At 44.5% G+C, this 72,089-nt stretch overlaps 1 protein-coding gene across 2 annotated transcripts; it reads left to right on the top strand.

Annotated features, from left to right (window-relative positions):
* Window positions 1–25,401: 25,401 nt before the first annotated feature.
* LOC311110114 (receptor-type tyrosine-protein phosphatase H-like) lies at window positions 25,402–57,375 on the top strand. Of its 2 annotated transcripts, none has more exons than XM_084188683.1 (13): window positions 25,402–25,463; window positions 26,401–26,443; window positions 26,631–26,897; window positions 27,023–27,289; window positions 34,057–34,326; window positions 40,541–40,801; window positions 41,366–41,635; window positions 42,953–43,222; window positions 45,450–45,533; window positions 45,624–45,854; window positions 55,500–55,639; window positions 55,717–55,826; window positions 56,509–57,375. In XM_084188683.1, exons 1-13 carry the CDS (start codon window positions 25,446–25,448, stop codon window positions 56,654–56,656), a joined length of 2,379 nt encoding a protein of 792 aa, XP_084044809.1. In that variant the 5' UTR covers window positions 25,402–25,445; the 3' UTR covers window positions 56,657–57,375. The 2 variants fall into 2 exon arrangements, with proteins under 2 accessions (XP_084044809.1, XP_084044810.1); XM_084188684.1 differs by having other exon boundaries at window positions 25,415–25,480.
* The last annotated feature ends 14,714 nt before the right edge of the window (window positions 57,376–72,089 follow it).

Below are 72,089 nucleotides of genomic sequence, written 5' to 3'. Positions count from 1 at the left end.
GATCCGACAAAGAATAGCTGAAAACAGCCTACCTAAGTATGGCTCCCAATCAGAGACAACGAGCAACAGCTGCCTCTGATTGGGAACCACCCTGACCAACATAGATCTATATGATCTAGAACAAAACCCAAAACATAGAAAACACAACATAGAAGCTACCCCGAGAAACTAAACATAGAAAATCCACACCCTGGCTCAACATTTCAGAGTCCCCAGAGACAGGGCGTGACAGTACCCCCCCCCAAAGGCGCGGACTCCGACCGCGCCAACAGAACACCACAGGGGAGGGACCGGGTGGGCACTCCGCCTTGGCGGCGGATCCGGCTCTGGGCATGATCCCCACTCCCTCTCTAACCCCCCACAGTACCCCTGGTCCGGTCTGGCCCTGCTGGCCGGAGCTGGACTGACCACTGGTGGAGCGGATTGCTCTAGCTCCGACGTGAAGCATCTGACCGGTGCCGGACCAGCCACCGGTGGAACAGGCACGGGCCGTGCCGGACTGACGACGCACACCACTGGCTTGGTGTGGGGAGCAGGAGCGGGCCGAGCCGGGCTGTCGAAGCGCACCCCTGACTTGGTGCGTGGAACAGGCACGGGCCGTGCCGGACTGACGACGCACACCACTGGCTTGGTGTGGGGAGCAGGAGCGGGCCGAGCCGGGCTGTTGAAGCGCACCCCTGACTTGGTGCGGGGAACAGGCACGGGCCGTGCCGGACTGACGACGCACACCACTGGCTTGGTGTGGGGAGCAGGAGCGGGCCGAGCCGGGCTGTCGAAGCGCACCCCTGACTTGGTGCGGGGAGCAGGAACGGGTCGAGCCGGACTGACGACGCACACCACTGGCTTGGTGTGGGGAGCAGGAGCGGGCCGAGCCGGGCTGTCGAAGCGCACCCCTGACTTGGTGCGGGGAGCAGGAACGGGCCGAGCCGGACTGACGACGCACACCACTGGCTTGGTGTGGGGAGCAGGAGCGGGCCGAGCCGGGCTGTCGAAGCGCACCCCTGACTTGGTGCGGGGAGCAGGAACGTGCCGAGCCGGGCTGACGAAGCGCACCACTGACTTGGTGCGGGGAGCAGGAACGGGCCGCGCCGGGCTGACGAAATGCACCACTGACTTGGTGCGAGTGGCAGGAACAGGCCGGACCGTACTGGGAACACACACCACTGGCCCTACGTGGGGATCAGGAACAGGCCGGACCGGACTGGCAACACACGCCAGTACCTCTCGCCGTGCCTCTACAACCTCCTTCCCCCTGGTGACCAGTGACTCCCGTAACCTGGCGTCCTCCTGCTGCCCCGTCGTCCACGGCGTTAGCCCCCCCCTAAAAAATGTATGGGCTTCACTCCTACCCATGGCCAAGGCCTCCATCCCTCTTGCCAGACTCGCACTCATCTCCTCCCACGTCCATCCTCTCTCCTCGTCACGCTGCTTGATCCAGTCAAGGTGGGATCTTCTGTCACGATCGTTGACACATGATGAAGCGGACCAAGGCGCAGCGTTGAAGGTGAACATATTATTTATTTAGAATGATCACACGATCAAAACAACAACGATAACGTGACGTCTACGGTATAACACAAACCAAATCAGAACAAGATCCCACAAAGAATAGCTGAAAACAGCCTACCTAAGTATGGCTCCCAATCAGAGACAACGAGCAACAGCTGCCTCTGATTGGGAACCACCCTGACCAACATAGATCTATATGATCTAGAACAAAACCCAAAACATAGAAAACACAACATAGAAGCTACCCCGAGAAACTAAACATAGAAAATCCACACCCTGGCTCAACATTTCAGAGTCCCCAGAGCCAGGGCGTGACATTCACGCTAAGGCAGTGCACTGTCCGGCCAATACCTGGATGTCCAGAGGAGGGTGATGTATGAGCCCAATAAATAAGGCGGTCACGAACCTCGAGCGGAACGTACGTCCGCCCCACCGGACACTCTGGGGGAGTAGGGTCGGTACGCAGTGCCCGCTCGATCTCCGCATCGACCTCCCACACCACCGGAGCCACCAGACAAGACTCCGGCAGTATGGGAGTAGGCTCAATGGACCTCTCCTCTGTGTCATACCGCCGGGACAGGGCGTCTGCCTTACCGTCTGGGACCCTGGGATGTATGTGATCTTAAAAACAAACCGGGTCAGGAACATGTTCCACCTAGCCTGACGAGGGTTCAATCTCCTAGCTGCCCGGATGTACTCCAGGTTACGGTGGTCAGTCAGAATGAGGAAAGGGTGTTGAGCCCCCTCAAGCCAATGCCTCCACACCTTTAGGGCCTGGACTACAGCTAACAGCTCCCTGTCCCCTACGTCATAATTGCGCTCCGCCGGGCTGAGCTTCTTAGAATAGAACGCACAGGGGCGGAGTTTAGGTGGCGTGCCGGACCGTTGCGACAGGACTGCCCCAATACCGGCCTCGGACGCGTCTACCTCAACTTGGAATGGTAAAGCGGGGTCAGGATGCGCCAGCACCGGAGCCGAAGTGAACAGGTTCTTAAGTTTACCAAACGCCCTGTCCGCCTCAGCTGACCACTGCAAACGCACCGGACCCCCCTTTAGCAGGGACGTAATGGGAGCTGCCACCTGTCCAAAGCCCCGGATAAACCTCCGGTAGTAATTAGCAAAACCCAAAAACTGCTGCACCTCTTTTACAGTGGTTGGAGTTTGCCAATTACGCACGGCCGACACACGGTCAACCTCTATCTTCACACCAGACGCGGACAACCGATAACTCAAAAAGGAGACGGACTCCTGGAAGAACAAGCATTTCTCTGCCTTGACATACAAGTCATGCTCCAACAGCCTCCTCAACACTCGGCGCACCAGGGCTACATGCTCGGCTCGTGTAGAAGAGTACACTAGGATGTCGTCAATGTATACTACCACACCCTGCCCATGCATGTCCCGGAAAATCTCGTCAACAAAGGATTGGAAGACTGAAGGAGCATTCATTAACCCGTATGGCATGACGAGATACTCGTAATGACCCGAGGTGGTGCTAAATGCTGTTTTCCATTCATCCCCCTCCCTAATGCGCACCAGATTGTACGCGCTCCTGAGATCCAACTTTGTGAAGAACCGCGCTCCGCGTAATGACTCCGTCATAGTCGCAATCAGAGGAAGAGGGTAACTGTACTTAACCGTGATCTGATTGAGACTACGGTAATCAATGCACGGGCGCAAACCCCCGTCCTTCTTCTTCACAAAGAAGAAACTCGAGGAAACCGGGGAAGTGGAGGACCGTATGTATCCCTGTGCCAAGGACTCGGCTATGTAAGTCTCCATAGCCGCTGTCTCCTCTTGAGATAGGGGATACACACGACTCCGCGGAAGTGCCGCTCCCGTTTGGAGATCTATCGCACAATCCCCCTGTCTATGAGGTGGTAGCCGTGTTGCCCTAGTTTTGCTGAACACAAGTGCTAAATCCTCATATTCAGGGTGAATGCGCATTGCGGGCACTTGGTTCGGACTCTCCACCGAGGTCGCCCCTAAGGAAACACCTAGACATCTCCCTACACACTGGGCAGACCACTCCATAAGAGCCCTATGTTGCCACGCAATGGTAGGATCATGGGCGCTTAACCAGGGAAGCCCCAGCAACACGGGATACGCAGGAGAGTCGATCAGATAAAACTGAATGATCTCCTCATGACCCCCCTGCGTCGTCATCTTAAGTGGTGCTGTGACTTCTCTGATCAACCCCGACCCCAGCGGCCGGCTGTCTAGGGCATGAACAGGAAAGGGGGCTTCTACCGGCCGAAGGGGAATTCCTAACCTAAAACAAAATTCACGATCAACAAAATTCCCAGCTGCGCCTGAATCTACTAGCGCCTTATGCTGGGAATGAGGTGCCACCTGTGGAAATCTCACAGGTATACACAGGTGACCAACAGAGAGCTCTGGGTAAGTGGGGCGCCTACTCACCTGAAATGACTCCCCAGTGCGTGACCTGTTGTCCCCTCTCCCAGGAGACCCTCCCCAGCACCTAGCCGCAGTGTGTCCTCCACGGCCACAGTTGGTGCAGGGGACAGCCCCCCTCGGGTTCTCTCCCCTCCTCTCCCTAGCGCCAGCACCCCCGAGCTCCATGGGAATCGGCTCGGAGGTGCTGGAGGGTGGAATGGACGACCCCCACTCGGGACGTCCGCGGGTAGCCAGCAGGGTGTCGAGACGGATGGAAATGTCCACCAACTGGTCGAAGGATAGGTTGGTGTCCCTGCAGGCCAGCTCACGACGAACGTCCTCTCGTAGACTACACCGGTAATGGTCGATGAGGGCCCTCTCATTCCACCCCGCATCCGCCGCTAGAGTCCGGAACTCCAGGGCGAACTCCTGTGCACTCCTCTTCCCCTGTCGGAGGTGGAACAGACGCTCCCACGCCGCCTTCCCCTCAGGTGGATGATCGAACACAGCCCTGAAGCGGCGGGAGAACTCTGCGTAGGTGATGGTGGCGGCGTCTATTCCCCTCCATTCGGCGTTGGCCCACTCCAACGCCTTGCCGGATAGACAGGAGATGAGGGCGGAGACGCTCTCGTATCCTGAGGGCGCCGGGTGTATGGTGGCCAGGTAGAGTTCCACCTGCAGGAGGAACCCCTGACACCCGGCTGCAGAACCATCATATGCCCTCGGGAGCGAGAGCCGAATGCCACTGGGTTCCGGTGCTGGGAGAGGAGGACTGGCCGATGGTGATGGTAAGGTGTGCGAAGGCGTGGGCACCTCTCCTGTAACCAACCGGCGCAGAGTGTTGGACACCTCGTTCATGGCGGCCCCAAGTTGCCGGATCATGGCGTCTTGGTCGCTGATCCGATCCTCCAGCGACTTGGGTGCCGCCGCTGCTCCTGCTGACTCCATATCGGGTGTGTTGTTCTGTCAATGGCTGAGGTGAATGTGGTGTGGGAGTCAGGCGCAGGACACCGAAGCTTAGTCCAACAAAGTTTACTTGTGCAACACAAGGCACAATACAAATCAACGGCCTCAACATAAACCAGAGGCGAGCGATTACGCAAACTCTGCGTAAACTACAAAAACAACAAACAGAGAAAACACGCAGCACTAACAGACAGGCGAATAACAACACACAAACTAACCAACACAAAACAGGCAACTTATAGGACACATAATCAGACACAAACGGACACAGGTGCAATAGACAGACAAAAGCAATCAAACACTGAAACATCTAACGGTGGCAGCTAGTACTCCGGGGACGGCGAACGCCGAAGCCTGCCCGAGCAAGGAGGAGGAGCAGCCTCGGCAGAATCCGTGACAGCATGGCCAATGTTGAATGTTTATCATTTTAAACTTGGAAAAGAGCCCCTTAATCCCAGATTTGGGACCACTCTGCCACTCCACTGAATAGCAGGCTAGTGATTGCTTTGCTATGCTTGCAGTTAGCCACTGTCACTGATTCCTACCAAACCACTCATTGTTGAATTTGCGATTTCCAACTTGTTGTGTAATGTTTATGTCCAATGGCCGATGGGCACCGATACGTTTTATCTATAATTTATCTTCATTATTTCTCTTCATATGACAAGGATTAAAAAGGATTTGCCAGTAGATTGTCGACTTGATTCATGATGATGACTGCTAGCTAAGATTTTGAAAGTATGATGTTGACATGATCAGTCCAATCAAAGCTACTGTACATATAATGTGATCTGTCGTCATTTTATCTGTAGCCAATGACCTTGAGCCTTCTTGGATGGGCACTTCTAATGTAACTCTATGGCAGCACCCAATGGGCTTGAATTTTTGAAGTCTACCCTTAGACTTGGCAGTGATGTAGTGTCCCCATGAGTGACAGAACAGTGAGCCAATCACGGCACAACACTCTGTATTTTCTGCTGGCTTGCACCACCACAGAAAGCACTGAGCTAGGCTGAAACACCTGCATTTTGGAGCTGTCTTACTCAAGAAAAACAAAAAAGAGACCATGTTTGTTTCCGGCTTTATTAACTCAATGATATATTAAAAAATTTTACATTGTTTGCAAAGTGATATTTTGTATTTCAAGTTCAACGGGGTAGGGACGTCCCAAGGATCCCGGATAGCACAGAACTTTTATTAACGTCTACATTGGTATAGTATATTATATTACAGACACCGGAATGCATACTTAAAAACGATATTAACTGAACTGAACATGAACATATATTTTTTTACAAAAACATATTCCTTAAAATATATTTTAGAGCGTATGAATGTTACTGTCCCCACTACAACAACAAATACTTAAATACATGTAATTTGGTCCTAGAAACATTTGGTTGAAATACTGTAGAATTCCACTCATTCCTATGGAGGACTGCTCCTACTGGGGAGTGGCAATATGGCCGACCGGTGGCTTCAAAGCCTCTCATTGGCCAATACATAGCATCAGCAATCCAGGGTTTATATACATCATTGGTTTCTATCTGTTCAATCTGACCTTTTTTTCAAACTGTGCTTTGTCAATTTATAACGGACACCATTTAGAAGTGAAATACTGGTGTTACTATAGTATTAGTACATTACAACACTTAGTAGTACAGCATACATACATCTTTAATCACATGATATAGATGTTCTGGTAGTTGTCTACAAGGTGGAATAACACGTTTATCACATATCAAATAAGCATAACTTCTTCATGTTTCCCCCAACTGCAGTGTATGATATACCATTTCGAAGCTTTGAGTCCCTACTTTGATAAAATGTACAAAACGCCAATCTTAGAAATGGTACATAAGAGCCACATGGGAAATGTAATAAGCAGAATGCACGATTGGTACATACATTAGAATGGAAGTAAAACATTGAAATATAATTAATAACTGTAAAAACTTTATGAAAATGGTACATTGTTCAATTGTGAAATGCACACCATAATGGGAATTGGCCTATATGGATAGGGCTCAGTTGAAATGTTTTTTTACAGAATAATTATGGAAAGCATATGCATAACCATGATAGCAATCAAAAGGGAACAGTTTGGAGATTATGGGAAGTTATTAGACTAAAAGGTGAGGACACAACAGTTCAAATCAAACCAAATCAAATTGTATTTGTCACATGCACCGAATACAACAGGTGTAGACTTTACCGTGAAATGTTTACTTAAAAGCCCTTAACCAACAATGAAGTTTAAGAAAATTGAGAAAAAATGTATTAAATAAAATATAGTATCAAAATAAAATAATAATAACGAGGCTATATACAGGGAGTACCGTCAATGTGCGGTGGTACAGGTTAGTTGAGGTAATTTGTACATGTAGGTTGGGGTAAAGTGACTATGCATAGATAATAAGCAGCCAGTAGCAGCAGTGTAAAAACAAAAACTGTAAAAACAAAAAGGATCCTTTTGGACTTAGCAAGACTGAATCCAAACATTACACTGTTGATTTGATGTAGATTTTAGATGTTTATTGTACTTCTCGCCGCATTTCTTGATAACGAAATCTGTAAATACTCTGGATACATTCAATAAACGATACACATATTCTTGGAACATTTGAGATAGGTGCAGCATAAGACAAAAATGTACTAGGGTTTGAGTGAAAGGTCTAACTGGTGTCTCCAAGTGGCCACACACCTCTCCAAAGTGTTCACAGATCCTTAGTCATTTCAATGCACTTTTATGACTCAAAGAATAGTATTCAACTATAAAGGTGATTTGTTGAGCTCTCCTAGCTGTGCTGTTGAGGAACTAGAGCGAGCAAATGTGTAATCGTTTTGTTTGGAAACAGCCCTGCATCCCCGCCATCACACAATTACTGTTGTTGTTTACGCAATCCAAAAACGGTCCATTATAAATCACAATCTGGGTCAGGTTGTCATCATTTGAAAGCTTGTTAATTTCAAACATGACTAGCTAAATTATAAAATACGATTTGACGGTGTTAGGCTTTCACAAGGCAATTCAGGCTAGCAGATGAAAATGTTAGTGCGCATACAATGTGTGGTTTGTGGCTAATTGTCTTCACAATACAACAAACATAGGCTCATTCTGTTAAGAACAACCCAGGGTATAACGTCATGTCATCTTGTAACTGTACATTAAACATAGTGATCATAAACGTTGACACTGTATAGGACATGAGTTTTCTGATAAGGAAACGTAAAGTGCAGATTTGGACTCTTGTATGACATCACCGTGGTATTTATTATAATCCTCAACGTCTCATCTTTGAAAATACATTGAGTCCTCTTAATTTACAGCATTTCTCTCACTCAGACAACAAAACATTTTCAACGTTTCCCAATTAGCGATAAGGGATGGGCTCAACTTCTTGTGGCGCGCAGCGCTCAATTTCAGAACAGCTGTCTGTCAAAACCCATACAGAACTGTGAAGGGGAGACCCTGAGCTCTGATGTCATGTATAGCAGGTTACTGTACAGCCACAGCATTCCAATTTAGGCGTTTATCCGTGTCCAAATCTGCCATGTTCAACCCGTATATGGGATACGTGTGTAAAGGGCTACAGACTGGGATTCAATGCAAGGCGTGTTATAGCGTGGAGCACTATACAGCAGACAATGCGTCTTTTAAAGGCATTTTCCCCTACAGTATGTTTGCAGAAACCGCATTAATGGTAAATGCTGTGCATGTCGCTTCAAACGTAAATTACCGACGATGTTTCGTGCTGTAGCCCATGTCTAATGGAGTTGTATTGGAGCTATGTGAGCTTGTCCATCATTCATCAGGTCCAGGGGACACACGCCTTTGTCTAATAGGCTGTGGTTGCAATATCAATATTTACCATTATAGTGTGATGTAACAATTTAACCACATACTGATTTCATTTGTACGTTTTTACAGCTATCAATACATTTAAATGACAGCAGTTGAACATGGACCATATGTTCATTCTACATATGAAATCAGAAAGTGTGTGTGTGTGTGTGTGTTTCTGTCTATGTGTCTGTCTGTACTTGCATTGAAACCTGAAAATGTAACACTATTGCCATCAATTTTTCTGGCCTTGTCAGCATAGGTGTCGACATCAATATCCATTGTCTGCATTGCTCTAGTTGGATTATTTGCTTTCAACCCTGCTGGCATGTTATTTTATCACCCCCTGCTCAGTCCCCCAGAACCACTAACACATTACATAAGAATCAGACAATCCATAAAATGATCATATCATGTGAAATGAAGAAAAAACTAAATCTTATCATGTTGGTTTGTTGTTAACACAAACATAACACAATAGTAGTGATGGAGCATTATTAAGATTGGCCAAGCAATAATGAACTAATGTACCGCTGTCTGGTAGGTTCAGATACAACATGTGGCAACAACAGAATGTGTGGGTGGTTGGAAACAGGCAGGAAGTGTAACTAAAGTTAATGTGTTCTGTGTGAATGACAGTGCAGGGAATCTTCTTCAGTGAAATAAACCCAAACCTTGACTGAATGCAAAAACAAATGTAGATCTAGAGATCAACCATCTCAGGAATACTTACCTGGGATCAAGTCATCAGTGTCTACATCACCTTATTCATTATGATCAAAAAGGCTAAGCAGATCCTAGATCAGCATTCCTGCACTGAGACGTGATAAATATGGGCCCTGATGTCACACCCTGGCTCTGGGACTCTATATGTTGAGCCAGGGTGTGTATATTCTATGTATTGTATTTCTGTGTTGGCCAGAGTGGTTCCCAATCAGAGGCAACGAGTGTCAGCTGTTGCTGGTTGTCTCTGATTGGGAGCCATATTTATAGAGGCTGTTTTCCCACAATAGTTGTGGGATCTTGTTCTAGTTGGTTTGTGTTAGACCGTTGACTGTCACGTTATCGTTTTGTTGTTTTGTTCGAGTGTTTACTCTCTTTATTAAAGATGTTTGCCTGCAACGCTGCGCCTTGGTCTACTCTCTCTAACGATTGTGACAGAAGATCCCACCATACCAGGACCAAGCAGCGTGTCCAGGAGCAGGCGGCCTGGACATGGGAGGAAGCGCCGGGAAAGGAGCTGGAGAGGTTGTCGATGGCCCAGGTGGGCAAATCGTGGTCCTGGGAGGACATGCTCGGGGGCAAAGGGCCATGGGCGAGGATTAAGGCCCTGGCGAGAGAGGAGCAACGGCGTCAACAGTGTCGTCGTCGGACGGACGAGAGGCAACCCCAGAAATATTTTAGGGGGGGGGCACACGGCATAGGCGACTGGGCAGCAGGAGGCTGCCACAGGGCGAAATGGGAGACGAGAAGAGAAGGCCACCGGGTTACGGGAGCCATTGGCGAGAGGAGGGAAGGAAGTTGTAGAGGCACGGCGAGAGGTACTGAGGTGTATTGCCAGTCCGGTCCGGCCCGTTCCTGATCCCCGTTTAAGGCCAGTGGTGCGTGTTCCCAGTACGGTCCGGCCTGTTCCTGTTCCTCGCACCAAGCCTACGGTGTGCGTCGCCAGCCCGGCTCGGCCTGTTCCTGCCCCTCGCACCAAGCCTACGGTGCGAGTCGTCAGCCCGGTCCGGCCTGTTCCTGCTCCTCGCACCAAGCCTGCGGTGTGCGTCGCCAGCCCGGCCCGGCCTGTTCCTGCCCCTCGCACCAAGCCTACGGTGCGAGTCGTCAGCCCGGCCGGGCCTGTTCCTGCTCCTCGCACCAAGCCTACGGTGTGCGTCGCCAGCCCGGCCCGGCCTGTCCCTGCTCCTCGCACCAAGCCTACGGTGTGCGTCGCCAGCCCGGCCCGGCCTGTCCCTGCTCCTTGCACCAAGCCTACGGTGTGCGTCGCCAGCCCGGCCCGGCCTGTTCCTGGCCCTCGCACCAAGCCTACGGTGCGAGTCGTCAGCCCGGCCCGGCCTGTTCCTGCTCCTTGCACCAAGTCTACGGTGTGCGTCGCCAGCCCGGCCCGGCCTGTCCCTGCTCCTCGCACCAAGCCTACGGTGTGCGTCGCCAGCCCGGCCCGGCCTGTTCCTGCCCCTCGCACCAAGCCTACGGTGCGAGTCGTCAGCCCGGCCGGGCCTGTTCCTGCTCCTCGCACCAAGCCTACGGTGTGCGTCGCCAGCCCGGCCCGGCCTGTCCCTGCTCCTCGCACCAAGCCTACGGTGTGCGTCGCCAGCCCGGCCCGGCCTGTCCCTGCTCCTCGCACCAAGCCTACGGTGTGCGTCGCCAGCCCGGCCCGGCCTGTTCCTGCCTCTCGCACCAAGCCTACGGTGCGAGTCGTCAGCCCGGCCCGGCCTGTTCCTGCTCCTCGCACCAAGCCTACGGTGTGCGTCGCCAGCCCGGCCCGGCCTGTCCCTGCTCCTCGCACCAAGCCTACGGTGTGCGTCGCCAGCCCGGCCTGTCCCTGCTCCTCGCACCAAGCCTACGGTGTGCGTCGCCAGCCCGGCCCGGCCTGTTCCTGCTCCTCGCACCAAGCCTACGGTGTGCGTCGCCAGCCCGGCCCGGCCTGTCCCTGCTCCTCGCACCAAGCCTACGGTGTGCGTCGCCAGCCCGGCCTGTCCCTGCTCCTCGCACCAAGCCTACGGTGTGCGTCGCCAGCCCGGCCCGGCCTGTCCCTGCTCCTCGCACCAAGCCTACGGTGTGCGTCGCCAGCCCGGCCCGGCCTGTCCCTGCTCCTCGCACCAAGCCTACGGTGTGCGTCGCCAGCCCGGCCCGGCCTGTTCCTGGCCCTCGCACCAAGCCTACGGTGCGAGTCGTCAGCCCGGCCCGGCCTGTTCCTGCTCCTTGCACCAAGTCTACGGTGTGCGTCGCCAGCCCGGCCCGGCCTGTCCCTGCTCCTCGCACCAAGCCTACGGTGTGCGTCGCCAGCCCGGCCCGGCCTGTTCCTGCCCCTCGCACCAAGCCTACGGTGCGAGTCGTCAGCCCGGCCGGGCCTGTTCCTGCTCCTCGCACCAAGCCTACGGTGTGCGTCGCCAGCCCGGCCCGGCCTGTCCCTGCTCCTCGCACCAAGCCTACGGTGTGCGTCGCCAGCCCGGCCCGGCCTGTCCCTGCTCCTCGCACCAAGCCTACGGTGTGCGTCGCCAGCCCGGCCCGGCCTGTTCCTGCCTCTCGCACCAAGCCTACGGTGCGAGTCGTCAGCCCGGCCCGGCCTGTTCCTGCTCCTCGCACCAAGCCTACGGTGTGCGTCGCCAGCCCGGCCCGGCCTGTCCCTGCTCCTCGCACCAAGCCTACGGTGTGCGTCGCCAGCCCGGCCTGTCCCTGCTCCTCGCACCAAGCCTACGGTGTGCGTCGCCAGCCCGGCCCGGCCTGTCCCTGCTCCTCGCACCAAGCCTACGGTGTGCGTCGCCAGCCCCGCCCGGCCTGTCCCTGCTCCTCGCACCAAGCCTACGGTGTGCGTCGCCAGCCCGGCCCGGCCTGTTCCTGGCCCTCGCACCAAGCCTACGGTGCGAGTCGTCAGCCCGGCCCGGCCTGTTCCTGCTCCTTGCACCAAGTCTACGGTGTGCGTCGCCAGCCCGGCCCGGCCTGTCCCTGCTCCTCGCACCAAGCCTACGGTGTGCGTCGCCAGCCCGGCCTGGCCTGTCCCTGCTCCTCGCACCAAGCCTACGGTGTGCGTCGCCAGCCCGGCCCGGCCTGTTCCTGCTCCTCGCACCAAGCCTACGGTGTGCGTCGCCAGCCCGGCCCGGCCTGTTCCTGCCACTCACACCAAGCCTACGGTGTGCGTCGCCAGCCCGGTCCGGCCCGTTGCTGCTCTACGCACCAAGCCAGGGGTGCGCATCGTCAGCCCGGTCCGGCCCGTTCCTGCTCCACGCACCAGGCCAGGCCATATTCTATGTATTGTATTTCTGTGTTGGCCAGAGTGGTTCCCAATCAGAGGCAACGAGTGTCAGCTGTTGCTGGTTGTCTCTGATTGGGAGCCATATTTATAGAGGCTGTTTTCCCACAATAGTTGTGGGATCTTGTTCTAGTTGGTTTGTGTTAGACCGTTGACTGTCACGTTATCGTTTTGTTGTTTTGTTCGAGTGTTTACTCTCTTTGTTAAAGATGTTTGCCTGCAACGCTGCGCCTTGGTCTACTCTCTCTAACGATCGTGACACCTGACTTGAGTCTGCTGACGCAGCACTTTCTTTAGATTTTACATCCGTCTAAATATTCTACAGAAACAAGAGAGAAAAAGAGAGGAAAGTGAAAGATGAAAAATATGAAAGTTTGGTGGGAGAAAAGGAGAAGTGACGGAGCTGTGTCAGGGTAATAAGAAGGAATCCACCTAACACTCCACGATGGAACCATGTGACTTCTTAAAGTCCTATGCAGTTTCTTGTAAACCACATGATCTTGGTTAACCTATAGTAAGCCCTACAAGGCCTTACAACAGGCTAGCTACCCAGTTATCAACAAGCACTCAGCAGGCAGGTGGCTCTCCAACAGGCTAGCTACCCAGTTATCAACAACCACTCAGCAGGCAGGTGGCTCTCCAAGAGCTAGCTACCCAGTTAGCAACAAGCACTCAGCAGGCAGGTGGCTCTCCAACAGCTAGCTACCCAGTTATCAACAACCACTCAGCAGGCAGGTGGCTCTCCAAGAGCTAGCTACCCAGTTAGCAACAAGCACTCAGCAGGCAGGTGGCTCTCCAACAGCTAGCTACCCAGTTATCAACAAGCAATCAGGAGGCAGGTGGCTCTCCAACAGGCTAGCTACCCAGTTATCAACAAGCACTCAGCAGGCAGGTGGCTCTCCAAAATGATTTGGGCAGCGAGACAGCAGACTTGCTCACCGGCCTTACTGACAGGGCGCCCGCTTTTAGATGCAAATCATCCTGCCAGATACAAATCATCCTGCCAGATACAAATCAACCCGCCAGATACAAATCAACCCGCCAGAGATGCAAATCACGTCATAGGCTAACTAGCAACTCTAAATTAAGCTTGCAAACCTACAATAGGCTACCAAGTTGCTGTAAATTAAGCTATCGACCCTCCAATAGGCTACCAAGTCAGTGTAAATTAAGCTATCAACCCTACAATAGGCTAACTAGCAAGTCTAAATGAAGACAGCACCCCTACAATAGGCTATAGGCTAGCTAGCAACCCTATGTCAAAGAGAAAGCTGTATTTTTACAAGTGATGAAAACTTGGGAATGACAAATGCGTTACAGGATGCTGACGCACTGACTGCAGGATGTCAAATCCATTAAAGTGTAGGGGGAATGTTTAACGTTGCATCCAGAATGATTAGGATGTTACCAGCTATGCCTGTCATGGACATTTCGGTGAATCTGTTGTTGGCTAAAGCCATTCTAGCACCCTCCTCCTGAACAGGGTTCAACAACCAGTTACTGAGTTACTGTAGGTCGGGACAGGAAAAGGGTGAGAAAGTTCAGAACCAAGTTTGAACACTGAACATTGTTATATAATGGCAGTTGACAGGGCTTTAAATAAGGTATAGACACATTTTGCCTTGCCACATTCAGCCTTCCAAGCTTACCAAGCTTTAGAATGTTGGAGTAGCTGAACATTCAACCATAAATTTAAGTATAAACTATACTCGTGTAGCTTATGTGCTTGAGAGAGGGGAAATGAAACTCTTCTATGCAGCATTCTGTAACTTGAACTTTCAGTTTGACTTGAGCTTGACCACATGTTAACCACGTTACCTCATATCTGAACCTACCATCCAGTGGTATATTAGTTCATAATTGTTAGGCTAAATAAGGTAAAGGAAATGCTGATGTTGACACGAAAGGTGGGGTCGCTTAGACTATAAAAAACTTGTGGACACGTTACTCCAATCTGACATGTCATGCTCATTCATTAGGTTGACGTAACAAACCAATATAACTTAGTTGTATGTATCCGTTTTCAACTCTCAAAGACTGTGGTAAGATTTATTTTCTCTATTTCACCAGATATTATTATTTTATGCATTGTCTAATTATTTTGTAATATGTTAGTCTCTGGGATACTAAGTAGGTGAACTGTAACTGGGACAAAGTACACATCTACAATGCATTCGGAAAGTATTCAGACCCCTTGACTTTTTCCACATTTTGTTACGTTACAGCCTCTGAAATGTATGAAATTGTTTTTTCTCCTCATCAATCTACACATAATATCCTATAATGACAAAGCAAAAACAGGTTTAAAAAAAAACTGAAATATACATTTACATAAGTATTCAGACCCTTTACTCAGTACATTGTTGAAGCACCTTTGGCAGCGATTACAGCCTTGAGTTTTCTTGGGTATAATGCTACAAGCTTGGCACACCTGTATTTGGGGAGTTTCTCTGATTCTTCTCTGCAGATCCTCTCAAGCTCTGTCAGGTTGGATGGGGAGCATCGCTGCACAACCATTTTCAGGTCTTTTTCAGGTCTCTCCAGAGATGTTCGATTGGGTTCAAGTCTGGGCTCTGGCTGGGCCACTCAAGGACATTCAGAGTCTTGTCCCGAAGCCACTCCTGCGTTGTCTTGACTGTGTGCTTAGGGTCGTTGTCCTGTTGGAAGGTGAACCTTCGCCCCAGTCTGAGGGCCTCAGTGCTCTGGAGCAGGTTTCCATCAAACATCTCTCAGTACTTTGCTCTGTTCATCTTTCCCTCAAGCCTGACAGGTCTCCCAGTCCCTGCCACTGAAAAACATTACCACAGCATGATGCTGCCACCACCATGCTTCAACGTAGGGATGGTGCCAGATTTCCATCAGACGTGACGCTTGGCATTCAGGCTAAATAGTTCAATCTTGCTTTCATCAGACCAAAGAATCTTGTTTCTCATAGTCTGAGAGTCCTTAAGGTGCCTCTTGGCAATCTCCAAAGTGGGCTGTCATGTGCCTTTTACAAAGGAGTGGCTTCCGTCTGTCCACTCTACCATAAAGGCCTGATTGGTGGAGTGCTGCAGATATGGTTGTCCTTCTGGAAGGTTCTCCCATCTCCACAGAGAAACTCTGGATCTCTGTCAGAGTGACCATCGGGTTGTTGGTCACCTCCCTGACCAAGGCTCTTCTCCCCCGATTGCTCAGTTTGGCCAGGTGGCCAGCCATAGGAAGAGTCTTGCTGGTTCCAAACTTCTTCTATTTAAGAATGATGGAGGCCACTGTGTTCTTGGGGACCTTCAATGCTGCAGACATTTGTTGGTATCCTTCCCCAGATCTGTGCCTCGACACAATTCTGTCTCTGAGCTCTACGGACAATTCCTTCAACCTAATTGCTTGGTTTTTGCTCTGGCATGCACTGTCAACTCTGTCCAATCACTTGAATTTACCACAGGTTTATTCCAATCAAGTAGTAGAAACATCTCAAGGATGATCAATGGAAACAGGATGTACCTGAGCTCAATTTCGAGTCTCATAGCAAAGGGTCTGAATACTTATGTTATTAAGGTATTTCTGTTTTTGTTTTTTTATACCTTTGCAAAAATTCTAAAAAACAGTTTTCACGTTGTCATTATTGGGTATTGTGTGTGTAGATTGATGTGGAAAAAAAGTTATTTAATCAATTTTAGAATAAGGCTGCCACGTAAGAAGATGTCGAAAAAGTCAAGGGGTCTGAATACTTTCCGAATGCACTGTATGTCAAATACTGAAGTAAGCTTGATTGAGCTTGACCACCGTGCATGTGTCGCTAGTTGGGTAGAATTTGCACTTGGGACTATCCTATTTTTTCCTTTGTACCGGGTAAGCGAAGTCAAACTCACCTCTAGTATTTGAGTTGATGATACATAAGGCACAGATACAAACCTACAAAATTGTCCCATGGCTGAATCTAGATGATAATTCCTGAAGTAACAGAGGAAAATATAGCATTTGATTTCTAGAAATGTAAGAGACAATCTATACAACCACAGGTGGAGAATCCAACCATGCAGACCATGGATATTGATGACGACACGTATCCCAACAAGCCCAGTGTTACATTTTCAGGTATCAATTCAAGTACAAACACACAGCTTTTGTTGCTTACAATCCTGGATGATGTAGGTATTTTTAACATTACCAGAGAGAGTTCAAAGACCTTACATGATAATTCCCTGTAATTCAGCTAATTTTCAGTGGTGGAAGAGACCCTCTGGAGTTGCTGCAGTGTGTCTGGGGCTGCTGTGTGTTCTCCTACTGGCTGGGATCATAGGCCTGTCTGTCTGCTGTAAGTTTAGAAGGTTTGGACAGAAACATTTGTAAACTTCCATGGTGTGATAGTTACACATATTTGAATAATTGATTCACTTTTCCCTTTTAAAGATGGAGTTATTGGTCATCAGTACTCAACAGAGAGAGACCAACAGGCCAGTTACAGCCTTCTGACTAAAGAAGGAGATCAGCAACCCACCAGTTATAATAACTTGACTAAAGAGGTAGACCAGCTACAGACCAGTTACAACACCCTGACTAAAGAGAGAGACCAGCTACAGACCAGTTACAACACCCTGACTGAAGAGAGAGACCAGCTACAGACCAGTTACAACACCCTGACTAAAGAGAGAGACCAGCTACAGAATAGTCTCACAACCAAAACTAAGGAGAAAGACCAGTTGCAGAATACTTTCACCACACAAACACAGGAAATGGATCAATTGCAGAATAGCCTTAACACAAAAACTAAGGAGAGAGACCAGCTACAGAATAGCCTAAATTCCAGGACCACAGAGAGAGACCAGCTACAGAATAGTCTAAATACCAGGACCACAGAGAGAGACCAGCTACAAAATAGTCTAAATACCAGGACCAAAGAGAGAGACCAGCTACAAAATAGTCTCACCACAAGGACCAAAGACAGGGACCAGCAGAAAGATAGACTTAACGTTATGACTGCTGAAAGGGATCAATTAAATAATAATCTTAATTCAAGGACCAAAGAGAGAGACCAGTTGAAGAATAGTCTAAATACCAGGACCACAGAGAGAGACCAGCTACAGAATAGTCTCACAACCAAAACTAAGGAGAGAGACCAGTTGCAGAATAATCTCACCACAATAACTCTGGAGAGAGACCAGTTACAGAATAGTCTAAATACCAGGACCACAGAGAGAGACCAGCTACAGAATAGTCTCACAACCAAAACTAAGGAGAGAGACCAGTTGCAGAATAGTCTAAATACCAGGACCACTGAGAGAGACCAGTTAAATACCAGCCTTTGGTCCTATGGTGAGTGCAGTCTTTTATTTTCTTAATTTACCTAGTATCATTTTATTTCATACTTAGAAGAGATTTCATATATTTGTAGACTTTGAAATGCCTGCTGTTCTATTTCGTTTATTTCAGAGAAACCCTGTCTGAAGGAATGGTGGAAGTTTGGCACCAGCTGTTATTATGTCTCCTCCACGAGGGACACAGGCGGGGACGGTCAGCGGCAGTGCAGAGCAATGGGTGCTGACTTGGTTGTTATAAACAGCAGAGAAGAACAGGTAATAGAGAATACATTAGTAATGCTATAATACTACTGTTTCTTTATTATTATTATAATTATTAATCATTAACTACATCTCTGATTAGTATTCAATATGTGTAAATAATTGTATCACCAATGTTCATGTCACTGTCAATTTATAGAATATACTTCCTGTCAGCAAAGCAAGTTTGCATGAGATTATATCTATACCTATACTATAGTATAGCAGCTGAGGCTGCAACCTGATCTCATAGTTTCACTTCGACATTCGACGTAATCTGGATCAAAGTCTATTTTTGACGCATTCATTCCATGTGGTTACAGGGTTAATTCTGTGAGGTTACAGGGTTCAAACAGAAACAACTCAAAGGGTTATGGTTAGGGGTTAAGGTTAGGGCAATTGGTTGGGGAAGGCTTCAAACTAAAATGATTAAAAACAACGCTCTGTTTCCATCAAGTACTCTCCCTCTTGCCTGAGCATTGTGAACTGCCGTGGCGCAGTCGTCAGTGCAGATTGGTCTGTGTGGTGTGAGCATGCTTCCCCTCCAAGCTTCCTGAGTTTGCACCAGTGCTCGGCAACGTTTTTGTATTTTATGTGAGCGCTGAAGAAGGCATATATCAAAGTTCTCAGGACCTTTTCAAACATCCTAAATCCCCTTGTAATTCTATTGACCAGGCTCAGTACATTATACTACTACTACTACTATTAGACTACTACTACTATTATTATTTATAAAAATGTAAAAGTGTTCCTCTCCTGTGGAGATTAAATAATGGCCATTGTTTTTCTTACAAAATTATATTATAGATATTTATCAATGGATTTAAGAAGAATGTCTGGATTGGTGCATATAAAAAAGACGGAATCTGGAAATGGGTTGGCAACTCAACATTTAAACCTACGTAAGTGAACAGGTTCTGGATGACTTTTTTTCTGTTGTAATAAATTACTTTTTACAGTCCGATAATCTTGTCCTCAGCCAGATGTCTCTCTCACTCTCTGTCAAATGGTAGCAATTGAGCCTGGACACTAGGTTAACCGTCTGATTCTCTATTTTGTATTGGACGATATTAAACTCTGATTCTCTGTGTTGTTTATAGCTATTGGATGGAAGGGGAACCAAGTAACTTGAATGACAAGGTGACTTGTATTGAGATCTCACAGACGGCATCAGACCCATTGAAGAGTTGGAAGGGTGGAATATGTACTTCAAATTACTGGGTATGTGAAAAACCGTTCACACCGTAGTCTAATTATAATAACTAATGTAAGCCCCTATCTTATGGAGTTGCACTGGTTTTCCCTTTGTTAGGCTTAACGTGTTTCTATGTGTATCTACATTGAAAGATGTATTTGATGTCTTTAAAGAGACCAGGGTTATGTGGAGTTGGTCCACCGTTCATCAGGCCCAGGGGAGTGGAACTGTGGTCTAGTAGGCTCTAACTGTGGTTGACATTTTTTTAAACTATATTTACCATTTTTACCATTTAATGTGTGCATATAACAATTGAATAAGATACTGTTTTCATTTAAGTTTTTACAGTTATCAATCCATTTCAAATGCAGCAGTGTTCTATGTTTCCTTCCATATGTACCATGTGTTCATTCTACTGATTAAATACATCTATATACTGTGATCCAGGTATGTCATTTACTTATAATAATAATAATAATATGCCATTTAGCAGACGCTTTTATCCAAAGCGACTTACAGTCATGCGTGCATACATTTTTGTGTATGGGTGGTCCCGGGGATCGAACCCACTACCTTGGCGTTACAAGCGCCGTGCTCTACCAGCTGAGCTACAGAGGACTACTTGCCAGGTATACTGTAATACTAAGTGTTGTAATGTATGAATAGTAACTCCAATGTTTTCCTTCTAAATGGTGTCAGTTATTAGTTGACGTAGTACAGTAAAAACACTTTAGTTAATATATAGAAAACAGTCGTTATCAGTAAAGTTATAGCAGTACCAGAATTGACCACTAGAAGGGTTGTGTCATCCATGGACATGTGACCAGAGCCCGTATTCACAAAGCATCCCAGAGTAAGAGTGCTGATCTAGGATCAGTTTTGTCTTTGACCTCTCTCTGGTAATGTTCGTTGTTTTATCTTTTTACTTAGCTTACCCAGTACAAAGGAACCGATGGGATAGTCCCAAAAGAGCAAACCCTGCCCAACTAGCAACACAATACTCCTGTTGGATGAAATATTCACATTTAGAACTTCTGTGCAGTATTCTGAAACTTGAACTTAAAACCTAAACATGTGCATCTTCTAAGGCTCCAACCTTAGCTATACCCACTGGATACCATTATGGACCTATAGCGTTCACATAATAATGGAGTCAGATTGATAAATGTTGGTTATTATTATATTCAATATAATTTCTACACATCTACACCTTAACAGGTGTCTTGAACATACTGACGTCTGAGATTTCTGAGTTCCCAGGTGTTTTCAACGCGACTTTAGGGGATCTGTTCTCCCTCACCCACAACCTTCCTGGGGGATCTGTTCAGATATTATATATTACTGTATGAGATCAGATATGATATGATACTGTATGAGATCAGATATGATATGGTAATATTTGAGCTCAGATATATGGTAATTTATGAGCTCAGATTTGATATGATACTGTATGAGATCAGATCACATATAATTTATTAGATATGATATGGTAATTTATTAGCTCAGATTTGATATGATACTGTAGGAGATCAGATATATGGTAATTTATGAGATCAGATATTGTAATGTATGAGATCAGATTTGATATGGTAATTTCTGTTTGGTTAAATTTGAAGACATCTTCTGCAACACAAGTTAAATATCCAGTAACAATTTCTATGACGCATACACATATAATGCCCTGTAAAACATTTATAACGCCTTAATATCCACTATAAGATATTAGAATTGCTCATCAGTAAATGTGTAACATACAACAATAAATGTAAATAAATATGGTAACAGGGATCCCTTTTAACAAACATTACACTTTTTGCCTCTGTCTCAAAATCCGCATCAGCCAATTAAAATTGTGAATGTAGTTGTACACTGTCAAACACTACATACAGTACCTGCAGAAAGTATTCACACCAATTGATGTTTCCACATTTTGTTGTGTCACAGCCTACATTTAAAATGGATTAAATTCAGATTTTGGGTCACTGGCCTACACAAAATACCCCATTATGTCAAAGTGGAATTATGTTTTCAGAAATGTTTTAAAATTAATTAAATGAAAAGCTGAAGTATTCAACCCCTTTGTTATGTAAAGCCTAAATATGTTCAGGAGTAAAAATGTTCTTAACAAGTCACATAATAATTTGCACGGACTAACTCTGTGTGCAATAATAGTGTTAACATGACTAATAGTGTTTTGTCATCTCTGTACCTCACACATACAATTATCTGTAAGGTCCCTCAGCCGAGCAGTGAATTTAAAACACTGATGTAAGCACATAGAAAAGGGACGTTTTCCAATTCCTCACAAAGAAGGACACCTATTGGTAGATGGGTAAAAAAAAAAGAAGCAGATATTGAATATCCCTTTGAGCATGGTGAAGTTATTAATTACACTTTGGATAGTGTATCAATACACCCAGTCACTACAAAGATACAGGCTTCCTTCCAAACTCAGTTGCCGCATTCAGAGGGGTTGGGTTAAATGCAGAAGACACATTTCAGTTGAATGCGTTCAGTTGTACAACTGACTAGGTATCCCTTTCTGTTTGCAATAAGGCACTAAAGTAAAACTGCTAAAAATGTGGCTAAGAAATGAAATGTATGTCCTAAATACAAGGTGTTATGTTTGTGGCAAATCCAACACAACACATAACTGTATACCACTCTTCATATTTTCAAGCATGGTGGTAGCTGCATCATGTTATGGGTATCCTTGTCATTGGCAAAGAAGTACAGAGATTGTTAGGATAAAAAGAAATGGAATACAGCTTTATCACAGGCAAAATCCTAGACAAAACCTGGCTGTCTGCTATCCAACAGACACTAGTTGTCACGATCGCTGACAGATGCGGACCAAGGCGCAGCGTGATAGGCGTACATACTTTATTGTGTACACACCAAGAACCAAACAACAAACGAAACATGAAGTCCTAGGTTAACACAAACCTTCCGGAACAAGATCCCACAATGACTAGTGAAAACAGGCTGCCTAAGTATGGTTCCCAATCAGAGACAACGAGCTACAGCTGCCTCTGATTGGGAACCACCCTGGCCAACATAGATCTAAACGATCTAGAATGAAAACATGGAACAACTAAACATAGGAAAATCCACACCCTGGCTCAACATTTAAGAGTCCCCAGAGCCAGGGCGTGACACTAGTAGACAAATGCCCCTTTCAGCAGGACAATAACCTAAAACCCAAGGTCAAATACACTGTAATTGTTTACCAAGATGCCACTGAATGTTCCCGAGTGGCCTAGTTACAGTTTTGGCTTAAATTGGCTTGAAAATCTATGGCAAGACTCGAAAATGGCTGCCCAGCAATTATCAACAACCAACTTGACAGCACTTGAATACAGTGGTGCGCGTCGTCAGCCCGTTCCTGCTCCCCGCACCAAGCCAGTGGTGCGCGTCGTCAGCCCGGTCTGGCCTGTTCCTGCTCCCCGCACCAAGCCAGTGGTGCGCGTCGTCAAATGTTGCAACTGTGGTGGGGATCATATTTCCGAATTCCCTGAGTGCCCTGTTAGGGTGAAAGAGGTTGAGCTATCAAGCAAATCTCCTATGTGGAGGCGGTGAAGAACGTTGAAGGGGAAAGAGGCCACAGTTCTGAAGAAGATATGGCGGTGGATCCACCACAACCAGTTGCACATGTTATACATCAACCAAGTGATCTGGATACACTTATTGTGAAGAAGGTGTATTTTGTAGTATTTATAGCCACAGTTCTTAATTGTACTGCACAAGTGTCCAAGAAGCTGGACAGCATTATATCTGCAGCCGATAAGTTTTTGGGCCTCCAAGACTTAACAGCAGAAGCACTGCAAGTATCCTTATTATCCACATGTACAGTAGGTGGCAGAATGCAGATACAATTGTTGCGAATGCCATTATACCAAAGAAGAAGAGGAAAGTCAATTCGACAACTTTTTTATGTGGCTTCACCCGAGGCTTCTCGACAGCAGGAGAAATGGTAGGTTAATATTTGTATTTTTAAAAAGGTCAGGTGTAAGATTCTTTAGGAGTCTATTCTTATGTATCCCAACAAAACTGAACATAATAAGTCCCGGTTTTTAACTTCTCTTTCTAATAAATGGCAGGTAAAAATATCAAAAACCCAACTAGACCCACTATGGCGGAGTGCGCACAAGGAAGTCTACGAAAGGTGTTCTCTTTTACACAGCGATCTGACGCTACGATGTAATCTATTAAGCCGATATATTTATCCTAAAATAATACATGCTGATGTTGAAAGAAACAATAGGCAATCGTGCGTATACAGTGTATTTCTTTCAAACTTTGATAGGTAGTCATGTCGATGAGTGCTCTGTAGGCCTAATTGACTTGCAGTACATTTTTACAGTGGTTGTGTCCGAATACTTGCGTTTAATTTTACGTATGCGAAAATAGTCCGTTTTTTATATTATGTGAAATTTCGAAAAGAATGAAACATTTCGAAAATTGAGTGCTTTAACTACTAGGATTTTATACTAATTTCGGCTTTGGTAGAATTCGCTCCACACTTAAGGAAGATAATCGTCTTTACAGATTCCGTTGTTTGACAGATGGTTATTAGCTGAGGGGATGCAGTGTACTTAGTGCATTCATTTTTACAAAACAGTACTTTCGAAATAGTATGTATTACGATTAGTACACTATGTAGTGGGCAATACAGATTTCAGACATGGCCTATGACTTCCCGTCGCAGCTTCACCCAGTCAAACCGGACAACATGGACGCGTAAAAACGCGACCACTTTCGGTTTAAGTTGGAACCATAGAGCTAGATAGAGGACTCACCCTTGTATCTGTTCTATTTAGCATCTCTGACAGCTTGGGCAGAGCCGATGAGGCTATCTCCATTTTAAAGGAGTACATTTTCTTCTTCAGCCAGTGATGTTGGAAGTCCCACCCAGTTGACTACATTAATATGATGGCATCCCTCAATGGCGCTGCCCATTCTAACGTGGCCTTTTGGCCACTAGAGGCCTCTATCATTCTCTATGATTGGGGCGTTTGGGCTAGAAGGGATACCATTAGTTAGAAATGACCAGGTTTGACTTTTCGTAGCAGGTTGGTTAGGATAAATTATGCAGCAAGTTAGGATAATTAAGGTTAAGGTTAGGAAACGGGTTAGGGTTAACTTAAATGCAAAAGGAAATCATATTTTGACGTGAATTAGACATAAACTGTATCAGGTTAGGTCGAATTGGTGTCCAGCCTAGGCCTGGATCATTTCTACAATGCGGTGCGTTTTCTGTCTCCAGGAAATATCAATTCTTATTTAGTTTAACATGTGGATTCCAAAAGGCTTTAAATATAAGGTCCGCCGTCCTTAAAAACACCAAAATATGGATCTTGAAAGGGAAGTGTATGTATTTTGAACACTTTTCTTCAGTGGATGCAAGTGTTTTTGCCATGTCCCCGGGTGTTATTCATCAACTTCCACAAGAAATATAAGCCATAAAATATTTAATCTTTCTTCATTATTTTATAGTCCAAGTTAAATTCTCTCATCAATAATGTTTTTGATTAATTATTATTGTATTTAAGATGTTCTGTGTGTCCCTGATATCACTTTCCACCCTGTTAGTTTGTAAATCTCCATTTAAGAAAACAACCCTTTCCTTCAATGACACCACATTCAGGAATTGTCATCATTTCTTTGGTGGGAAAACAATGGTCTAAAGCTACATGAAAATTAACCACATTTCAAAATGTTAAAATATGTTTGATAGAGAAGTTAAAATCATGTTCAAGGGTCCAACATTATGCTAGCTCAAACTTGATCACTCACAAAACTATGGCTAATTTAGCCAACAAATGTCCACCCAGTTAGTTTCCACCCTGTTAGGATTATGCACCTACTAACAAGTTGGAAAAGGCACCGTCAGTGTTTTATCCGAACATGTCTTTTATTTTTTTATGCAATGAAACGTGCAATTGTGCTTGTTTCTTTCACCGTGGCAAAACATTCAGGAGAACTTCAGTGCCCGTATAAGTCGGAACGCTGTGGAGGAATATGTATGAAAATGAAAAAGTATGCACTCACTAACTGTAAGTCGCTCTGGATAAGAGCGTCTGCTAAATGACTAAAATGTAAATGTAAAATGATTATACAGGTATCTGCCTAAATAAAGTATCTTAATAGGGCGTTGGGGCCACCACGAGCTGCCAGAACAGCTTCAATGCACCTTGACATAGATTCTACAACTGTCTGGAACTCTATTGGAGTTCTTCCACAATAAATTCTATAATTTGGTGTTTTGTTGATTGTAGACCTCCCGAGTGGCGCAGTGGTCTAAGGCACTGCATCGCAGTGCTAGCTGTGCCACTAGAGATCCTGGTTCGAATCCAGGCTCTGTCGTAGCCGGGCCGCGACCGGGAGATCCATGGGGCGGCGCACAATTGGCCCAGCGTCGTCCAGGGTAGGGGAGGGAATGGCCGGCAGGGATGTAGCTCAGTTGGTAGAGCATTGCATTTGCAACACCAGGGTTGTGGGTTCGATTCCCACGGGGGGCCAGTATGAAAAAAATAAAATAATGTATGCACTCACTAACTGTAAGTCGCTCTGGATAAGAGCGTTTGCTATATAAGTGTTCCACCCTGGCGACAGACACGCATCCTTTAAAGGCCCTGTGCTCCGTTGAGACCCCTCTTTCAAAGTCACTGAGATCTTGTCTAGCCATGGTAGCCAAAATAATGGGCACCTGGGCATTTTTATACATGGCCCTAAGCATGATGGGATGTTTTAATCACTTAATTAACTCAGGAACCACACCTGTGTGGAAGCACCTGCTTTCAATATACTTTGTTCCATCATTTACTCAAGTGTTTCCTTTATGTTGGCAGTTACCTGTATGTCAAAAGCAGTTGATGTATTTTGATTTTAAAATATCTGTTGTACATTTACCAAAGAAACAAGTTCTGTGTTTTTAAAGAAATGACTGATTCATATTTTGTTCTCACACTTTAAGAGTTGTGTTGGCGACCATCACACAATGCTGGCCTCAGATGATGGTAGGTATATGTGGAAACACGTAATAAACTGACCCAAGCTATATTATTTAATTTAAATCTCAGTTTAAGAGGATATTTAGTAAGATATCAATTGTTGTCCCTTAACTGCTGGGATGAATAATACACATTTGTTTATGTCATTTTACTGTCAATAAAGTTTGTTTCTCTCTCATTATTCCTTCACCAGTGCTGCCCCCTCCTGGTGACATCCAGGTCCTGTTGCTGACATTAGATTCTGTGTCTCTGAGCTGGAGTTCTCCTCAGGGGCTGACAGGACCACAGACATTCAGAGTGACCTGGGGGTGTGACGGGGAAACAAGCTCAACAAGAGTGAAAGGTGGGCATCATCTTGAAATAAGCAGTCTCCAACCTGGTAAAAAGTACCAGTTCAACGTGGCTACAGAGGGAGAAGATGGAAGCCAAAGCAGATGTGTCTCAGCATCCCTATCCACAGGTACAGTAGGCTAACTTGTGTTTTTATTCACACTACATCATTCATTCATTCCTAGAGACGTTGTTGGACTCTCTGTCAAAAACAGCACATCCTCTATTCTAAACAAATCTTGATTTTTGTTCCAGTGGTCCTACCCAGAGATTTAAAGATAGACCATTTGGAAGAGACCTCCTTCACTCTCCACTGGTCCAATGCTGAAGGGATGGAGAAAGTCCCACAGCACTTCCTCATATCCTACTGTATCCCAGGAACAGACCCCCTCACAGCCATTACTGAAGACTGCCACAAAACCTTCTCAAACCTGCAACCTGGCACAGAGTACACTGTTAGTGTTGCAACTGTGTTGAACAATGGGGAACAGAGTGAACCTGTCTCTACAACAATCTGCACTAGTAAGATATCTTCCCCCAATTACAGCTCATTGTCTCTTTACCACTAACTACAACGATGTTGTTACATTACAAATACACGTTTTTGTTTTGTTGTTAGTGTTCTGTTATGTTTTATTTGTTTCGTTTTTTCCCCCATATCAAAAGCCCTGGATTTTTGTACTTTTCCACCTGTAAGGCTATAAACATTTTATTAAATTTTTTGAAAATGAGGTGAGCTAAAATTTAAGGTAGAACTAGGGCTTGCATGTACAGTAACAAACAGTTACATGACCTTTCAACATCTTCATATCAGAACCATGGACAGTGTCGTGACTTGACTTCAACATTAATCTGAGGACTGTTATTTATCTAATCAACTAACTATGTTTAATTGTTACCCGATTAAATTAATAATGTAACAATTAACTCATAGGGATCTGGGGCACCACGAGAGCGGTTCTTTAAAGAGTCACCATCTCCCAAATTAAACTCTAAAAGGTCTTTACCTATCACATCTATAAACAGTCAACGTATTAATCAAAACCTCGTATCATATCATTATTCTGAACAGTCATAACCTCCTTTCATCTGCAAAAACCCGAGCCTTACTTATGATTCAGTACTACAGAAATTAGTTTAATTATTTATTTAGTAGCTAATTAAATGGGAACACAGGATAAACACACCCACTATACCGGTTATTGACTGGAAACTTAATGTGATGAAAACAGGTCCCTAGTGGAATGACAACAACATTGATGCTTGTTAAAGAAGAGAGGGAGAGAATCACTTAACATTGCCACATTCGGAAACTACTCTCTTCTACTGTAACCATATACTTTGCACACAAACCTCGCCCTCTTTGCAATGCCTGGTTCGCCATGTATCTCTCTCGGTGGACAGGGCCGCCTTGGAAAGGTTGTTGGGCCTTTTTCGCGGCACGCTTGTAAGTCTCTGATTGTCCGAAAGGGTTCCAACAAGTCTTCTGTTTTTCTCCTCTGTAGTTGTCCGGTATCCGGTGACTTGTCATGTAGTCCTGAACAGAACTACAGAATTGATTTTCCTTCCATACGCTCTTGAAGTTGCTTCTTTGAAGATAGGCTAGCCAGCCGTATCGATGGTTCCCCAGTGGGGTGATGAGAGTAGCGTAATACGGTGGTTTGAGCAGGTTAGCAGATGGTCCTACTTAAATTCGCTTTCGAAGAGACCTTAATTAGGACAGCTAATCAGCCGTACCAGTGATTGTCCGGGAGGTGAGTATATTTTCTTCACCTCGTGTTGAGATTCCAAGTTCCAACCATTTGAAACATGTAGTGGCTGCTTCACGTTTTTCTGGTCTAGTATGTTCATTTATTTCCCCTCCATTCATACACTCTGCTCGAAAGGGGCAGTTCCGTCAGGCTGACATGCTCTCTGACCTCACTTCGGGAAGGTGACTAGTAACTGTGCGAAGTTGTGAAAAACAATTATCTGAAATCACATCCCTCTTAACAGTATAAAAAAAAATGTATGCACTCACTTAACTGTAAGTCGCTCTAGATAAGAGCGTCTGCTAAATGACTAAATAAATAAACACATACTTTCATGTTTCATATTACATGCACAACGCATATGATGGACACTTCGTACATGTAGTGGGTATACTTTCCAAGTTACAGTATTTCCTTTTATAAAATGTTTAATGACAACACAAAATAACAAACAGAATGACTTTAGTGTCCAATAGATCGCATCTGACCATTCTCCACATTCTACATTCAAAATATTGTTCCAGTATTCGCTTTTGAAAGTGTTAAAGTTTCAGCTGGAAAAGGTCTGTTGAAACAGACATTCCTTTGGTGGATGTTGAGAGGGAGAGCCTGAATGTTCTCCTTTGATTGACAACAGGGCGTGAGCTGTTAACCCCTCCTAGTTCTTTCCTTCCTCCTCTACTGAGGAGTCTGTCTGAAGTTATTCATTGCAAACCTGATCTGACCTATTTGGATTCTCATGGACAGTCATTTCAACAGCCACATCATATTTAGCTTACGTTAATTGGACAAAATCATTTTTTTGGGTATCTTTTAGTTGTCACTGTATTCGACTAAGCAGAGGTGATTTGATGATGTTGAAGTTGAAATGGTGCTGGAATAGTGGATGCAGCTCCTGTTTTCTTTGCGACTTGCGGTAACTCTCCGTGGTTCTAAATCAATCGTTGTTTAGTGGTCCTAAAATGTTAAACATTAACTTGCTTGACCATGCTGTAGGTCATGTTACTGTCTGTTACTGTACATGCAATATGCTTTGTGGACTACCCACGCACTTACCCAACAAAAATATAAATGCAACAATTTAAACAATTTTACTGAGTTAAAGTTCTTACAAGATAATCTGTAAATTGAAATAAATTCATTAGGCCCTAATCTATGGATTAGGCCCACCCACTTGGGAGACAGTCCCACCCACTGGGGAGCCAGGCCCAGCCAATCAGAATGAGTTTTTCCCCACAAAGGGCTTTATTACAGACCGGGTGGCTGGTCTCAGACGATCCCGCAGGTGAAGAAGCCGGATGTGGAGGTCCTGGGCTGGCGTGGTTGTGAGGCCAGTTGGAAGTACTGCCAAATTCTCTGAAACAATGTTGGAGACGGCTTATGGTAGAAATATGAACATTAAATTCTCAGGCAACATCTCTGGTGGACAGTCCTGCAGTCAGCATGCCAATTGCACAATCCCTCAATACTTGAGACATCTGTGGCATTGTGTTGTGACAAAACTGCACATTTTATAGTGCCCTTTTATTGTTCCCAGCACCTGTGTAATGATCATGCTGTTTAATCAGCTTCTTGACATGCCACACCTGTCAGGTGGATGGATTATCTTGGCAAAGGAGAAATGCTCACAAACAGGGATGTTTAAGTGCCTTATGATTCAGTACTACAGAAATTAGTTTAATTATTTATTTAGTAGCTAATTAAATGCCACATTCGGAAACTACTCTCTTCTACTGTAACCATATACTTTGCACACGAACCGCCGCCCACGAGAGCGGTTCTTTAAAGAGTCACCATCTCCCAAATTAAACTCTAAAAGGTCTTTACCTATCACATCTATAAACAGTCAACGTATTAATCATAACCTCGTATCATATCATTATTCTGAACAGTCATAACCTCCTTTCATCTGCAAAAACCCGAGCCTTACTTATGATTCAGTACTACAGAAATTAGTTTAATTATTTATTTAGTAGCTAATTAAATGGGAACACAGGATAAACACACCCACTATACCGGTTATTGACTGGAAACTTAATGTGATTAAAACAGGTCCCTAGTGGAATGACAACAACATTGATGCTTGTTAAAGAAGAGAGGGAGAGAATCACTTAACATTGCCACATTCGGAAACTACTCTCTTCTACTGTAACCATATACTTTGCACACGAACCGCCGCCCTCTTTGAAATGCCTGGTTCGCCATGTATCTCTCTCGGTGGACAGCGCCGCCTTGGAAAGGTTGTTGGGCCTTTTTCGCGGCACGCTTGTAAGTCTCTGATTGTCCGAAAGGGTTCCAACAAGTCTTCTGTTTTTCTCCTCTGTAGTTGTCCGGTATCCGGTGACTTGTCATGTAGTCCTGAACAGAACTACAGAATTGATTTTCCTTCCATACGCTCTTGAAGTTGCTTCTTTGAAGATAGGCTAGCCAGCCGTATCGATGGTTCCCCAGTGGTGTGATGAGAGTAGCGTAATACGGTGGTTTGAGCAGGTTAGCAGATGGTCCTACTTAAATTCGCTTTCGAAGAGACCTTAATTAGGGCAGCTAATCAGCTGTTCCAGTGACTGTCCGGGAGGTGAGTATATTTTCTTCACCTCGTGTTGAGATTCCAAGTTCCAACCATTTGAAACATGTAGTGGCTGCTTCACGTTTTTCTGGTCTAGTATGTTCATTTATTTCCCCTCCATTTATACACTCTGCTCGAAAGGGGCGGTTCCGTCAGGCTGACACGCTCTCTGACCTCACTTCGGGAAGGTGACTAGTAACTGTGCAAAGTTATGAAAAACAATTATCTCTCAGAGCTTCTGAAATCACATCCCTCTTAACAGTATAAAAAAAAAATGTATGCACTCACTTAACTGTAAGTCGCTCTAGATAAGAGCATCTGCTAAATGACTAAATAAACACATACTTTCATGTTTCATATTACATGCACAACGCATATGATGGACACTTCGTACATGTAGTGGGTATACTTTCCAAGTTACAGTATTTCCTTTTATAAAATGTTTAATGACAACACAAAATAACAAACAGAATGACTTTAGTGTCCAATAGATCGCATCTGACCATTCCCCACATTCTACATTCAAAATATTGTTCCAGTATTCGCTTTTGAAAGTGTTAAAGTTTCAGCTGGAAAAGGTCTGTTGAAACAGACATTCCTTTGGTGGATGTTGAGAGGGAGAGCCTGAATGTTCTCCTTTGATTTACAACAGGGCGTGAGCTGTTAACCCCTCCTAGTTCTTTCCTTCCCCCTCTACTGAGGAGTCTGATTGAAGTTATTCATTGCAAACCTGATCTGACCTATTTGGATTCTCATGGACAGTCATTTCAACAGCCACATCATATTTAGCTTATGTTAATTGGACAAAATCATTTTTTTTGGTATCTTTTAGTTGTCACTGTATTCGACTAAGCAGAGGTGATTTGATGATGTTGAAGTTGAAATGGTGCTGGAATAGTGGATGCAGCTCCTGTTTTCTTTGCGACTTGCGGTAACTCTCCATGGTTCTAAATCAATCGTTGTTTAGTGGTCCTAAAATGTTAAACATTAACTTGCTTGACCATGCTGTAGGTCATGTTACTGTACATGCAATATGCTTTGTGGACTTCACTGGACAGAGGTTGCTCAGCTACGTATTATACTCAACAAAAATATAAATGCAACAATTTAAACAATTTTACTGAGTTAAAGTTCTTACAAGATAATCTGTAAATTGAAATAAATTCATTAGGCCCTAATCTATGGATTAGGCCCACCCACTTGGGAGACAGTCCCACCCACTGGGGAGCCAGGCCCAGCCAATCAGAATGAGTTTTTCCCCACAAAGGGCTTTATTACAGACCGGGTGGCTGGTCTCAGACGATCCCGCAGGTGAAGAAGCCGGATGTGGAGGTCCTGGGCTGGCATGGTTACACGCGGTCTGTGGTTGTGAGGCCAGTTGGAAGTACTGCCAAATACTCTGAAACAATGTTGGAGACGGCTTATGGTAGAAATATGAACATTAAATTCTCAGGCAACATCTCTGGTGGACAGTCCTGCAGTCAGCATGCCAATTGCACAATCCCTCAATACTTGAGACATCTGTGGCATTGTGTTGTGACAAAACTGCACATTTTATAGTGCCCTTTTATTGTTCTCAGCACCTGTGTAATGATCATGCTGTTTAATCAGCTTCTTGACATGCCACACCTGTCAGGTGGATGGATTATCTTGGCAAAGGAGAAATGCTCACAAACAGGGATGTAAACAAATTTGAGAGAAATAAGCTGTTTGTGTGTATGGAACATTTCTGGGATCTTTTATTTCAGCTCCTGAAACATGGGACCAACACTTTACATTTTGCGTTCATATTTTTGTTCAGTATAGTAAAGACAAGATTAAATTGAGACTAGTCTGATGGGTAAAAATGTGATTACTTGATGAGAGAACAGTGTGTGCAGCCTGAAGCTTTTTTTGCTTGCACTCTGTCCCTATAATCCCATCATGCAGCCCATATGTTTTAGTTTGTAAGACAGTCTAAGGTTTCTGTAATTCACAACTAAAGTTGCCAAATAACTTTAAATCTAGCATATAGGATCTGTTTCAAATGATCACTTTTACGCTCAGCATAGCCACTTCATATGCGCATGGGCTCTGGATTGGGAGAAATATCCTTTCTATTTTATTCACATAAATTCAATTATATTCTTCTAACTAAAATAATTGCATGGGACTTGAGCATATCTTGTCTGCTAAATGAACAAGCCTATGGCATGGTGCATAGCCAGATAATATACAGTAGGCCAACTCTTCTGTTCTTCCGAAATACATTTTCTTCATATCATGTTTCTTTAGTCCTGCCTAAAATAAATCATTGATTTATTGTGATGGTGTATATTAAATCATTTAGACTTCTTAAAATTGTTGATGTTTCAAAGGCACTCATCATAGCCCAGGTGTTTATTTGCATGAATCACTGGACACAACAGGCGATTTTTAGAGACAGGCTTCTATTTGAGCCAGGCTTCTATTTCCTTAATGCACACAGCTTTTGCTCATTTGCATAGTCCATTTTTGAATTCCACAGGGATGCTGGCCCATGTTGACTCCAATGCTTCCCACAGTTGTGTCAAGTTGGCTGGATGTCCATTGGGTGGTAGACCATTCTTGATACACACGTGAAACTGTTGAGTGTGAAAAAACCAGCACCGTCGTAGTTCTTGACCCAAATGTATGCTCCTGGCACATACCATACTCCGTTCAAAGGCACTTAAATATTTTGTCTTGCCCATTCACCCTCTGAATGGCACATGTATGAAATCCATGTCTCAGTTGTCTCAAGGCTTAAAAATCCTTTAACCTGTCTCCTCCCCTTCATCTACACTGATTGAAGTGGATTTAACAAGTGACATCAATAAGGGAGCATAGCTTTCATCTGGATTCACCTGGTCAGTCTTTCATGGAAAGTGCAGGTATCCTTAATGTTTTGTAAACTCAGTGTATATCTGGAGTTAAACTGTAGCCCTGAAAATAATGTATTTATCTTCCCTTAGTACTGCCTGCTACAGACCAGATTAATGTTGACTCAGTGGACACCACATCAGCTGCTGTTAGCTGGAGCCAGCCACCAGGATTGGACCAAACCCAACATCATTACCAGATCTCCTACCGCTGTCCAGGGACAGAACCACACATCACTACCACATCTTCACACAACATCACTCTCTGTGACCTGAAACCTGCTACTGAATACTCTGTCACTGTCTGCACTGAGTTGGAAAATGGAAAGCAAAGTCAACTGGTGTTAACAACCCTCACCACAGGTAAGTACCCTATTTAAGTATTATTTCTGGTTATCAAAATGACTATGTGAATTCCCCAGATCTCGAAATGCAGTTTGGTAGTGAAATCAATAAAAGTTGTTTATACAGTGCATTCTGAAAGTATACAGACCCCTTAACTTTTTCCACATTTTGTTACATTACAGCCTTAATAAAAAATGTATAAAATATATTTTGTTTAATCAATCTACACACAGTACCCCATAATGACAAAACACAAACTGGTTATTAGAATTTGTTGCAAATATATTACCAATTAAAAAGTATTCAGACCCTTTGCTATGAGACTTGAACTTGAGCTCAGGTGCATCCTGTTTCCATTGATCCTCATTGATATGTTTCCACAACTTGATTGGAGTTCACCTGTGGTAAATTCAATTGATTGGACATGATTTGGAAAGGCACACACCTGTCTATATAAAAGGTCCCACAGTTGACAGTGCGTGTCAGAGCAAAAACCAAGCCCTGAGGTCGAAGGAATTGACCGTAGAGCTCCGAAACAGGATTGTGTCGAGGCACAGATCTAGGGAAGGGTACCAAAACATGTCTGCTGCAATGAAGGTCCCCAAGAACACAGTGGCTTCCATCATTCTTAAATGGAAGAAGTTTGGTACCGCCAAGACGCTTCCTAGAGCTGGCCACCTGGCCAAAACTGAGCAATCAGGGGAGAAGGGCCTTAGTCAGGTAGTTGACCGAGAACCTGATGGTCACTCTGAAAGCGCTCCAGAGTTCCTCTGTGGAGATTGGAGAACCTTCCAGAAAGACCACCATCTCTGCAGCACTCCACCAATCAGGCATTTATGGTAGGGTGGCCAGACGGATGCCACTCCTCAGTAAAAGGCACATGAAAGCAAGATTCTCTGGTCTGATGAAACCAAGATTTAACTATTTGGCCTGAATGCGAATCATCACGTCTGGAGGAAACCTGGCACCATCTATACGGTGAAGCATGGTGGTGTCAGCATCATGCTGTGGGGATGGTTTTCAGCGGCAGGGACTGGGAGACTAGTCAGGATCGAGGGAGAGATTAACGGAGCTAAAGATCCTTGATGAAAACCTGCTCCAGAGCGCTCAGGACCTCAGACTGGGGAGTGGCTTCGGGAAAAGTCTCTGAATGTCCTTGAGTGGCCCAGCCAGAGCCCGGACTTGAACCCTATCAAACATCTCTGGAAAGACCTTAAAATAGCTGTGTAGTGACGCTCCCCATCCAACCTGATAGAGCTTGAGAGGATCTAAAAAGAATGGGAGAAACTCTCCAAATACAGGTGTGCCAAGCTTGTAGCGTCATACCCAAGAAGACATGAGGCTGTAATCCCTGCCAAAGGTGCTTCAACAAAGTACTCAGTAAAGGGGCTGAATACTTATGTAAATGTGATATTTCAGTTTATTTTATACATTTGCTAAAATTTGTAAAAACCTGGTTTTGCTTTGTCATTATGGGGTATTGTGTGTAGATTGACAAGGGGGAAAAAAACAATTTTATTCATTTTAGAATAAGGCTGTAACGTAACAGAATGTGGAAAAAGTCAAGGGGTCTGAATACTTCGCAAATGCACTAATATCTGAGTTCATGCTTTCTTCCATTCCTGTGAGTCATTAAGTCAAGGAGTTGATCTGTCTCTGGTTGCTTTAACTTTATCAGTACTACAGTGTTAAACACTTGTTATTGTGGAGAGGATTTACAGTGCCTTGCAACAGTATTCATCCCCCTTGGCGTTTTTCCTATTTTGTTGCATTACAACCTGTAATTTAAATTGATTTGGATTTCATGTAATGGACATGCACAAAATAGTCCAAATTGGTGAAGTGAAATGAAAAAAATAGTTTGTTAAAAAAATTATAGAAAATAAATAACGGAAAAGTGGTATGTGCATACAGTGGGGGAAAAAAGTATTTAGTCAGCCACCAATTGTGCAAGTTCTCCCACTTAAAAAGATGAGAGAGGCCTGTCATTTTCATCATAGGTACACGTCAACTATGACAGACAAAATGAGGGAAAAAAATCCAGAAAATCACATTGTAGGATTTTTTATGAATTTATTTGCAAATTATGGTGGAAAATAAGTATTTGGTCACCTACAAACAAGCAAGATTTCTGGCTCTCACAGACCTGTAACTTCTTCTTTAAGAGGCTCCTCTGTCCTCCACTCGTTACCTGTATTAATGGCACCTGTTTGAACTTGTTATCAGTATAAAAGACACCTGTCCACAACCTCAAACAGTCACACTCCAAACTACACTATGGCCAAGACCAAAGAGCTGTCAAAGGACACCAGAAACAAAATTGTAGACCTGCACCAGGCTGGGAAGACTGAATCTGCAATAGGTAAGCAGCTTGGTTTGAAGAAATCAACTGTGGGAGCAATAATTAGGAAATGGAAGACATACAAGACCACTGATAATCTCCCTCGATCTGGGGCTCCACACAAGATCTCACCCCGTGGGGTCAAAATTATCACAAGAACGGTGAGCAAAAATCCCAGAACCACACGGGGGAATCTAGTGAATGACCTGCAGAGAGCTGGGACCAAAGTAACAAAGCCTACCATCAGTAACACACTACGCTGCCAGGGACTTAAATCCTGCAGTGCCAGACGTGTCCCCTTGCTTAAGCCAGTACATGTCCAGGCCCGTCTGAAGTTTGCTAGAGTGCATTTGGATGATCCAGAAGAGGATTGGGAGAATGTCATTTGGTCAGATGAAACCAAAATATAACTTTTGGGTAAAAACTCAACTCGTCGTGTTTGGAGGACAAAGAATGCTTAGTTGCATCCAAAGAACACCATACCTACTGTGAAGCATGGGGGTGGAAACATCATGTTTTGGGGCTGTTTTTCTGCAAAGGGACCAGGACGACTGATCCGTGTAAAGGAAAGAATTAATGGGGCCACGTATCGTCAGATTTTGAGTGAAAACCTCCTTCCATCAGCAAGGGCATTGAAGATGAAACGTGGCTGGGTCTTTCAGCATGACAATGATCCCAAACACACCGCCCGGGTAACGAAGGAGTGGCTTCGTAAGAAGCATTTCAAGGTCCTGGAGTGGCCTAGCCAGTCTCCAGATCTCAACCCCATAGAAAATCTTTGGAGGGAGTTGAAAGTCTGTGTTGCCCAGCGACAGCCCCAAAACATCACTGCTCTAGAGGAGATCTGCATGGAGGAATGGGCCAAAATACCAGCAACAGTGTGTGAAAACCTTGTGAAGACTTACAGAAAACGTTTGACCTGTGTCATTGCCAACAAAGGGTATATAACAAAGTATTGAGAAACTTTTGTTATTGACCAAATACTTATTTTCCACCATAATTTGCAAATAAATTCATAAAAAAATCCTACAATGTGACTTTCTAAAAAAAATTTCCTCATTTTGTCTGTCATAGTTGACATGTACCTATGATGAAAATTACAGGCCTCTCTCATCTTTTTAAGTGGGAGAACTTGCACAATTGGTGGCTGACTAAATACTTTTTTTCCCCACTGTATATATTCACTCCCTTTGCTATGAAGTCCCTAAATAAGATCTGGTGCAACCAAATACCTTCAGAAATAACATAATTAGTTAGATTGCACACAGGTGGACTTTATTTAAGTGTGACATGATCTCAGTATATATACACCTGTTCTGAAAGGCCCCAGAGTCTGCAGCACCACCAAGCAAGCGGCACCATGAAGACCAAGGAGCTCTCCAAACAGGTCAGGGACAAAGTTGTGGAGAAGTACAAATCGGGGTTGGGTTCTAAAAAAATATCTGAAACTTTGAACATCCCACAGAGCACCATTAAATCCATTGTAAAAAAATTGAAAGAATATGGCACCACAACAAACCTGCCAATAGAGGGCCGCCCACCAAAACTCACGGACCAGACAAGGAGGGAATTAATCAGAGAGGCAACAGAGACCAACGATAACCCTGATGGAGCTGCAAAGCTCCACAGCGGAGATTGGACTATCTGTCCATAGGACCACTTTAAGCCGTACACTCCACAGAGCTGGGCTTTACGGAAGAGTGGCCAGAAAAAAGCCATTGCTTAAAGAAAAAAATAAGCAAACACATTTGGTGTTTGCCAAAAGACATGTGGGAGACTCCCCAAACATATGGAAGAAGGTACTCTGGTCAGATGAGACTAAAATTGAGCTTTTTGGCCATCAAGGAAAACGCCATGTCTGCCGCAAACCCAACACCTCTCATCACCCGGGGAACTGCATCCCCACAGTGAAGCATGGTTGTGGCAGCATGCTGTGGGGATGTTTTTCATCGGCAGGGACTGAGAAACTGGTCAGAATTGAAGGAATGATTGATGGCGCTAAATACAGGGAATTTCTTGAGGGAAACCTGTTTCAATCTTCCAGGGATTTGAGACTGGGACGGAGGTTCACCTTCCAGCAGGACATTGGCCCAGCGTCGTCCAGGGTAGGGGAGGGAATGGCCGGCAGGGATGTAGCTCAGTTGGTAGAGCATGGCGTTTGCAACGCCAGGGTTTTGGGTTCGATTACCACGAGGGGCCAGTATGAAAAATTAAAAAAGTGCGTCTGCTAAATGACTAAAATGTAAATGTAAATTTAACCCTAAGCATACTGCTAAAGCAACACTCGTGGTTTAAGGGGAAACATTTAAATGTCTTGGAATGGCCTAGTCAAAGCCCAGACCTCAATCCAATTGAGAATATGTGGTATGACTTAAAGATTGCTGTACACCAGCGGAACCCATCCAACTTGAAGGAGCTGGAGCAGTTTTGCCTTGAAGAATGGGCAAAAATCCCAGTTGATACATTTACATCATTTAGCAGACGCTCTTATCCAGAGCGACTTAGAAATTGGTGCATTCAATTTATGATAGCCAGTGGGACAACCTCTTTTTTTTATTGGGGGGTGGGGGAGGGGGGGTTAGAAGGATTACTTTATACTATTCCATGTATTCCTTAAAGAGGTAGGGTTTCAAGTGTCTCCGGAAGGTGGTCAGGTGACTCCGCTGTCCTGGCGTCGTGGGGGAGCTTGTTCCACCATTGGGGTGCCAGAGCAGCAAATTGCTTTGACTGGGCTGAGCGGGAACTGGGCTTCCGCAGAGGTAGGGGAGCTAACAGGCCAGAGGTGGATGAACGTAGTGCCCTCGTCTGGGTGTAGTGTCTGATCAGAGCCTGAAGGGAAGGAGGTGCCATTCCCCTCACAGCTCCGTAGGCAAGCACCATGGTCTTGTAGTAGATGCAAGCCTCCACTGGAAGCCAGTGGAGTGTGCGGAGGAGTGGGGTGACATGAGAGAACTTAGGAAGGTCGAACACCAGACGGGCTGCGGCGTTCTGGATAAGTTGTAGGGGTTTAATGGCACAGGCAGGGAGCCCAGCCAACAGCGAGTTGCAGTAATCCAGACGGGAGATGACAAGTGCCTGGATTAGGACCTGTGCCGCTTTCTGTGTAAGGTAGGGTCGTACTTTGCGAATGTTGTAGAGCATGCACCTGCAGGATCGGGTCACCGCTTTGATGTTAGCGGAGAACGACAGGGTGTTGTCCAGGGTCCAAGCTTATAGAGCCATACCCTCTATATAGAGCCATACCGTGGTCCTCTGTAGCTCAGCTGGTAGAGCACGGCGCTTGTAACGCCAAGGTAGTGGGTTCGATCCCCGGGACCACACATACACAAAAAATGTATGCACGCATGACTGTAAGTCGCTTTGGATAAAAGTGTCTGCTAAATGGCATATTATTATTATTATACCCCAAGAGACTAGCAGCTGTAATAGCTCTCCAAGGGGGCTCTACAAAGTATTGACTTTGGGGGGTGAATAGTTATGCAAGTTTTATTTATTGTTTGTTGCACAATAAAACATATTTTGCATCTTCAGTGGTAGGCATGTTTTGTAAATCAAATGATACAAACCCCCAAAAAATCTATTTTAATTTTTGGTTGTAAGGCAACAAAATAGGAAAAATGCCAAGGGGGGGGGGGGAGGGGTGAATACTTCCGCAAGCCACTATATAATCACACCATTCTTTTAATTCATGTAATTGAATGAATATATCAGAAACTCTTCATTTTTGTTACATTACAAATCTAACCTATGTTGTGTGACTTCTGCCTTAGCTTATTTCTTCCCATATCAAAATGAATTGCAAGCTGACCTTGATTTTTCAAGTACTATTTTCCTTTTCCTTCTGTAGTTTCTAGAAATTAACAAAAGCCCTGACGATTTATTTTCCCTCAGTACCTCCTGCTCCGGACCAGTTAACTGTTGACACCACATCAGGTACTGTTAGCTGGAGCCAGCCACCAGGATTGGACCAAACCCAACATCATTACCAGATCTCCTACCACTGTCCAGGGACAAAACCCCACTACACTACCACATCTTCACACAGCATCACTCTCTCTGACCTGCAATGTGGGACTCAGTACTCTGTCACTGTCTGCACTGTGCTGGAAAATGGAAGGCAAAGTAAACCTGTGTCAACAACCCTCACCACAGGTAATAAAGTACCCAACTTAAGTATTATATCTAGTGTCAAAGTTGATTAAACTTTAACTAGTTATCAAAATAACTATGATCTAATCATAATGGATGTGTCAGCATTGGATGTAAAGGTACAGGATCTTCCCTGATGAGAAATATATCATGGTGAATTCCCTGGATCTCATAATGCAGTTTGGTGCTGAAATCATTAATGCTTCCCATTAGTGTGTGTCAATATATCAAGTAGTTGATCTGCCTCTGCTTGCTTTAACTTTATCAGTACTAGTGTAAAACACTTCTTATTGTGGAGAGGATTTATAATCACAGCATTCTTTATATAGAAACAAATTGGTGTGGCGGTGACAATGTAGCAGCACCGTTAATAAATGAATACAGCAGAAACCCCTAATTTATGTTACTTTACAAATCTAACCAATGTTGTGTGACTTCTATTGTTTTTTTAACGTATTTCTTCCCATATCAAAAGGAATTGCACGCCGGCCATTTCTACTTTTCCTCCTGTAATATATTTCTGGAGTTTAACTGTAGCTGCACTAACAATAATGTATTTTCCCTTAGTACTTCCTGCTCCAGACCAGCTGACTGTTGACTCAGTGGACACCACATCAGCTGCTGTTAGCTGGAGCCAGCCACCAGGATTGGACCAAACTCAACATCATTACCAGATCTCCTACCGCTGTCCATGGACAGAACCACACATCACTACCACATCTTCACACAGCATCACTCTCTCTGACCTGCAATGTGGTACTCAGTACTCTGTCACTGTCTGCACTGTGCTGGAAAATGGAAAGCAAAGTCAACTGGTGTCAACAACCCTCACCACAAGTAAGGAAGTAACCTACTAAAGTATTATGTCTGGTGTTAAAGTTTATTTTTATCTAGTTATCAAAACAGACTAAGCTAAATTAACAAATCATAATGGATGTGTCGGTTTTACGTTCCCAAAAGACAAATACAATGTCATCGCTCACAGAAAAGGGAACTAACAAAGATAATCACGTCGGCAACCAAACCAAAAACAGAAAGGGTTTCAAAAGGGGTTCTGAAAGGCACCATAGGGTTGCCCACTGAAAGATGGCAAAGCCACTAGTAAGGGATTCTAAAAGACACCCACCATGGATGCCCACTAAGGTTTACCTCCAAAAAGACAAACTAAAAGACAAAACCACACCAACTCAGGATCTGGAGTAAAAAGGATATGGAGCTAAATAAACAGGAGTTTCTGGCTAAATGCCCTAGCATGAGGTGTAGCTCGCCCAACATCTCTCCAATTCATGCACTGGGCCAGCAGGTCTTAAAGGGCCAGCAGGTCTTAAAGGGCCAGCAGGTCTTAAAGGGCCAGCAGCTCTTAAAGGGCCAGCATAGCTGTAACACATCCTGACTAACGAGGTGACTAGCATGAGACCTAGCATGAGGTGTAGCTCGCCCAACATCTCTCCAATTCATGCACTGGGCCAGCAGGTCTTAAAGGGCCAGCAGCTCTTAAAGGGCCAGCAGCTCTTAAAGGGCCAGCATAGCTGTAACACATCCTGACTAACGAGGTGACTCCAATCAGAGCGCCCAACCTAGTCAACCTCGAAATGGATGGAGAAACCGTAACAGAACCGAAACCCATAAAAGTCAGCATGGGATGTAATGGTACAGTATCTTCCCTGATGAGAAATATATATGATGGTAAATTCCCCAGATGTTGTAATGCAGTTTGGTGCTGAAATCATTAAACGTTGTTTATAGTACAGTAACTGAATTCATGCTTTCTTCCATTCCTGTGAGTCATTAAGTCAAGGAGTTGATCTGCCTCTGGTTGCTTTAACTTTACCAGTAGTACAGTGTAAAACACTTGTTATTGTGGAGAGGATTTATGATCACATTATTTTAATTTCTATTAAATATTTTTTGGAGTGGCAGCAACAATTTAGCAGCACAGCACCGTCGCTAAATGAATATAGCAGAAACCCTTTATTTTTGTTACTTTACGAATTCAACTTTTGTTGTGTGACTTCTGTTTTTAGCTTATTTCTCCCCAAACCTAAAATAATTGCAAGGCTGCCTTTTCTACTTTGATTACTATTTTACTTTTCGTCCTGCAATTTACTTTTCGTCCTGCAACTGTAACACTGACAATAATGTGTTTTCACTTAGTACTTCCTGCTCCAGACAAGCTGACTGTTGACTCAGTGGACACCACATCAGCTGCTGTTAGCTGGAGCCAGCCACCAGGATTGGACCAAACTCAACATCATTACCAGATCTCCTACCGCTGTCCATGGACAGAACCACACATCACTACCACATCTTCACACAGCATCACTCTCTCTGACCTGCAGAGTGGTACTCAGTACTCTGTCACTGTCTGCACTGTGCTGGAAAATGGAAAGCAAAGTCAACTGGTGTCAACAACCCTCACCACAGGTAAGGAAGTACCCTACTAAAGTATTATGTCTGGTGTCAAAGTTTATTTATTTTTAACTAGTTATCAAAATGACTGAACTAATCATAATGGATGTGTCAGCATGGGATGTAAAGGTACATTATATTTTCTACTTTGACTAATATTCTACTTTTCCTCCTGTTAAAGATGATAGAAATCCTCATCATTTGAGCGTAATTATTTCTCTATAGCCTTTACTTTCTCACTCTGAACGCGAATGGGTGTGACTTCTTGACAATGATCACAATGGCTCCAATGCACAGCGTCCCTGGAGCAATTAGGATTATTTGCCTTGCTCAAGGGCACAGCAACATATTTTTCACCTTGTCTGCTCCGGCATTCGAACCAGCAACCTTTCGGTTACAGGCCCAACACTGTAACCTCAAGGCTACCTGCCTCTACCTTAACCCTACCTACAGTGTCCTCTGTTAATATTGAGGCTACCTTCCTCTACCTTACCCCTACCTACAGTGTCCTCCATTAATATTGAGACTACCTGCCTCTACCTTACCCCTACCTACTGTGTCCTCCGTTAATATTGAGACTACCTGCCTCTACCTTACCCCTACCTACAGTGTCCTCCGTTAATATTGAGACTACCTGCCTCTACCTTACCCCTACCTACAGTGTCCTCTGTTAATATTGAGTCTACCTGCCTCTACCTTACCCCTATCTACAGTGTCCTCTGTTAATATTGAGGCTACCTGCCTCTACCTTACCCCTATCTACAGTGTCCGTTAATATTGAGGCTACCTGCCTCTACCTTACCCCTACCTACAGTGTCCTCCGTTAATATTGAGACTACCTGCCTCTACCTTACCCCTACCTACAGTGTCCTCTGTTAATATTGAGGCTACCTGCCTCTACCTTACCCCTATCTACAGTGTCCTCTGTTAATATTGAGGCTACCTGCCTCTACCTTACCCCTACCTACAGCGCCCTCCGTTAATAATGAGACTACCTGCCTCTACCTTACCCCTACCTACAGTGTCCTCCGTTAATATTGAGACTACCTGCCTCTACCTTACCCCTACCTACAGCGCCCTCCGTTAATAATGAGACTACCTGCCTCTACCTTACCCCTACCTACAGTGTCCTCCGTTAATATTGAGACTACCTGCCTCTACCTTACCCCTACCTAGTGGCCTCCGTTAATATTGAGGCTACCTGCCTCTACCTTACCCCTACCTACAGTGTCCTCCGTTAATATTGAGGCTACCTGCCTCTACCTTACCCCTACCTAGTGTCCTCCGTTAATATTGAGACTACCTGCCTCTACCTTACCCCTACCTACAATGTCCTCCGTTAATATTGAGGCTACCTGCCTCTACCTTACCCCTACCTACAGTGTCCTCCGTTAATATTGAGGCTACCTGCCTCTACCTTACCCCTATCTACAGTGTCCTCTGTTAATATTGAGGCTACCTGCCTCTACCTTACCCCTACCTACAGTGTCCTCTGTTAATATTGAGGCTACCTGCCTCTACCTTACCCCTACCTAGTGTCCTCCGTTAATATTGAGACTACCTGCCTCTACCTTACCCCTACCTACAGTGTCCTCCGTTAATATTGAGACTACCTGCCTCTACCTTACCCCTACCTAGTGTCCTCCGTTAATATTGACACTACCTGCCTCTACCTTACCCCTACCTACAGTGTCCTCCGTTAATATTGAGGCTACCTGCCTCTACCTTACCCCTATCTACAGTGTCCTCTGTAGTTATTGGGACAGTGCAGCATTTCTTCTTATGGCTCTATACTCCAAAAGTTTGGATTTGAAATAATGACTATGAGGTTAAAGTGCAGACCGTCAGTTTAATTTGATGGTATTTTCATCCATATCGGGTGAACCATTTAGAAATAACATCATGTGTAATACAGTAGTTAAGAGTTTAGTATTCTCAGAATATCAGGCGCGGGCTGATAAATCTACGTTTTCACATTGCATTTTCTTTTAGGGGGCAGGAGAATTAACGAGGATACTTTGAGCGCTTTAATCATAATTTTTACATTGCAAACATTAACTATACTTTTTCATGCCACGAAAGGTAGCGGATCCGGCCAAATAGGTTCTGTAACGCATCAGTCCAAACTGGAGAGGTGCCGGATCCTGTTCCCGCAGGATCCAGCTCAAATAAAGCACTGATGATACAAGTAAAACACATTAACACATTACCAAAGATCTTACTTTAATAATGTGTGATTCAGTACATTTTCAGTGGTGGAAGAGACCCTCCAGAGTTGCTGCAGTGTGTGTTATACTGGCTGTGATCATAGGCCTGTGGGATTCCTGTAAGTTTTTTATATATTTTTTTTTACTAAAACATTTGTAGTCAATGTTGTGACAGTTACACATTTTGATTTGACTTTTCCCTTTTACAGATGCCACTGTAGCGCGAGACCAGCTACAGAATAGTCTAAATACCAGGACCACAGAGAGAGACCAGCTACAGAATAGTCTAAATACCAGGACCACCGAGAGAGACCAGCTACAGAATAGTCTAAATACCAGGACCACAGAGAGAGACCAGCTACAGAATAGTCTGAACACTAGAACTATGGAGCGTGACCAGCTACAGAAGGAGATAGAAAGGCTGAATTGTAATATCAAAGGTAAGGACAGCCCTGTTTTAAATACAGAGAAATAAACACATACAGTTGAAGTCGGAAGTTTACATACACCTTAGACAAATACATTTAAACTCAGTTTTTCACGATTCCTGATATTTAATCCTAGTAAAAATTCCCTGTCTTAGGTCAGTTAGGATCACCATTTTATTTTAAGAAATAATAATAGTAGAGTGATTTATTTCAGCTTTTATTTCTTTCATCACATTCCCAGTGGGTCAGAAGTTTACATACACTCAATTAGTATTTGGTAGCATTGCCTTTTAAATTGTATAACTTGGGTCAAACGTTTCGGGTAACCTTTCACAAGCTTCCCACAATAAGTTGGCTGAATTTTTGCCCATTCCTCCTGACAGAGCTGGTGTAACTGAGTCAGGTTTGTAGGCCTCCTTGCTCGCACACACTTTTTCAGTTCTGCCCACAGATTTTCTATAGGATTGAGGTCAGGGTTTTGTGATGGCCACTCCAATACCTTGACTTTGTTGTCCTTAAGCCATTTTGCCACAACTTTGGAAGTATGCTTGGGGTTATTGTCCATTTGGAAGACCCATTTGCGACCAAGCTTTAACTTCCTGACTGATGTCTTGAGATGCTGCTATATCCACATAATGTTCCTTCCTCATGATGCCATCTATTTTGTGATGTGCACCAGTCCCTCCTGCAGCAAAGCACCGCCACAGCATGATGCTGCCACTCCTGTGCTTCACGGTTAGAATGGTGTTCTTCGACTTGCAAGCGACCCCCTTTTCCTGCAAAAATAACGATGGTCATTATGGCCAAACAGTTCTATTTTTGTTTCATCAGACCAGAGAACATTTCTCCAAAAAGTACGATCTTTGTCCCCATGTGCAGTTGCAAACCGTTGTCTGGCTTTTTTATGGCGGTTTTCGAGCAGTGGCTTCTTCCTTGCTGAGCGGCCTTTCAGGTTATGTCGATATAGGACTCGTTTTACTGTGGATATATATACTTTTGTACCTGTTTCCTCCAACATCTTCACAAGGTCCTTTGCTGTTGTTCTGGGATTGATATGCACTTTTCGCATCAAAGTACGTTAATCTCTAGGAGACAGAACGCGTCTCCTTCCTGAGCGGTATGACGGCTGCGTGGTCCCATGGTATTTATACTTGCGTACTATTGTTTGTACAGATGAACATGGTACCTTCAGGCATTTGGAAATTGCTTCCAAGGATGAACCAGACTTGTGGAGGTCTACAAAAAAAATTCTGAGGTCTTGGCTGATTTCTTTTGATTTTCCCATGATGTCAAGCAAAGAGGCACTGAGTTTGAAGGTAGGCCTTGCAATACATCCACAGGTACACCTCCAATTGACTCAAATGATGTCAATTAGCCTATCAGAAGCTTCTAAAGCCATGACATCATTTTCTGGAATTTTCCAAGCTGTTTAAAGGCACAGTCAACTTAGTGTATGTAAACTTCTGACCCACTGGAATTGTTATACTGTGAATTGTAAGTGAAATAATCTGTCTATAAACAATTGTTGAAAAAATTACTTGTATCATGCACAAAGTAGATGTCCTAACCGACTTGCCAAAACTATAGTTAGTTAACAAGAAATTTGTGGAGTGGTTGAAGAACGAGTTTTAATGACTCCAACCTAAGTGTATGTAAACTTCCGACTTCAACTATACATTGCCTTCGGAAAGTATTCAGACCTCTTTTTCCACATTTTGTTACGTTACAGCCTTATTCTAAAATGGATTAAATAAAGAAAAAATCCTCAGCAATCTACACACAATACCCCTTGACAAAGCGAAAACATGTTTTTAGATTTTTTTGGCCAATTTATAAAAAATTAAAAAACAGAAATACCATATTTACATAAGAATTCAGCCCCTTTGCTATGAGACTCGAAATGTATCCTTGAAATGTTTTCACAACTTGGTTGGAGTCCACCTGTGGTAAATTATACTCATTGGACATGATTTGGAAAGGCACACACCTGTCTATATAAGGTCCCACAGTTGAGAGTACATGTCAGATCAAAAACCAAGCCATGAGGTCGAAGAAATTGTCTGCAGAGCTCCGAGACAGGATTGTGTCGATGCACAGATCTGGGGAAGGGTATCAAAAAATGTCTGCAGCATTGAAGGTCCCCAAGAACACAGTGGCCTCCATCATTCTTAAATGGAAGATGTTTGGAACCACCAAGACTCTTCCTAGATCTGACCACCCGGCCAAACTGAGCAATCGGGGGAGAAGGGCCTTGGTCAGGGAAGTGACCAAGAACCTGATGGTCACTCTGACAGAGCTCTATAGGTCCTCTGTGGAGATGGGAGAACCTTCCAGAAGGACAACCATCTCTGAGGCACTCCACCAATCAGGCCTTTATAGTAGACGGAAGCCATTCCTCAGTAAAAGGCACATGAAGACAAGATTGCCTGGTCTGATGAAACCAAGATTGAGCTCTTTGGCCTGAATGCCAAGTGTCACATCTGGAGGAAACCTGGCACCATCCCTACGGTGAAGCATGGTGGTGGCAGCATCATGCTGTGGGGTTGTTTTTCAGCTGCAGGGACTAGGAGACTAGTCGGGATCAAGGCAAAGATGAACGGAGTAAAGTGCTTATATCCTTGATGAAAACCTGCTCCAGAGTGCTCACAACCTCAGACTGGGGCGAGGTTCACCTTCCAACAGGACGACGACTCTAGGCACACAGCCAAGACAATGCAGGAGTGGCTTCGGGACAAGTCTCTGAATGTCCTTGAGTGGCCCAGCCAGAGCCCGGACTTGAACCCGATCGAACCTCTCTGGAGAGACCTGAAAATAGATGTGCAGTGACGCTCCCCATCCAACTTGACAGAGCTTGAGAGGATCTGCAGAGAAGAATGGGAGAAACTACCCAAATACAGGTGTGCCAAGCTTGTAGCATCATACCCAAGAAGACTCAAGGCTGTAATCGCTGCCAAAGGTGCTTCAACAAAATACTGAGTAAAGGGTGTGAATACTTATGTAAATGTGATAGTGTTTTTTATTTTAAATAAATTAGCAAAAATGTCTACAATTTTTTTTTTTTCTTCCCTTTCGTCATTTATGGGGTATTGTGTGTAGATTGATGAGGTAAAAAAAAACAATTTAACACATTTTAGAATAAGGCTGTAACGTAACAAAATTTGGAGAAAGTGCGAAGGTATATGCACAACTACAGACACAAGACATACAGTGCTGCTTGAAAGTATGTGAACCCCTTGTGCAATTACAGATTTTCTGGTTTTACCATGAAATCTTCATTTAATCAGAACCAGTCTTTTTTTATCTGACATAACAGGTTTATATTTACCAATACCATATGTTGGTGTAGAGGAAATCATGCCTGTAGTAGAAAAACACAGTTTAAAAGGAATTAGTGCAGGTGCAAAAATAAGTGAACCCCAAGTTGCATTGATTAAATCAAGTAGGTAAGTAAAATCAGGTGGGTAAATAATTAGCAACCAAATGAACCAATCCAAAGGAGAGATCATTAGGAAAGAGTTTGGGCGGGTTTCTGATAAATAGAAACCTGGTCAGTTTGGTGTTACTCATCCAGGTGAATGCAAAGCACTCCATGCCGAGAGGAAAGGAGATCTGAGGACATCAGGACGAGGGTAGTGAGAGCACATGAGTCTGGGGAAGGCTATAAAATCATCTCAAAAAGATTTGAGCTCCATCAGTCCACTGAGGCAAATCATTTACAAATGGAGAGCATTTAACATGACAGCAACTCGGCCTAGGAGTGGATGGACTTATCCCCAAGGTCCACAAGAACAATCATAAATCAGGTAAAAGCCAACCCAAACATCTTAGAGATTTGCATACCTCCCTTGCTGCTTCTCAGATAACTGTGCATGCTTCAACAATAAGATTACTGAATCGAAATGCCATTCATGGGAGGGTTGCTAGGAAGAAGCCTCTGCTGTCAACAAAGAACCAAACTGCCAATCTTAACTTTGCCATGGACCACTTGGACAAACCTGAAGGTTTCTGGAAGTCCATTCTCTGGACCAACAAGTCCAGAATTGACCTTTTTGGTCACAATCAACACCCCGCGATGTTTGGTGAAAACCCAACGCCTCCTACCACTAAAATAACCTTAACCCAACGGTCAAGCATGGTGGTGGGAATGTCATGATATGGGGCTGCTTTTCCTCCTCTGGACCTGGACAACTCCACATCATTAAGGGAACCATGAATTCTGAGGTATACCAGGAGATTATTGAACAGAAGCTCAGGCCATCAGTCAAGGATCTAAAGCTGGGCCGAAAATGGATCTTCCAACAAGACAACGACCCAAAGCATAAAAGCAAATCTACCAAACAATGGCTCAAGAGAAAGAAGTTTTGTGTTTTGGATTGGCCAAGTCAAAGTCCTGACCTAAATGACTAAAATGTAAAATGTAAATCCAATCGAGATGCTGAGTAAGAAGGAGTGCGCAAAAATCCCTCAAATGAGATGTCAGAGACGAATTACTGGCTATAGGAGACGTTTAGTCCAAGTTATCGCTGCTAAAGGAGGTGCTACAAGCTATTGACTGAAGGGTTTCACATATTTTTGCACACAACAAATCTAACTTTCTGTTACAGTGAGGGAAAAAAGTATTTGATCCCCTGCTGATTTTGTGTGTTTGCCCACTGACAAAGACATGATCAGTCTATAATTTTAATGGTAGGTTTATTTGAACAGTGAGAGACAGAATAACAACAACAAAATCCAGAAAAACGCATGTCAAAAATGTTATAAATTGATTTGCATTTTAATGAGGGAAATAAGTATTTGACCCCTCTGCAAAACATGACTTAGTACTTGGTGGCAAAACCCTTGTTGGCAATCACAGAGGTCAGACGCTTCTTGTAGTTGGCCACCAGGTTTGCACACATCTCAGGAGGGATTTTGTCCGACTCCTCTTTGCAGATCTTCTCCAAGTCATTAAGGTTTCGAGGCTGATGTTTGGCAACTCGAACCTTCAGCTCACTCCACAGATATTCTATGGGATTAAGGTCTGGAGACTGGCTAGGCCACTCCAGGACCTTAATGTGCTTCTTCTTGAGCCACTCCTTTGTTGCCTTGGCCGTGGGTTTTGGGTCATTGTCATGCTGGAATACCCATCCACGACCCATTTTCAATGCCCTGGCTGAGGGAAGGAGGTTCTCACCCGAGATTTGACGGTACATGGCCCAGTCCATCGTCCCTTTGATGCGGTGAAGTTGTCCTGTCCCCTTAGCAGAAAAACACCCCCAAAGCATAATGTTTCCACCTCCATGTTTGACGGTGGAGATGGTGTTCTTGGGGTCATAGGCAGCATTCCTCCTCCTCCAAACACGGCGAGTTGAGTTGATGCCAAAGAGCTCCATTTTGGTTTCATCTGACCACAACACTTTCACCCAGTTCTCCTCTGAATCATTCAGATGTTCATTGGCAAACTTCAGACGGGCCTGTATATGTGCTTTCTTGAGCAGGGGGACCTTGCGGGCGCTGCAGGATTTCAGTCCTTCACAGCGTAGTGTGTTACCAATTGTTTTCTTGGTGACTATGGTCACGCTACAGAAACAGGAGCAGGAGCCTAGATCCTATGAGCTGTTCCGGACTCTCTCAAGCCAAGGCTCGTGCAAAGCTACTCACTTATTGAATGTGTGATTAAATAGTAGTTGCAAAAGTTACATTTAATGTGAAAATGTCACACATACACTGAAGAAAAAAATATATAAACGCAACATGTAAAGTGTTGGTCCCATGTTTCATGAGCTGAAATAAAAGATCCCAGAAATGTTCTGTATGTACACATTTGTTTACATCACTGTTAGTGAGCATTTCTCTTTTGCCAAGATAATCCATCCACCTGACAGGTGTGGCATATCAAGATGCTGATTAAACAGCATGATAATTACACAGGTGCACCTTGTGTTGGGGACAATAAAAGGCCACTCTATAATATGCAGTTTTGTCCACTACACAATGCTATAAATGTCACATTACATTTACGTCATTTAGCAGACGCTCTTATCCAGAGCGACTTACAAATTGGTGCATTCACCTTATAGCCAGTGGGATAACCACTTTACAATATATATATATATATATATTTAAAAAAACATTTTGGGGGGTGGTGTAAGGGGGGTTAGAAGGATTACTTCATCCTATCCCATGTATTCCTTAAAGAGGTGGGGTTTCAAGTGTCTCCGGAAGGTGGTGAGTGACTCCTCTGTCCTGGCGTCGTGAGGGAGCTTGTTCCACCATTGGGGTGCCAGAGCAGCAAACAGTTTTGACTGGGCTGAGCGGGAACTGTGCTTCCGCAGAGGTAGGGGGGCCAGCAGGCCAGAGGTGGATGAACGCAATGCCCTCGTTTGGATGTAGGGACTGATCAGAGCCTGAAGGTACGGATGTGCCGTTCACCTCACAGCTCCGTAGGCAAGCACCATGGTCTTGTAGCAGATGCGAGCTTCAACTGGAAGCCAGTGGAGTGTGTGGAGGAGCGGGGTGACGTGAGAGAACTTGGGAAGGTTGAACACCAGACGGGCTGCGGCATTCTGGATGAGTTGTAGGGAGGGAGCCCAGCCAACAGCGAGTTGCAGTAATCCAGACGGGAGATGACAAGTGCCTGGATTAGGACCTGTGCCGCTTCCTGTGTAAGGCAGGGTCGTACTCTCCGAATGTTGTAGAGCATGAACCTACAGGATCGGGTCACCGCCTTGATGTTAGCGGAGAACGACAGGGTGTTGTCCAGGGTCACGCCAAGGCTCTTTGCACTCTCGCTCTCTTGAAGACGGAAGGGACATAGCCAGTGGTCAAGGATGAGTTGATGAGCAAGGTGAGGTAAGGGAGAAAGTCACCGGAGATGGTCTGGAGAAGAGAGGAGGGGATAGGGTCAAGTGGGCAGGTTGTTGGGCGGCCAGCCTTCACAAGTCGCAAGATTTTATCTTGAGAGAGAGGGGAGAAAGAAGTCAAAGCATAGGGTAGGGCAGTGTGAGCAGGACCAGCAGTGTCATTTGACTTAACAAACAAGGATCGGATGTCGTCAACCTTCTTTTCAAAATGGTTGACGAAGTCATCCACAGAGAGGGAGGGGGAGGAGGATTCAGCAGGGAGGAGAAGGTGGTAAAGAGCTTTCTAGGGTTAGAGGCAGATGCTTGGAATTTAGAGTGGTAGAAAGTGGTTTTAGCAGCAGAAACAGATGAAGAAAATGTAGAGAGGAGGGGGTGAAAAGATGCCAGGTCCGCAGGGAGTCTAGTTTTCCTCCATTTCCGCTCGGCTGCCCGGAGCCCTGTTCTGTGAGCTTGCAATGAGTCATCAAGCTACGGAGCAGGAGGGGAGGACCGAGCCGGCCGGGAGGATAGGGGACATAGAGAGTCAAAGGATGCAGAAAGGGAGGAGAGGAGGGTTGAGGAGGCAGAATCATGAGATTGGAGGGAGAAGGATTGAGCAGAGGGAAGAGATGGTATGATGGAAGAGGAGAGCGTAGCGGGAGAGAGAGCGAAGGTTGCGACGGCGCATTACCATCTGAGTAGGGGCAGAGTGAGTAGTGTTGGAGGAGAGCGAGAGAGAAAGGGATACAAAGTAGTGGTCGGAGACATGGAGGGGAGTTGCAGTGAAATGAGTAGAAGAACAGCATCTAGTAAAGATGAGGTCAAGCGTATTGCCTGCCTTGTGAGTAGGGGAGGACGATGAGAGGGTGAGGTCAAAAGAGGAGAGGAGTGGAAAGAAGGAGGCAGAGAGAAATTAGTCAAAGGTAGACGTAGGGAGGTTGAAGTCACCCAGAACTGTGAGGGGTGAGCCTTCCTCAGGAAAGGAACTTATCAAGGCGTCAAGCTCATTGATGAACTCTCCAAGGGAACCTGGAGGGTGATAAATGACAAGGATGTTAAGCTTGAATGGGCTAGTGACTGTGACAGCATGGAATTCAAATGAGGAGATAGACAGATGGGTCAGGGGAAAAAGAGAATGTCCACTTGGGAGAGATGAGGATTCCTGTGCCACCACCCCGCTGACCAGATGCTCTCGGGGTATGCGAGAACACATGGTCAGACGAGGAGAGAGCAGTAGGAGTAGCAGTGTTTTCAGTGGTAATCCATGTTTCCGTCAGCGCCAAGAAGTCGAGGTACTGGAGGGTTAGCTAGAAAGCTAGAATAGTTAGCATACTAGCTAGCCATTGCTTTCAGACAAAGAAGAAACCCCTCCTCCCACGGCACGAACACACAGAGAGAGCCAAGCTAACGTTAACTAGTCACCCATGTCCTGAATTCCCTTGAACGACTCTGGCTACCAGTATGTAAAAACAAAACACAAATGTAGGTTATAACTTACCCCTAGCAGCTACTGTTAGCTAGCCAAGTGCAAAGCTAGCCACTGAATTGACTCAGCCAGTTCGCGTCTGTTCGCTAGGTCGTTCCAGCTATTGTTTAGTAGCTATCCAGGTAGCAACAAGCTAGCTAAATTTCAAGCACAGTAGCCACTTAGTACCTAACGTTAACGCTTCAGACAATGAGGTTAGAAAAACAGCTGAATGGTAGGCATTATTGTATGTAATTATTGTAGGCAGCTAGCTGGCGTAAATACAGGTACTCTCAGGCGTGAAACAACTATCCACAGTTGCTAATAGTTACCAGTAGCTACCCGCTAGCTAGTCCAGGTAGTGGGTTAGCTAGATTCATGCTTCACCGGGCTCAGCCGAATACAATACTAACCTACAATAATTAAATACAACAACCCACGATAACTACCTACAATACCTAACTACAATCTAAATACATAGTTTAAGCTTTACTCGACAAAGCCCAAACTATGTATATAAGCTATATAAGCCAAGCTTACCTCCCGCCAGAGAGAGACACAACCTCACCCGACGACAACGACGACTCTTCACATGTTTTGAGGGAGCATGCAGTTGGCATGGTGACTGCAAGAATGTCGACCAGAGCTGTTGACAGATAATTGAATGTTCATTTCTCTACCATAAGCCACCTCCAATGTCGTTTTAGTGAATTTGGCAGTACGTCCAAACGGCCTCACAACTGCAGACCACGTGTAACCACGCCAGCTCAGGACCTCCACATCTGGCTTCTTCACCTGCCACCCAGACAGCTGATGAAACTGTGGGTTTGCACAACCAAATAATTTCTGCGCAAACTGTCAGAAATCGTCTCAGGGAAGCTCATCTGCATGTAGCAATTCCTGGAATCTGAAAATGTCCCAGTTCTTCCAAGGCCTGAATACTCACCAGACATGTCACCCATTGAGCATGTTTGTGATGCTCTGGATCGACGTGTGCAACAGTGTGTTCCAGTTCCCGCCAATATCCAGCAACTTTGCACAGCCATTGATGTGGAGTGGGGCAATATTGACTGATTGCCTTATAAACTGTAACTAAGTATAATCTTTGAAATTGTTGCATGTTGCGTTTATATTTTTGTTCAGTGTAAAAGCTATAGGCAAACAGGCAATTCACACAAACAATTGCTCTGTGAAATCCCCAGAACATTTGAATTATTACCTAAAGCTGCAAGGTGACATCTCAATCAGCTCATTGGAAGAGTTTATTTGAATATTTTATTACTTTTCTATGTCATGTTCTTTTTTTATTTTTCATACATTATTTTTTGTAACATTTGAGTGTCAAATATAGTAAAAATGTCAAACTTCTAGGGTCCTGTCCTGAAGGATGGAGAAGGTTTGGCAGCAGATGTTACTATCTCTCTACTGAGAGGAAATCCTGGACTGAGAGTAGACAGGACTGTCTGGAGAGAGGAGCAGACCTGGTGATCATTAACAGTGAAGAGGAACAGGTGAGAGACAGAGACAGAGAGAACTACTGTATTCATCATGTATTATTAACAATGCTTTTTCTGTGCCACCACAACAGGCATTCATCAATGGGTTTGAATCAGTCAATTGGGTCTGGATTGGTCTGACTGACTCTGTTACTGAGGGGACCTGGAAATGGGTGGACGGCACCCCACTGACCACCCCAAGGTAAGAGACTACTGCTCTAATAACACTGACCACCCCAAGGTAAGAGACTACTGCTCTAATAACACTGACCACCCCAAGGTAAGAGACTACTGCTCTATAATAACACTGACCACCCCAAGGTAAGAGACTACTGCTCTATAATAACACTGACCACCCCAAGGTAAGAGACTACTGCTCTATAATAACACTTCCACCCCAAGGTAAGAGACTACTGCTCTAATAACACTGACCAACCCAAGGTAAGAGACTACTGCTCTATAATAACACTGACCACCCCAAGGTAAGAGACTACTGCACTAATAACAATGACCACCCCAAGGTAAGAGACTACTGCTCTATAATAACACTGACCACCCCAAGGTAAGAGACTACTGCTCTATAATAACACTGACCACCCCAAGGTAAGCGACTACTGCTCTAATAACACTGACCACCCCAAGGTAAGAGACTACTGCTCTATAATAACACTGACCACCCCAAGGTAAGAGACTACTGCTCTATAATAACACTGACCACCCCAAGGTAAGAGACTACTTCTCTAATAACACTGACCACCCCAAGGTAAGAGACTACTGCTCTGATAACACTGACCACAGTGTAAGGAGTAGGACTGATTCTCTGTGTTGTTCATACTCTAGGTTCTGAGAGTGTGGCCAGTCTAACTCTGTTGTTTCTACTGCAGGTATTGGTGGCATGGAGAGCCTGGTGGTGGTGGAGTGGAGAACTGTGTTGAAATCTATTACATGTCATCAGGCCAAAGAGTATGGAGGGATTATGAGTGTTCATTTTCACAACAATGGATCTGTGAGAAAGAGGCTTCTCATAGGTAATTTCTCTGCACTGCTGATTAATCTACTTTATGTTAATGATGGTCTGAAGACTGGCGTGATTTGGTAGAATGGTACTCTGAACTACAGGTAGGAGACAAACACACATTCACACACACACACACACACACACACAGATCTGAACCTGAGTCTCCAACGGGAGAAAAAAACCTCTTAGTTAGAGGAATTTCCCTTTTGGGCCGAGACACTGATTTTGAAGTTGCAGGCGGGGCTACCTCATCACGTGACCATGAGCAACCAATCATGACCGACACATGTCCGCTACACAAGCTGACACAATCATTTATTAATATGTCAAACAATGAGTTGTATAATAGGGGTATATCATTCAATAGCCGCTGTCAATCAATTACTGTTGTTTTACAGTACTAAATACATTTGAAATGACTGTATATGTTTCAGATATACTGTATGTTTGCTTCTTTTGCTTTTATCATACTGAACATAAACAATGTCTACGTCCTGCTATTTTAATAAATCATTTAACCTAGATTAAAGACACTTCCTGTCTAATACATTATTGTTCTGTACTCTGTTTTATCTAACATGATATCTAGAAGGACAAGACACCTCTCTGCTTCATACTTGATCTAATATTAACATAGATTTTAGAAGGACAAGACACCTCTGTTTTATACTTTATTTAATATTCACATGGAATCTAGAGGGACAAGAAACCTGTTTTATACTTTATTTAATATTCACATGGAATCTAGAAGGACAAGACACTTCTCTGCCACTTATGGATAGAGTGTGAATGTTACTGTTTCCATTTTAACTCATATTTTTTAACCTCTTTGCAGTGACAACACCAGAATGAAGGGTTGGGTCATAAATAACCATCAGTTATGAAAACAGTGTCTATGATTTTGTTACTAAACTAACTGGGACTAATCATTGACTACAGTAGGACAGGTGGCAATGACCTCCAGATATCAGAGAGACAGCCTTAGGCATGGTGTGTGTGAGATTCATGTATGATTCATGTAAAAGTATATACATCAGTGGAGGCTGCTGAGGGGTGGACGGCTAGTAATAATGGCTGGAACAGAGCAAGTAGAATGGCATCAAACACATAGAAACCATGGGTTTGATACCAATTCTGCCAAGAGTGTGCAAAGCTGTCATCAAGGCAAAGGGTGGCTATTTGAAGAATCTCAAATATAAAATGTTTTTATTTGTTTAACACTCTTTTCGTTACTAAATGATTCCATATGTGTGTTATTTCATAGTTTTGATGTCTTCACTATTATTCTACAATGTAAAAAAAAAAAAAGATAAACCCTTGAATGAGTAGGTGTCCAAACTTTTGACTGGTACTGTACATCGTTACTGTTGTTGGTTAGATAGCAAATTTTACCCATATACAGTGAGGGGAAAAAAGTATTTGATCCCCTGCTGATGTTGTACGTTTGCCCACCGACAAAGAAATGATCAGTCTATAATTGTAATGGTAGGTTTATTGGAACAGTGAGAGACAGAATAACAACAACAAAAAACCAGGAAAAACGCATGTCAAAAATGTTATAAATTGATTTGCATTTTAATGAGGGGAAATAAGTATTTGACCCCCTCTCAATCAGAAAGATTTCTGGCTCCCAGGTGTCTTTTTATACAGCACGCTCTTAAAGGGAGTGCTCCTAATCTCAGCTTGTTACCTGTATAAAAGACCAGTCCACAGACGCAATCAATCAGATTCCAAACTCTCCACCATGGCCAAGACCAAAGAGCTCTCCAAGGATGTCAGGGACAAGATTGTAGACCTACACAAGGCTGGAATGGGCTACAAGACCAACGCCAAGCAGCTTGGTGAGAAGGTTGGTGCGATTATTCACAAATGGAAGAAACACAAAAGACCTGTCAATCTCCCTCGGCCTGGGGCTCCATGCAAGGTCTCACCTTGTGGAGTTGCAATGATCATGAAAACGGTGAGGAATCAGCCCAGAACTACACAGGAAGATCTTGTCAATGATCTCAAGGCAGCTGGGACCATAGTCACCAAGAAAACAATTGGTAACACACTACGCCGTGAAGGACTGAAATCTTGCAGCGCCCGCAAGGTCCCCCTGCTCAAGAAAGAACATATACAGGCCTGTCTGAAGTTTGCCAATGAACATCTGAATGATTCAGAGGAGAACTGGGTGAAAGTCTTGTGATCAGATGAGACCAAAATCGAGCTCTTTGGCATCAACTCAACTCGCTGTGTTTGGAGGAGGAGGAATGCTGCCTATGACCCCAAGAACACCATCCCCAACATCAAACATGGAGGTGGAAACATTATGCTTTGGGGGTGTTTTTCTGCTAAGGGGACAGGACAACTTCACTGCATCAAAGGACGATGGACAGGGCTATGTTCCGTCAAATCTTGGGTGAGAACCTCCTTCCCTCAGCCAGGGCATTGAAAATGGGTCGTGGATGGGTATTCCAGCATGACAATGACCCAAAACACACAGCCAAGGCAACAAAGGAGTGGCTCAAGAAGAAGCACATTAAGGTCCTGGAGTGGCCTAGCCAGTCTCCAGACCTTAATCCCATAGAAAATCTGTTGAGGGAGCTGAAGGTTCGAGTTGCCAAACGTCAGCCTCAACCTTAATGACTTGGAGAAGATCTGCAAAGACGAGTGGGACAAAATCCCTCCTGAGATGTGTGCAAACCTATTTGGCCAACTACAAGAAACGTCTGACCTCTGATTGCCAACAAGGGTTTTGCCACTAAGTACTTAGTCATGTTTTGCAGAGGGGTCAAATACTTATTTCCCTCATTAAAATGCAAATCAATTTATAACATTTTTGACGTGTTTTTCTTGATTTTTTTGTTGTTATTCTGTCTCTCACTGTTTAAATAAACCTACCATTAAAATTATAGACTGATCATGTCTTTGTCAGTGGGCAAATGTACAAAATCAGCAGGGGATCAAATACTTTTTTCCCTCACTGTAAGTTTTGATGTGAAGTCAGTCAAAACACCTCAAAACAAGACATGGTATGAATGACAAGATGAAACAAGCCACTCCCCACATGGCAGTTTCTTGTAATTCTTACTAGCAATCTGGCCATCCAGAATCCAGAACCACTTTTATATTCCCCAGCAAGAAAGCCAAATAACGTAGATCAAATAGAAGGGGAACTAACAAAGAGTCACTGACCACAACCAAAAAGAAACCGGTGCTTTTTAGGAGGGGTTCTGAAAAACACTCATGGAGATGTCCACTGGAAGTTGACTAGCAACAACAACTGGAACCTAGAAGACACCCACCATGAGCGCCCACTAAAATTGCCCAAGAAGAGCCAAACAAAAGAAAAAACCCAAACTGAAAGACAGGAAGCAAACCAAAAAGTGGAGCAAAACGAAATCAGGGAAGATCAGACAAAGGCATGTTTTCATAGAAATCAAATAGGGAGCACCAACTAAAAGGTGTTGACCCTCCACATCTCTCAACACAACTGGAGCACTGGGCCAACACCTTCGACTAATGAGATGGACAAGCCAGCACAGGTGTAACACATGGTGAGTTCGAATTAAGCAGCGCGTCGAGTAAATATGGTGAAGACGAATGTTCTGAATGGACAATAGTAGTATCGAAAACTGGAACAAAAAGGAAATTGTCTAAAACTGGAGTGGAAGATACGTGTGTAAATGATAATGAATGGCTTCTTGTTGGGATGTGTTTGTTGAGTAAGGATATGGGAAACACGTTTGAGGTGTCAAAAATGGTGAAGTATGCGCTGGGAAAAGTGGAGTCTGTCAGAGTGACCAGGAGTGGTCTTATTTTGATTCATTGTATTTCTGAAGAGCAGATGAAGATTGTAGTGGGCCTCAAAAGAATCCGGACAACAGAAGTTTTATGTTTTGAACTTCGGAGTAGAGCATCCGTCAAAGGAGTCATCTCAGGGGTGATAACAGATGTTCAGGTTGAATACCTGAAGAGAATTCCTGGTGTGGTTGGTGCTCGGCGTCTGACCCGCTGGGTGAATGGAGAAAAATAAGAAAGTCTGTCGGTCCTGTTGTTTTTTGATAAAGAGCAAATACCTGCGTATGTGAAGCTTAGTTATGTAAGATACGCCGTAAGAGCTTTCGTTCCCAAACCACTGCAGTCTAAGAATTGTAAAGGATTTGGCCATGTTTCAACGGTGTGTGCAGACAAACAGAGTATACTGAAGAAAGGTGTGTAGAAGGACGACGGTGTTGCAATTGTGGTGGGGATCATGATCCTGAGTTCCTGGAGTGACGTGTAAGGGTGAAGGAGATTGAGGTGGCAAAAGTTAGCGGTCAATCGAATCTCCTATGTGGAGGTGATTAAAATAATTGAGAAAACAAGTGATGCTAGTGAAGAGATGGTAGTGGATACACCACAGCATGTAGTAAATGTTTGCTGCCAGACAAAACATACCCTGTGTGTTAAAAAGGTGGATTTTGTTGCGTTCCTTGCCACAGTTATAAACTGTACGGCACAAGTCTCAAAGAAGTCGAAGAAACTGGACATTATTGTGGCTGCAGCAGAAAGGTTTTTGGGACTCAGGGATTTTACATCCAAAGACTTACAAGGTTGTACTGGAAGACCCGCGCTCCCATGTTCCCCTTGAGCCTGTGTAGGGATCAGATCTGTTTTATTTATATATTTTTAACAGAAAAGTTGTTTGATTTATTAGATTTATTCATTTTTTGGTCATTTTTTGGTAGTTCAGTTTTTTTCAGGGGAATCCTGTTTCCATCCCGCATAGTAGGTGGCGGGATACACATTCAATTGTGTGATCGCCAAGATACCATAGAAGAAGAAGGTGTAAGACATACTGACTAATGTTCTAACATCCAACCTCAAAATAGAAATGGAAAAACCAAAGCCTGTAACACATTACCCCGTAAGACAAGTTTGCTCACAACCAACAGAAAGTTTCTTCCATCTCTCACAATATGATCAACTTAAACATTGCCTCCTTCAATATAAACATGGTGTCTACTGGCTGTCAACACTTAAAGACAAGACAAAACAGACACTTTTTTTTCCTTAACTTTTATTTAGTTGCCTAAAACGCAGAAGTTTTGAGAAACATAGGTAAAATCACGTACGTTTCTATAACTTTTAACCAAAGCAAAACGAATGCCCAAAACGGCAAAACGTGCAGTCAATAAATTGTGAGCCAGAGCTACACACTGGCTAAACACAAAACACAAAACGTATTGACTGCCCACCCTTGAAAGACAATCAGCAACCAAGTTGTCCTTACTGCAGATATGTCTGATTTCAAGGGGAAAACTCCCCCTGCTCCTACGTCGCTGGAGTCGGTGTACAAAGCAAATGGACGACGGAAATCTGGAGCAGTTAGCACTGGTGAAGAGACCGAAAAGGTCTTAGCATTTCATAACATGAACGGAAGACAAAGGTAGGAAAACAAACAGTCAGGAGTGACAAAAGCAGACAACTCTTTGGCGCTCTGAGTTAGAGAAACATAGGTAAAATCACGTACGTTTCTATAACTTTTAACCAAAGCAAAACGAATGCCCAAAACGGCAAAACGTGCAGTCAATAAATTGTGAGCCAGAGCTACACACTGGCTAAACACAAAACGTATTGACTGCCCACCCTTGAAAGACAATCAGCAACCAAGTTGTCCTTACTGCAGATATGTCTGATTTCAAGGGGAAAAACTCCCCCTGCTCCTACGTCGCTGGAGTCGGTGTACAAAGCAAATGGACGACGGAAATCTGGAGCAGTTAGCACTGGTGAAGAGACCAAAAAGTTGTTAGCATTTCATAACATGAACGGAAGACAAAGGTAGGAAAACAAACAGTCAGGAGTGACAAAAGCAGACAATTCTTTGGCGCTCTGAGTTAGAGGGACCTGCCAATATCCCTTCAGCAGATCAAACTTTCTAACGTATTTAGCAGCGCCAACACGGTCCACACAATCGTCGACCCTGGGCAAAGGGTACGAGTCAGACTTAGTAACGGCATTGAGTTTCCGAAATTCGGAAATAAACCGCGGAGACACATCCGAATATATACAGCTGCGGAAAAAATTAAGAGACCACTGCAAAATTATCAGTTTCTCTGGTTTTACTATTTATAGGTATGTGTTTGGGTAAAAATAACATTTTTGTTTTATTCTATAAACTACTGCCAACATTTCTCCCAAATTCCAAATAGAAATATTGTCATTTAGAGCATTTATTTGCAGAAAATGACAACTGGTCAAAATAACAAAAAAGATGCAGTGTTGTCAGACCTCTAATAATGCAAAGAAAATAAGTTCATGTTCATTTTTAAACAACACAATAGTAATGTTTTAACTTAGGAAGAGTTCAGAAATTAATATTTGGTAGAATAACCCTGATTTTCAATCACAGCTTTCATGTGTCTTGGCATGCTCTCCACCAGTCATTCACATTGATGTTGGGTGACTTTATGCCACTCCTGGCGCAAAAATTCAAGCAGCTCGGCTTTGTTTGATGGCTTGTGACCATCCATCTTCCTCTTGATCACATTCCAGAAGTTTTTAATGGGGTTCAGGTCTGGATATTGGGCTGGCCATGACAGGGTCTTGAACTGGTGGTCCTCCATCCACACCTTGATTGACCTGGCTGTGTGGCATGGCGCATTGTCCTGCTGGAAAAACCAATCCTCAGATTTGGGGAACAATGTCAGAGCAAAAGGAAGCAGGTTTTCTTTCAGAACAACCTTGTACGTGGCTTGATTCATGCGTCCTTCACAAAGACAAATCTGCCCGATTCCAGCCTTGCTGAGGCACCCCCAGATCATCACCGATCCTCCACCAAATTTCACAGTGGGTGCGAGACACTGTGGCTTGTAGGCCTCTCCAGGTCTCCATCTAACCATTAGACGACCAGGTGTTGGGCAAAGCTGAAAATTGGACTCATCAGAGAAGATTACCTTACTCCAGTCCTCTACGGTCCAATTCTTATGGTCTTTTGCAAACCTCAGTCTGGCTCTTCTTTGCTTCTCATTGATGAAGGGCTTTTTTGTAGCTTTGCACGACTTCAGCCCTGCCCCTAGGAGCCTGTTTCGAACCGTCCTCGCCGTGCACTTCACCCCAGCTGCCGTTTGCCATTCTTTTTGTAGGTCACTTGATGTCATCCTATGGTTGTTGAGTGACATTCGAATGAGTTGGCAGTCATCCCGGTCAGTAGAGAGTCGTTTTCGCCCTCTGCCGGTCTGTAGCTTTGTTGTCCCCAATGTCTGCTGCTTGACCTTGTTCTTATGAACCGCCGTCTTTGACATTTTAAGAATGGAAGCAACCTGACGCTCACTGTATCCCTCTGTCAGTAAAGCCAGAATTGAACCCTTCTTTTCCTTACTCAAAACTTTCCTTTTCAACTCTTTTGGCATGGGCAATAGTTATTTTTTGATTAATATTACTTTTGAGGTACTATCAGCACTGTTTTTGCCATCCAGCTGGTCCTAATGCAAGAGGATAGTGATGACCACAGCAGTGGTTTTTATACTTTTCCTCATTTAAATAAGATTTGGTTCATGTGATCACCTAATCAGTACCTAAATCAGTAGAATGAGGTGTGCCTGTGTTGGAATTCAACAGACACTGGAATAGAATGGCTGTCATACATGCAGAGATGCTGATTTTAAGAAAAATGTGCAGTGGTCTCTTAATTTTTTCCACAGCTGTATATAGGGCGAATTCCACAGACTGTTGCCATGTTCTGCAATGCCATGCTCAAGCATGAACTACCTCACTGCGGAGCTTCTCTCTCTTTTCAGGGTTCACTCGATAGGCATGTTGTTTGATTGGGGCAGAGTCCACAACGTCAATGTCATGCTCTAGTACATATGTCGGAGTTGGCACATCTGATAATAAACCCTGATATTCTAAAAGCAGTGCAACAATGTCCCCTTTTTCCTCCGGAGACAAGTATGCCGAAAAGACATCAAGGTTTTCTAGAATCTCTGAGTTACTCAACCGTCCAATAGGAACAGGGTGTATTGACTTTTCATCATGCTCTTTAGGAAGACTATAGTCTGACTTCTGTCCCATGGAAGCGTGCACATTGTTTTAGTGAAGTTGTCAGCTAAACCATCCATATAAAAACATTCCTTCAAATATATTTTAGAGAGTACTAATGTTACTGTCACCACTACAACAAAGAAATACTTAAATACATGTAATTTGGGCCTTGAAACATTTCATTGAAATACTGTAGAATTCCATTCATTCCTATGGAGGACTGCTCCTACTGGGGAGGGCCAATATGGCCGACCGGTGGCTTCAAAGCCTCTCATTGGCCAATACATAGCATCACCACTCCGGGGTTTATCATTGGTTTCTATCTATTCAATTAGATTTTTTTAAAACTGTGTTTTGCCAAGGTATAACTGACACCATTTAGAAGTGAAATACTGGTGTTAATATAGTATTAGTACATTACAACAGCTAGTAGTACAGTATACATACATCTTTAATCATATATTGATTTTCTGGTACTTGTCTACAAGGTGGAATAACACGTTTATCACATCAAAATGTTATGTTGTTAAATTGTAAAATGCACACCTTTATGGGAATTGGACTGTATGGATAGGGCTCAATTGAAATGTTAAATACAGAATAATTATGGAAAGCATATGCATAACCATGGTAGCAATCCCAAGGGAACAGTTTATGGGAAATGTATTACACTAAAGGTGAGAACACAACAGTTCATCTGACAAGACTGAATCCAAACATTAATCAGTTGATTTCTTGTGCATTTAACTTTTTTTGGGGGGGGGCTATCTCTGCCCAGGGGATATATCCCGACCACTCCCCCTGCTGGTCCTGGCAATAGGACCTCAGAAACCTACCCACATCCTGGTTCACTCTCCACCTGCCCATTACTCTCGGGTTGAAAACCTGAGCTAAGGCTAATCGAGACCCCCAGACGTTCCATAAACGCCCTCCAGACTCTAGAAGTGAACTGGGGACCCCGATCAGACACTATATCCTCAGGTACCCCGTAGTGCCGGAAGACGTGTGTAAACAGGGCGTCAGCCGTATGTAGGGCTGTAGGGAGACCTGGCATAGGAATGAGACAGCAGGCCTTTGAAAACCGATCCACAATGACCAAGATCGCAGTGTTCCCCTGTGAGGGGGGAAGGTCCGTAACAAAGTCCACCGATAGTTGAGACCACGGCCGTTGTGGAACGGGTAGGGGTTGTAATTTCCCTCTGGGCAGGTGTCTAGGCACCTTACACTAGGCGCATACCGAGCAGGAGGAAACATAAACCCTCACGTCCTTAGCTAACGTGGGCCACCAGTACTACCCACTAAGGCAGTGAACTGTCCGACCAATACCAGGATGACCAGAGGAGGGTGACATGTGAGCCCAATATATCAATCGATCACGAACCTCGAGCGGCACGTACTTCCGACCCTCTGGACACTGTGGGGGAGAAGGATCGGTACGTAACGCCCGCTCGATGTCCGCATCAACCTCCCATACCACCGGTGCCACCAGACAAGACTCCGGAAGTATGGGAGTGGGCTCAATGGACCTCTCCTCTGTGTCATATAGTCGGGACAGGGCGTCTGCCTTAGCGTTCTGGGAACCTGGTCTGTAGGTGAGCGTAAATACGAATTGGATGAAAAACATAGCCCACCTTGCCTGGCGAGGGTTCAGCCTCCTCGCCGCCCAGATGTACTCCAGGTTACGATGGTCAGTCAAAATTAGAAAAGGGTGTTTAGCCCCCTCAAGCCAATGCCTCCACACCTTCAGGGCTTGAACCACAGCTAACAGCTCCCTGTCCCCCACATCATAATTGCGCTCCGCCGGACTGAGCTTCTTAGAAAAGAAAGCACAGGGACGGAGTTTTGGTGGCGTACCCGAGCGCTGAGACAGTACAGCACCGATCCCAGCCTCGGACGCATCCACCTCAACTTGGAAGGCCAAAGAGGGATCCGGATGTGTCAGCACCGGAGCCGAGGAGTTACGGATACAGGTATCCTGTGTCTTTTTGTGTTTTTCCTCTCCTTCTGCCCTAATCACAGGTGTCCTGTATGTTCCTGATTGGTGGTCGTTGGGGTGTCTGCTGATTGCTGAGGTGGACCAATCAGTGGACATTCCTCTGAATTGCACCACCTGTTTCTGGTTTTTCAATCACACATCCCATTGTTTAAAAGCCGGTCAGTTGTGTTTGTAGGGAGAGACTATTTTTCCGTATGTGAGCATGAATACTGTGGTGTCCTGTGTTTTGTGTACTCACTCATTTGCTGGTTACTCTGTTTGGTAACTTTGTTGTGTGTTACGAGGTACTCATCGTGACCCGAGGTGGTACTAAATGCTGTCTTCCACTCATCTCCCTCCCTAATACGCACCAGGTTGTACGCACTCCTGAGATCCAATTTTGTGAAGAATCGCTCCCCGTGTAATGACTCAGTCATACTAGCAATCAGAGAGAGAGGATAGCTGTATTTGATTGTGATCTGATTGAGACCACGGTAGTCAATACACGGGCGTAAACCCCCATCCTTCTTCTTCACAAAAAATAAACTCGATGACGCAGGGGAAGTGGACGGCCGTATTTATGCCTGTCTCAGAGATTCGGTGACGTATGTCTCCATAGCTGCCGTCTCCTCCTGAGACAGAGGATACACATGACTTCGGGGAAGCGCAGCGCCTACTTGGAGGTTTATCGCACAATCCCTCTGTCGATGGGGTGGTAATTGAGTCGCCTTCTTTTTACAAAAGGCGAGAGCCAAATCGGCATATACAGGTGGAATGTGCTTGGTTCGGACTTTCCACCGTCGTTGCCCCTACGGAAACACCTACACACCTCCCCAAACACTGATCAGACCATCCTTTGAGAGCCCTCTGTTGCCATGAAATGTTGGGGTCATGAGAAGTTAACCAGGGATGCCCCAACACCACGGGAAACGCAGGAGAACCAATCAAATACAAACAAATGATCTCCTCATGGCCCTCCTGCGTTTTCATCCTGAGAGGCGCTGTGACCTCCCTAATCAACCCTGACCCCAAAGGGCGGCTATCTAGGGCATGGATAGGGAAGGGCACATCAACTGGAACAATAGGAATCCCTAACTTATAGGTAAACTGGCGATCTATAAAATTCCCAGCTGCGCCTGAATCTACTAGCGCCTTATGCTGGGAATGAGGAGAAACCTCGGGAAACACAACTTTAATACACATATGCGCAACAGGGAGCTCTGGGTGAGTTGGGTTCCTACTCACCTGGAATGACTCATCAGTGCGCTGCCTACTGCCTCGATTCCTAGGAGACCCTCCCCAGCACCGACCAGAATTGTGTCCTCTGCGGCCACAGTTGGTGCAGGGGACGGCCCCACTCCTGGTCTCCCTGGTACCAGCACCGCCGAGTTCCATAGGGGTCGGTTCGGAAATGCTGGGGGATGGAATGGACGGCCCCGAATCCAGACGTCCGCGGGTATTCAACAGGGTATCCAGGCGAATTGACATGTCCACCAGTTGGTCGAAGCTTAGGTTGGTGTCCCTGCAGGCCAAATTCCCGACACACGTCCTCCCTCAGGCTACATCGGTAGTGGTCGATGAGGGCCCACTCATTCCATCCCGCATTGGCAGCCAGCGTCCGGAAGTCCAGTGCGAACTCCTGCGTGGAATAGACGCTCACCCGCTTTACCCTCTGGTGGATGATCGAATACTGCCCTGAAGCGGCGGGTGAACTCTGCATAGTTGACAGTAGCGGCGTCTATTCCCCCCCATTCCAGCACCTTGCCGGACAGACAGGAGATGAAGGCGGACACGCCGGACACTCTACGCCAGGTATAGTTCGACCTGGAGCAGGAAACCCTGACACCCGGCAGCTGTGCCATCATAAGCCCTCGGGAGCGAGAGCCGAATCCCACTGGACCCCGGAGGTGAAGCGATGGGCATCGCTGATGGTGGTGGTATAGTCGGAGGAGGTGTAGGCAGACCTCCTCACTCCCATCGCTCCATGGTGTTTACTACCCGTTCCATGGCGGTGCTGAGAACCTGGATCATGGCCGCTTGTTGTTGTACGCGTTCTTCCATTGATCCAGCTGGCACCGCTGCTCCTGCTGACTCCATGTCAGTGGTGTGTGATTCTGTCATGTGCGACGTGAATGCGGTAGGCGAAGTCAAACGCAGGACACCGAGCTACTGGAAACGTATATCGTGTCCCGTCGTCTGTTGGTGGCTATTGCTGTCAAACAAAGAGTCCGCTTAGGCTGCACCTTGATTAGAAGCTTTTATTAATATCACAAGTTTACAGCATAAGTTACAGACCCGCGGTGTCTGGAGAAGCACCGTCCCAAATTAATCTGAATGCTTCTGCCCCCCTCTTCGTCTAGCTCATACTTATAAACAAAGCAGAATATGGGTGGCTCCCTCTTTCGTCCAATCACCTATCCCCCCTGGGGCGTCACCCTACAACTGCTACATTTGAACTAAGATAAACATATTTTCTTTGTCCCTCTAGACTAGTCATAATCTTCATACACGACATATTCATAGCCAAACATAAGCCACCTTGTTTTGCTAAAATATAGTCAAGAGCCATGTCATGTTTCAACAGCGTCAGTCTGTGACTTCTTTGAGTATTTGACAGAAGGTTAAACCCTCTTATTGTTTCATTCGCAAACCCCTGCAAAGTATATGTAATATTATCAATATGATCTGCCAAAAATGTTACACCATACCATGGAAAAAGACCGAGTCCTCACTTCTCTCCCAGACTTATTATCCAATGGTAGGCTTCAAGACTATGAAATGTAGCCATGTCTCTTTTCACCCTATTTTCAACTCTAGTTTCAGATTGATCTGTGTTCGGTGCTACCCCTCTTTTAATAGTAAAAGCCTCATATGGAAGCTTCAACGTCGACATGTAACAACATCCTGTCCATCCATAGGGTAAGAATATGCTTTATCACCACAAACCCACCAAATATCTCTAAAATTCCCAATAGTCACATTGCCAGGCAAACGTTGATCTTTCACCATCAAAGTCCTGCTCTTCTTACTATCTGGTACATAAAAAGTTACATTATATTTGTCCTCTCTAACCTTATGTTCATGCTTATCCAAAGTCATCATATAATCATCACAATCTGATATTCCCATGAACATACCCTTTACATCATATGTTTTATTAGAACAAAAACTACTTTTAGCCCTCACTGCTTTCACCTCCAATGCTTCAGGGGTCGCTGTTACCTGACTTTCCTTACCATCCAACAAATTCACATAGGGTAATTCATTTAACCAAGAACACCTAAACCTAGGCTTAAACAAATGTTTTGACAACGACATTACTTTATCTGTCAATGCTCGTTGCTGATACAACAGCCATAACAACGCATAAGACTGACACACACTTGATAGCGGTTGAGCGACCGTCTCTAAAATGGAACCCCACGTCTCTGGTGCTGGAATTCTCAACAGACATGGACCCTCAAGATTCCTCACTGATCTTACAGAATGAGTTAACTGCTGGAACCAAAGATTTCTCCCTGCCCATTCATCTTTAATCTTCAAAACAGACGAATCAAATCCATATGCTTTCCATTTAGCTTCTCTTTTCCCTAACGAGCGTTATTGATCAGATGTATCTTCTGATGTTATGTTGAACCCAAAGAACTCATCCTGTACCTCCATGATATTATCCTGTACTATTTCAGATGAACCTATATTGTTCTCTACCACTATTTGCTGAGTCATTCCTGCTACATCCTTTAATTTCAGAAAAGTTGTTGTCGGTGTCGGTGTCATACTTCCTACATTTGTTATTGCCGTCGTACCATTAATTCCTTCCAAAGTTACCATTAAAGTAGTTGATTTAGTTGATGAATTAACGCCCTTAATTACTTCTAGTGGGAAAGTTACCGATATACTCTGTGTATTATTCATTGTTGGAGTGACTACTGTAATAAACTTATCCTGAACTCCTTTGGTGACCGTGGAGGCTACAACAGACCTCAACTCTTCCATTATAAGCGTTATTTTACGAATTACATAGCCTTTTAACCAATAATTCTTAACCGGAACAAATTTTAATGCTTGCACTAGATAAGTACACATATATTCTCCCTGATCTTTCTCTGTAACATTACGCAAAATAAGTGAACAATCACTCATAACCCTCTTCCCCTCCATATTGTTGTACAAAATATACTTCCTTTGACTAGGGGGCACCGCTTCTACATCTGGTCCTGATAACAATACTTCTTCTCCATAATTATCTCTCCATGTGGGAGGAACGTCCCCTCCCCCACTCCATCTCTCACAGCTACACGGAAGATGAGCTGTCTCACCCCTCCTAACCTTAATAACAGTCTTTTCTTCTAAAATTGGTGCTGGAGCTATTGGTTCCCTTGTAATCAAACGCGATATATTTATGGCTTTAATAACTACCAATGTTGAAAGAGTTAAATTGCTTCCCACTGTTGTTATAACAGACTGAAGTGTTGATGTCATTGTTGTTACTTCATCCCTAGTTTTCGTAACGTTTTGGTCTGACTTTTCTCCTAACTGGTCTAGGCCTACTTTGTCTAACTGAATCACTAGCTTCTCCTGTAACAGAGTTGCCCTTGGTGGTCTCTGCTGCTTCACATTCGACTGAAATATTCCCTGTTGCTTCTGGGACGTATTGAAAATCAATTTCCCCAAATCCGCTTTCCTTTCCATCCCTTGCATAGTCATCTCTGGCATCATCAGAAGTGTACACATTATCAACGTTATCCCCAACATTGACAATCTCTCCCTCTTCCTGTTCTCTCCTATCTCCATCCTCACTCTCTGCGCGTGGCACCTCTTCTGTAGGCGCTTTAACACAATGTGACAAATGATACCACGTAGGAGACCCCTTAACCTGGACAGCTGTTCCAGTACTACGAACCACTTCAAATGGTCCTTCACGACGTTCGTTATACCACTTCCTTCTGAATACCTTTACGAATACTTTGTCTCCCGGTTGTACTGTATTCCTCTTATCCTCCTCAAGCGCCTTCTGCACCTCTTCTTGTCTTTGCCTGTCAGAAACATATGTGGACAACCTTTTATGAAAATTGGCCATATATGTAACGTACGCTCTCATTTCATCTTCCAGCAGAGCCAAGCTTGGACCCTTTCCGCTTGTTCGCAAACAAGGCGTAGGCATCCTTCTTCCTGTTACCAACTCATGGGGTGTCATACGTAGATCACGTAACTCACTTGAGCGACACACCATTAGTGCTGAAGGAAGCGCCGCTATCCAGTTTAGACCTGTATGTTGACAAATTTTCACAATGCGATTTTTCAAGACACCGTTCATTCTTTCACACATCCCTTGACTTTGTGGGTGATAAACTGCTCCAAGACGTTGCTTAATTCCCAATTTTTGCAACATCAATTTAACTGATTTATCCACAAATTCCCTTCCATTGTCTGAGGATATTCGATCGGGTAATCCCCACCTGCTT

This window comes from Coregonus lavaretus (assembly GCF_964263955.1).
Source record: "Coregonus lavaretus genome assembly, contig: SUPER_35_unloc_2, whole genome shotgun sequence".
Classification (NCBI taxonomy): Eukaryota; Metazoa; Chordata; class Actinopteri; order Salmoniformes; family Salmonidae; genus Coregonus; species Coregonus lavaretus.
This window is presented reverse-complemented; position numbering and strand designations above follow the sequence as displayed.

Bases quoted from the DNA above. Each gene is read 5' to 3' on its own strand.
- LOC311110114 (XM_084188683.1), top strand. The intron at 34,327-40,540 runs GTAAGTACCCTA...ATTTTCCCTCAG, and splicing joins GTTAACAACCCTCACCACAG to TACCTCCTGCTCCGGACCAG. The intron at 43,223-45,449 runs GTAAGGAAGTAC...TGTGTGATTCAG, and splicing joins GTCAACAACCCTCACCACAG to TACATTTTCAGTGGTGGAAG.